General features: G+C 36.9%; 1 protein-coding gene and 1 long non-coding RNA gene across 2 annotated transcripts; both read left to right on the top strand.

The window, feature by feature from the left end:
* The first annotated feature begins 24,065 nt into the window (after nt 1-24,065).
* LOC141283753 (uncharacterized) lies at nt 24,066-29,651 on the top strand. Its single transcript, XR_012338205.1, has 3 exons — nt 24,066-27,541; nt 28,129-28,337; nt 29,441-29,651. It is a non-coding gene; the product is annotated as an uncharacterized lncRNA (long non-coding RNA).
* Nucleotides 29,652-32,580: 2,929 nt separating this feature from the next.
* LOC141283385 (uncharacterized) lies at nt 32,581-55,683 on the top strand. The gene is made up of 11 exons (XM_073816668.1): nt 32,581-33,746; nt 33,978-34,134; nt 34,593-34,785; nt 34,897-34,992; nt 39,985-40,080; nt 41,446-41,571; nt 41,707-41,841; nt 41,963-42,073; nt 45,401-45,442; nt 50,009-50,107; nt 55,545-55,683. The coding sequence occupies exons 1-10, from the start codon at nt 33,638-33,640 to the stop codon at nt 50,039-50,041; spliced, it is 1,098 nt and encodes a 365-aa protein (XP_073672769.1). The 5' UTR covers nt 32,581-33,637; the 3' UTR covers nt 50,042-50,107; nt 55,545-55,683.
* Nucleotides 55,684-72,089: the final 16,406 nt, after the last annotated feature.

Below are 72,089 nucleotides of genomic sequence, written 5' to 3'. Positions count from 1 at the left end.
ACAGACTCCCAACTCAACCATCAGTTGAACATTTTATCACACAATAATTCTTTCTGAGTTTTTATTAATGGAAAATGATGTTAGCCAATCATAAAAATGGGCTGTTACGGCGAGTCCCAACCACGTTCCTGGAGGCCCCTAAACACTGCATGTTTTTCATGTTTCTCCAATTAAGTGATTAATTTACTGGTTCAGGTGTGTTTGATCTGGGTTGGAGCTAAAATTTGAAGGATGGTAAATCTTTAGGCACAGGGTTGGGCACCCCTGCACCAAGACCTAAAATGGATGACAAATGGTCAGACAAAGGAGAGATGCAAAATATGCAGTATTGGGTGCCTCCAGGAACATGGTTGGAACCACTGGTCTGTTACAATGACCTTTTGAATGGAAAAACCCCAAAAACTTACTGCAAAACAAACAAACACATCACAGAACATATCCTTTAAAAGAGAACAGGCAATATTTTTACACCAACTGAAAGTTAAGTGAGATGTGAAGTATGGTGAATTTGTGCTCTGAACCAGGATCACATTAGTGAGATTGTGTGACCTTAAATGGTCATTTATGGAACCACTTTAACCCAAATTGATTTGTTATCTTATCTCAAGTCAGGTTTTGGAGTTTTCTTAGTCTTTCCCTATAACACCAAATAAATTATCCATTCATCCAAGTAAAAAGATTGTTATACCTACGATTATTTCCACCATTCTTTGTTAATTTATTCATAAGCAATAATACAATTATATAAGCTTGAACATAAATAAGCATATCTGTGGTATTTGCCACATTGAATCGATTACTAAAGATGCTGTCATAAAAGAAAACTAAATAATGAAAGAAACCATCCTGGGTATTTAAACCAGAAGTATGCATGATAACCTGCTTTGTTCTAGCATCCCAAAATACCCTTGGAGTTAAACATGGAGGTGAAAATATTATGCTTCAGGAGTGTTTTTCTGCTAAGGGGACAGGACAACTAGAACACCTTATCCAAAGGAGCTTGGACAGGGTCATGTACCATCAATTCTTGGGTGAGAACTATGGAAAAAGGGTTGTGGATGGGGATTCCAGCATGACAATGACCCAAAACACACAGCAAAGGCAAAAAATGAGTGGCTCAAGAAGAAGCACATTGAGGTCCTGGAGTGTCCTAGCCAGTCTCCAGACCTTAATCTAATAGAAAATCAGTGGAGGGAGCTGAAGGTATAACTTTCTAAACTTCAGCCTTAAAACCCCAATGTCTTGGAGAGGATCTGCAAGCCTGATGGCCAACTACAAGAAACATCTGACCTCTTTGATTGCCAAAAAGGGTTTTGCCAGCAAATACCAAGTCATGTTTCTCTAAGGGGTGAAATACTTTTGTTACTAAAAATCAGCAGGGGATCAAATGATTATTTGCCCCACTGTTTTAATTTGAATTTTTAGGCTATTTAGTAACCATAGTTTGCTGAATTTTGAGTATTAAAGTCACGTGAGAGATCAGGACAAAATAGAGAGACTGAAAAGTAAAATGGAAGTGAAGGTGCAGTTCAGAAAAGGACTTTGAATTATTTTACATGTTACATAGTCTAACGATTTAAACCTTTTTTATGTGATAACCATACAAAAATAGGGTTGTCCATGTTTTAGAGATTGTTGTGGGTGTATGGGATGACCTGGATGAGTGTGAGATTTCCCAGCCTGAAATTTTGTCCCAGTCCACCCCTGAGCTCCAGCTTCAGGGAACAGAGGACTCAACTCTAAGAGATGAAAAGGGAACTCCGTACTCATAGGTGGCCCTTGAGAGTGAAGGGAATACTGCTGTGCTCAACCATAAAAGCCACCTAACGGTGTGTTCACACAGGATCTGAGCGTCAACGCTTAACGGAAGGCGTGGCTGACGTTTTATGGTCATAGCAGCATCAGCCAATGAAATGCTCCTCTTGAACAGGATGAATGTGATTGGCTGCCACTTTATTTGCATTGAGCGATTCTGATTGGCTTACACTTCCACAATTCTTTTCGGCAAAGCTTGACGTCACCCATTCAAAATCAATGGGAAGCGTTTACGATTACGCCCCGTGTGAACACACCGTAAGAGAGGCAAAAGTGGACTAACAATTTTTGGTGCCTCACGGAACATGAGACAGCAGAGGACTCTCAGAAATCAAAGGAGAACTTAGAGGCTCACCTTGGGAGCGACATGATCATAGGCAACCCTCTAAATTGAGTTAGGGCTAGGATAGCACTGCCAACTAAGTCATAAGGGCAGTCACATGATGGGAGCTCCTGGGAGAAGCATACAGAAGCATAAGACACCTGGTATGATTGCCTCACAAAGCTCCATGGAGCAGAGGACTTCATTCTCATAGATGAGAGGGGGCCCCAGATGTTTTCCTTGCGAGCGGTGTGCTAATTGGAGACCCTCAAGAGTAGGGTGGCGAACATCTGCCCTGGAGAGCCACAGCCTCACAGAGCTTTGCTTCAACCCTTAATCAAACACACCTGAAGAACATAATCAAGGTCTTAAGGGTTACTAGAAAGCTACAGGCAGGTGAGTTTTAATTAGGGTTGGAGCTGAATTCTGTAGGACGGTGGCTCTCCAGGGCCGGATTTCGTTTCCTGACTTCAGTCCTCCCTGCTCTAGAGTGAAGAGAGCACTGCCAAGTTCAAAGACAGGAGCAGACTAACAAGGAAGGGGGAAAAGGCCAAAGAACCTGATATGACTGCACACAGAGCTCATGGAGAAAAGTCCTTAGCTCTCAGATTGAGAGAACTCACTACATCCGAGACTAGTAGCTTTATCAGGCATTACATGCAGACAAAATGAAAATGGCAATAAAAATTTGAAAGCTGCAGATTTGTTTACTAATGAAATGCTGCTTCTTGGAGACTCACACCAGTTCTTTTGTGGATTTCGTTGGATCTATTATTGCTTTGATGTAAAATCGGACAATATTGACAGTGCAGTGCTTAAAATGTAAAATGTTCACTTAATATTACCTTTTTGTTTAACTTATAAAATCAATATTTGAAATCATTTGAATATTCAGAGAAAATTGCACTCTTGCTCATATTTTAAAGATGAAAAGCAGTAAGTCACACTGTATGTTTCTGTATTGAAGAGTTTCTTAAATCAGTCGCTCTGTACAGTCTGTCAACATTTGTTCTTCATGCCATTAAGTGCAACAAATCTACTTTAAAGACACAATGAACAGCAGCATGATTTGCTAAAGCAGCACTCTGTGGGCGTTCAATCATACGTACGCTGCTGGTGTGGATCCAGTCAGGTTTCACTGCAAAAATGAGGTAAGTTAATGTCATTTGACCATTTACTCACATTTAACTGTTTTTATAATAAAAGTATCATTTTGCTTAAACAAATGCCAAAGCTCAGCATTTTGTTCACGTACCCCTCCATCAGTTTGAGAACCACTGGTTTATACTGTTCTCATGGTAAAATACAGTACCTTTCTTTATAAATATGACCTTCTGCTCCACTCTAATGCTCCTGAACAGCGCTCATATATTTATTTACTTAATTGTATTGATAGTATTTGAATTATTTTCTTAATTTCTTCTCTTTATCTATTCATTATATATATTTTGTTACTTCCTCTTTCCCCCTTATTCCCTTATTTATATTTTTATATATACAAGATATAGAAGTGTACAACTAACACATTACAATCTCACACCTCACATAATTACAACTAAATGTAACTTGTTTGTGTTTGTGTTTGGGCTTTTTTTTATTCTCGGACTTGCTTTATATTTACAGCACTGTTTGTAGACAGCATGCAGTCGCCAAATACAATTACTCACATTTCAAGGTTTGCTTTGTGCAAAATGTATTATTTTCTTAGAGACTTTTGCATATTTACCAAAGTGCTAGAAATCAATTGTTTTAAAATTAAAAGCAAATGTCGGATTTAATGTTACATAAAAAATGTAAAAACCAACTAACCTGTTTGTTCATCAGTATCTTCATGTTTGACTCTCAATATGTCTTCACTCTCCTCTTTAATAAACTCCATCTTTGTTTGTTCCTCATTATCTTCTTGTTTGACTCTGAATGTTTCTTCAATCTTCATGTCTTCACTCTCCTCTTTAATAAACACCATCTTTATAATAGTGTGTCACATGGATCTCTGTTGATTCTCCAGGAGTTTTTCTGTGTGTTTGAAAACTTTGTCCTGTTTAAGATGAGAATAATTAACAGAAAGAACAAACAAGGCAAACTAAATCTCTGGGTGCGTCTCAATCAGCTCCTAGTTCAGTAGTCAGTGCACTAGTAAGACAGTCAGAGAGTTAAAGACTTAAATATACATTTGTAAAAATGTAAAAAAGACGAATTACCCATAAGGTTTATATTTTGGCAGGCTATTTTTGATTTAGATATGGTATTCAATTATTTGTACATCATATCTAATATATTACACTTTCATGAAATCATTCTCGGTTGTGATTCACTCGTTTGTGTTTGTTGTTGTCGTTTGTAGTCCGCGTGCCGCTGAATCGAATCACTGAATCATTCACAAACAATTTGTTTCAAATGATTCGGATTCTCAGTTTCTCTCATCACTTCTTATCATCACACAATTGATTCATGATATAGAGAGAGAAATCAAACGTACCTTCTCTTTTACTAAAGGCTAACATTTTCACTAACACTAAATAAAGCATTACATTTATTTTACATAGCTTGTATTTATGCAACAATGTCTATTGATTTAAAAACTTTACCACAAACCTTTCTTCAGGTGACTCACAACAGATGAGGAGCGAGGCGCAGATTTATGACGTCACATCACCAGAGCAAAATAAAAGTCCCATTGGTGCACTGCTGTTGTATATAGAATAGAATTTCGTACCCATATGATGATGCTTTTCTAAAGTTACTAACATCGTAAATCTATTAATATTATTCTCAATTTTTATGTTGATATACCTTGCCATTAAATTCACATTAAACTAGTTCAATGTTTAACTGTTACAAAGGAGGTCTGATGACAAATTTGGTCTATCACTCTTTTGATTATTGTAATCAATCTCTGGCTATTTTGTTTTTGTATTTATTTATTTATTCCTCTTTTGGAAAGTTACTGAAACACTGTCAGGAATTTTATTTCTCTATTGAGGCAAATAAGGACACACACACACATATATATATATATATATATATATATATATATGTGTGTGTGTGTGTGTGTGTGTGTGTCACAGTTTATGTTTACCACTACAGAAGTTTATTAATTGTGAATGTTAATGAAATATGATTTACATTTCCCCAGATTATCTTTTATTTTTAAATGTGCATATAATGTGTGCTAAAATATAATTGACCTTATGCACAGAGAGTTCTTCCGCATAAGCAGCTCGTAAACTTCCGCTGAAGCTCGTTTTATATGTGCTATTTATTAGTTGGACACTCTTGAGACTGATCTAGTGGCTCGTTCTTATCAGCTACATAAACAATGTTAGCAGCATGAACATTCAGTTTCATATTATTTAACAACATATTTAAATACGGAGCCTGCAGTAATCCCATACTCTCATAGTCCCATGTCTTCCCACTTCCCATATTTTTAAAATCTTGCAATATTTCAAAGCCTTTATTATTTATTAACTCTACAGCTGTGAAATAAAATGTACTTCAAGGACTCACTTTTCATTCATAAAAAAAGGCATCGGAAAAATGACATTTCACGAAAAAAAACGTCTATTTTTTGGCTAAAATAATATGGAATTACCCATATAACCAATAGATGGCAGCAGAGGATTATTTATTATGCAGCTGCCTCTCCCTATATTTTTCAAGACGTCTAGTGTTTTGGATGAAAAAAAAGTAGTTTTTTGGTTGGTCACATGTAAATATTTTCAAAATAACTATAAGCGTATTTATATAGGCCTATACATAATAAATATACACAGCATGTGAACAAGAACTTATTTTGGATGCGATTTTTTGCTATTAATCGTTTATTAGTCATTTATTTATTGTAAATAATAACTGCATAAATTAAACATAAATTAAACAATTTAATTTAATAAGTATTGAATAATAGTGATTTGATAATTATATTATATATAATTAGCTGTTTGCTTAATTATTATTAAATAATTATATAACAAATGCATAAACATTTATTATCATATATTTTTTTAAAGTACGCAACTAGCCGTTGCTATGGCGATGACGTCATAAATGAATCACAACATTCTCCAGTCGCGACTCGCGAGCAGAGCTAACTTTGCATTACTTGAGTTCGCGCTCACATCCTGCATAGTGTTTGATTGATCATTCAGCACTTTTACACATTCACAGCGACTTATTCAAGTGAACATCGATTATTACACTCCCAAAATTCAGCACGACGCGGCGATGAATAACCGTCAGCCCGTTAATGCTTGAGAGGAGGATGAGGAGGAAGAGTTTGGAGAAGGACAAGGCTACTTTTAGTGGTCCAAAGTCCAGTCCAGCTTTAGTTCAAGTCGACATGATGGCTGAAGGTGCGTTTACTGCCATAACCAAAGACAGCTGCATAAACTACCGTCAGCTCTTGATATTTTATGTCAACTACAATTATCTTTTTTAAAGACTACATTTTGAGGGATGAAGCCAGTATAAAGTGCTCTGAGAGGAAGATACAGCGTTGGCTATGAAAGGAGACGCTTGGAGGATGGTCTTAACCGGTATTGTTATTATTTTCCTTACTGTATTTATCTGGTTATTTCACTAATATATAATTACTAATTGTTTTAATGCTGTGTTGTGACCTGAAAGATTCACAGCTGTGTTTTTTGTTTAGTGATAGTTGTTCATGAGTCCATTGTTTGTCCTGAACAGTTCAACTACCCTCTGTTCCACAAATTCTGTGGTTTTTCAGCATTTTTGTGTATTTGAACCCTTTCCAACAATGACTGTATGATTTTGAGATCCATCTTTTCAGTCATATGCAACTATTACAAGATTCAAACTCTCAGTGATGCTCCAGAAGGAAAAACAATGCATTAAAACTTTTGAATTTGAAGATCAGAGCTAATTTAACTTATTTTGTCTTATTGGGAAACACCTATCTTCTGGTTTTTCTGCTTTTGAAAGGTAGTACTAAATTAATATATACTGTATATAGGCAAAATAAAAATAAAAATGTACACATTGTCATTCTGTCAAAAGTTTTCACCCCGTATCTTAAAGCATAATGTTTCTCTCTGGAGCATCAGTGAGCGTTTGAACTATTATTTTCTCTTGTGTAATATATGTAAACATCTTTAATGTCAAATATCTTATTCAGCTCAGTACTAAATAAAAACATGCTTTTTGTACGATCCGTCTTATATTGCTAAAATAATGAGCATTTTGCAGATTCTCTAAGGTGTATGTAAACTTTTGACCTCAACTGTAGAAATGAAGATATATTCACATTTTTAAGATGTTTACATATTTTTGTGCTCTTGTTTGTATACATGTGACATTGAAAGAAATCTCAAAAAGCCAAATCTTCTCTAAGTATTATGTATGTGGATGATTTCTGTTTTTTGTGCAGTCCACCAGCGTTAGTGAGGGAAATGATAGTCAGGAGAAAAAGAGCAGGAAGAGTAGTTTTGAGACGAAAGGCAGCGCAGGTCAGGCTCAGCAAGTGCAGGACCAAACTATGGCACCAGAAGACGAGAGAAGCGCTGATGGTGAATCAATCAACTCTTCAACTCTGAGCATCAAGATCTCTACAGCACACAGTAAATATGGGGTACCATTAATAAGGACTTTATTAGAAATTAGAATGATGTGGAATGAATTACCAAAAGCTAAAATCCACATTGAGGATTGAGGCTGGAAACTGATTTTTATTCCAAGTTTTAAACGCAGATGAAACCAAGCAGGCAGTTATTACCACCAGCCAAATTTTTTCAATTTTTTAGACCAAAGTGTTTTGCGGGACATTAACTGTGCTGTAGCAGACGATGGTCTTCAGGATCCTCGTTCCAATCAGCAGAACATATTGACTCGATATAAAGTCAGCCGAATGCTTGGCGAGGGAAGCGCTTGGAGAACGGCCTTGAGGTATCGTCCTGTGCATTTCAAGTCCTGTTGGATCACACGTCCACATGTTTAAATGGAAATTTGAACCACTTTTTTGTTTTTGAACAGGTGGCAATACAATTTGTCAAGAAGACGAAGGACATGGATTGCATCAACACTGTAAGTAGGCTACCTTTTTCATAACAGTATGTTGAAGACTGAACTGAATCTATATTTACTACAGTTGATGTCAAAAGTTCAAATCTCCCTCTCAGAATCGGCAAAATGTTAATGATTTTACCAAAATAAGAGGAATCGTATCTATTAAGCACTGAACATGAATAAGAGATTTCACATAACAAAGGTTTGCATATAGTCCACAAGACAGTTGAATTTACAAAAATGACCTTGTTTGAAAGTTTACATTCACTTGATTCTGAATACCATGTTGCTACTGGAATGATCCACAGCTTTTGTTGTTTAGTGATTGTTTATGAATCTTTTTTGTCCTGTTCAACTGTGTGCTGTTCTTCAGAAAAATCCTTCAGGTTCCACAAATTCTTTGTATTTAAACAACAAGAACAAACAAGGGATGAGAATCAAAGGGATGTAAACTTTTGAACGGCTTCATTTTTTATAAATTCAACTATTTTCTCAGGAATTATATGCAAACATCTTTTATGCAAAATATCTTATTGAGGTCTGTGCTAAATGAAGAATAACACACATTATGTATGGTCCGTCTTGTCTTGATAAAATAAATAACATTTGACAGATTCTGAAATGGGGATGTAAACTGTATAATGCTTTCATCTAACAATCCTAAAAATGATCTGTTCTCTAGCCTGCTCATCCTACACTTCTTGGTCTCTCATGGGAAACCTGCTACTGTATGGTCTCTGGGAGTGGTCCTGTTTGTAATGTTGTGCGGACGCTTTCCCAAAAAGAAGGACCTGCTGGAAATAGGTCGGGATAAATGATTTGAGCCTGAATTGTCAGACGGTAAGATGGCATTCTTTACTACAAAAAAAGACGTGGGAAAATAATAAAAAAAATTAAAAAAAAGAAATTCACCCTAGGGGTGACACTTCTGGTTTATTATCCACTACAGGGAAATAATGAGAAGAATTACAATGTGCACTGTTTGCACTTAAACCTAGTGTGTTTATAATTAAGATAATATATTAAAATAATACGTTAAGACACACCAATTTGCAATATCAAGTAGCAAAGTAGCAAAAAACATATCTAGACGCAGATGAGACCAGAAGCCAAACCAATAAACTTTACAAATTCGTACGCAAAGACAAAGGTGGATAGTTTAGAACAGTCAAATCTTTAGCTTATTTCAAAGATATCCTCAGGTCCTCTGTCCCTCATCATTTTGCACTGATTGCTGCTGATCTGATTCAACATCTCCTGCAGTAAGACCCAAGCCGGTGGATTGGATTGGATGAAATCATTCTCCATTCATGGTTAAAGCCACAGATTTTGCTCTATCTTCCTTCAGCTGATGTCTGGTGTCTTTTGGAGCTGGAAAGCCTTGCTAGCACCTGGACAGTCCCAAAACGCCTTGTCAACTGTCATCGTGGTCCAAGAATTTCCAGTATGTATGGGGTCAAATTTCTGCTAAATGTATTGCAAGTCATGGATATTATTATAATAAGCGTGAAACTTATATTTAAAAACTAGTAAAATTTATTGCACAAAATTTTAAAATGAAAGCATAGTTTTCAGAATAGCAAACAATGGTCACGGATCGAAAAATAATATGCGTAAATCAAATCTTTGAACACAAAATCATGCTGCGCAAAACTGAAATATTAATGCAAAATGATCTGACTTGCATACAAAAACATTCTCCTTGATTATATTTCTGTTTTTGACTTTGCTTTTGTTTCCACGTTCTGCGCCTGCTTTTCCAAATGTTGCGGTTGGAGTTTCAAGTAAATCAGGGCGGGCTCAAGCGTCATCATTGGTTCATTAGTTCTGGATTGACAGCTCCTCTTCTAGCCAGTCAGTCGAAGAGGGGCGTCGAACGTCACTCCAGCGCACCTCATTGAGCTGCCGACGCTCACCTTGCTGTTCACTTGCGCAGGTGAATGGATAACCGTCAGCTGGGGAAACATCTTTCCACACAGGACACTGTTAAACGCCTTATTCAGCCCGCCGCCATTTTGAATCGAAAACGAGGCTGTGAGGGACAGCAGTCCAGCAGCGTCCACTGTGGCGTATTGTTGCGTACCGAGATGTAGATGGTTTAGTCATAAAAATAAAGATAATATCATTTCACAAATTTCCACAGGACAAAGAAAGGTCGTAAGCCTTTTTCAGACGTGTTAAGTCATACAAAAAAACTGTGGGTATAAAGTTTTTATATTAGATAGTAGATAGATAGTTTTTTATTTTTATGCAAAGAGATCAAAAGATAACATTTATTTATTGGTTTGCCGTGTACTGTTCAGGTTAACCCCTTTTAAAATCAGATATCAAAAGATATCAAAAGCGTTTAAAGGACAACGAGCCACAGTCATTTTCCTAAATAAATGCAATATTGTTACCTGAAAGTTAGGCCATATGTCCCGTCGAACAATCCATGTTTTCTGGAGCTTGTTGTCCTGTTAAAGGTGCCATAGAATGGAAAACTGTCATAGTTGAATAATAACAGTTCAGGACATGGACATGATATACCACGAGTCTCAAACACCACCATTTCCTCCTTCTTATATAAATCTGGTGTTTGCAAAAAAACACTGAAAAATAGGTCAATTCCAACACAGACTATGACATTATAGTCTCAGGATCATTAATAGTTATGCCCCCAACACAATAGAGAGAATGTGAAATGTTGTGGATTCAAAACGGCAGATTCAAGAAACCGTATTTTAAAAGCGCTCCTTAATTAAATAAATATTTCCTTTATGTGCCAGCTATAGAGATGAGCAGCTCTGTGAAACAGCCAATCAGAGCAGACCTTATTAACATTCACGAATATTCCAAATAAGGCAATAACAGAGCATTTGATTCTAGGGACAAATCCTAGGGTTGTAAATGAAGCTGTAAAACCATTTCTGGAGAATTTTTGCCCTTTCCTATGCCATATACCTTCTATGTAGATATCAGAGAACAATTTAAAATATTGTTTCAATGCATTCTATGGCCCTTTAAAAATTGTGAAATGACATATTATTTTAAGTTTATATGATTGGCATCCTGGTACACAACAATACACCACAGTGGACGCTGCTGGACTGCTATCCCTCACAGCCTCGTTTCGATTCAAAATGGCGGCTGGTTGAATAAGGCGTTTATGTGTTTATACTGCGGGGCAGACGGACGTTCTGGAGGTGTGCATTATTTTCAGAGAAACACACGGCGAACGTAGTTCCAGGCAACACTTAACCGCATTACATGTCTATATCACTTCGCCACACGATTTCAGTTATTTCAAAGGTCCTTACAGCCTAAAACAGCAAAATCACCAAAAATCCAAACACAGTAAACAATAGGATAAAACGATAGATGATTTTTGCCAAAAAATTATGTTTTATTATGTACGGAAAGCACATCTGTTATTTCTCCCATACTCTCTCCCTCACAGACGCACACACATACAGTTACACACACGTTAGCATACGCATAACAACTTAAAGACTACATGACAGCTATCACACACAAAGTGGTCTTGAAGAAAATGAACTTAAAGTTTCACTATTAGTAGAGACACTGCTGTCGATCTCTTTTGATAGACGCACAGACCAGGGGCAGCGCTAGACCCAAAGCTCTACTGGGGCGCATTACTATTTTTGAAAGCCAGTTGCATGTACAACACAATTAACTAAACAACTATACTCATACACTGCAACAAGCTTTATAAGTAAATGTATACATTAATGCTTTATGAACATATTTATTTAAGCATCTTCACATAAAGATTCTAAACATTTTTAATTAATGCGGCTAAATGTGCGGCATACGGGTGCATCATAGCGACTATTATTTTCATAGCGTTCGACCACTGGTTTCGTCATTTTTTCATAGCCCACCTCAACTGCATGCTGACACTTCTGGGTTAAAGGCTGCGTGATGTGCGCGTTGCAGTTAAATACACAAACGCGGGAAGGCATGGATATCTGCGTGCATGGGGCAGTTTGTCGTCGGTTAATTGACTTCGGTCCGTTGAATTCTATGAAAATAATGCACACCCGAGGTGTAACGGCAACTCTGCTTCGTGTCAACGCCCCGTCATCAATTATTCCTTACCTGTCTGTCACTGCTGTATGCCAACCTGGCAACCCATAAGCCTTAAATGAGTAAATTAATTAATTAATATTGATTGTAATGCTTATGCAATGACTCGGCTAACTGATCACTGAAAACTATAGACCAATTATAGAGATAGCCTTTATGGCTAGAGAATTACACGGATACGGTACAAAATAGTTCGATTTGAAAACAATTATAGATTATATTGATTAGATGTCATTTTCGAAATGTCCTCAGCTCATTACAAGAGCTTGTCACTCATCGATAAGCACTGATATTCAACTAAATTGACCTTAGATAGTGGGATAGTCTTACAGATCCAAAACAGGGATGAGGTTTTTTTTTATGGGTAGAGCCCATCTGGTGGCAGAAAACTCACTATTTTTTTTTAGTTAAATCAAGTTATAAAGTCCGAGTTAGGAGATATAAACTTGCGTTTGCAAAAAAAAAAAAAGGCTGAATTGTAAGATTAAAATAAATAAATGTTATGTAAAAATGTTAATAGTAATAGGTTTAAATAATATTTCATGCTGTAACTGTAAGGCTAATACAATATGCCCCCTGTTAACAACATGAATATTATATAGACCTATTGTTTAAATCAAATTCATGGTTTAAAAGTAAAGTAAGCAGTTTTCATCCATAGTTTGTTTAAACATCTGCGTTTAGCTTCAAATGGCGTCTTTGATGACAGTATTGTATAAAAATGATTTGCATTCAGATTTTGACATCAAAAGGCACAGAAATACATATTTTTTCTGGTGTTTTTCTGCAACCACTATGTGCGCAGCTGCAAGTGACTTGACTGTGAGATCTACTCTAAATTGGTCTATAGTTTTACAGGGAAGCAGTTACAGAGGCACGTGCATTTGATATACATAATGATTTATTTGTTTACATAGCTACATATGTAATTCCTTATAACTATCATATAGATGTTTTAAATATATAAAGTTTGAATATAGTGAGTATACGAGTAAGTAAGTAAAACAGCCAGTAGGTGGCAGCAAGTTACTATTTTTAGAGTTAGACATTTAATTAAATTATTGATTTAAATGTCCGATTCATTTAGTGAGGAATAAAGTGGATTATTCAATAGTGGGTTTGAATTTATGTCACGATTTGGTCAGTTAACCGGATGTGCGGCCATATTGGTGATACTCGGATGTAAACAACAGCATGGATTGCAAGTAGTTAATATACTACTAAATAGGTTATTCTGCTAATTTATGCTGTCTAAACCACACAAAATCATGTGGAAGCAGCTAAATCACAGAGAGATGGACTTAGTGAGCAGGAAAGGGCATATTTTGACAAACTAAAGTTAAGATATGTAGTATGAAAGGGTTAATTACGCTTTTTCACTTTTTGAATTTGAGTCAGTGTGTGATGTGAGACGTAGCAGTACTGTGTCGGGCCTTCATCAAAAACAGAACTAATCCAGGCATTTGTGCCAGGTTTGGGAGAAAGGTATTGTAATAATGTAAATTATGTCAAAAATAATGTGTTTTTTTGAACCACCAAACATGAGAACATGTTCTATTTCAACCCAAAGACTTTGTAAAAGATCATAATAGGACCCCTTTAATTAAGATATTAGACTAATATTTCAACTCCTGGACTGGAAATGATACAAACAAACATGAATGTTATCAAGATTCTTCTCCAAGAAATTCTAGATCAGTTTCAACCACAAACACCTTTTGTTACTCAGACAGATTTTTTAATTTTGTCAGTCTATAGTACTCCAAATGTTTTTCCCAGTCCGACCGATTAGCACAGCCTAAAACATGACAATAATTGACCATTTTCAGCAGCAATAATTAGGGAAATATGCGAGTTTCATTTGGTTCAGTGGTATTGTTTACGTTCAGTGGCGCCAATATGGCCGACTGGCTGCTCCCTTTCACGATGTGAACATAGACTAAAGATGGTGAAGATAATGGCGACTGGTTATGGCTAGGATAGTTTGGTTTAATGTTAATGGATGGCCAGGCAGACGTACATCAGTGACAGACAGACAGACACAGTGTGCTGCATGGAAAGATGTCCCCAGCTGACGGATGGCCATTTTCACCTGCAAGTGAACAGCGAGCATCGGCAGCTGATGAGGCGCGTGGAGTGACGTTGACGCCCCTCTTCGACTGATTGGCTCGAGGAGGAGCTGTCAATCTAGAACTGGTGGACCAGTGATGACGCTTAAGCCCTGCCCTGATTTACATCAAACTCTAACCGCCACATTTGGAAAAGCAAGTGCAAAACCTGGAAACAAAAGCCTAGTGACAAACAGCATAAGCATACGAATAAATCGAAATATGAGCAAAAATTGTCTGAGAGCAAGAAACATTACATTTATTACATTTTTGATGTACACTTATTATTTTTTGATCTGTGACCATTGTTTGCTATTCTGAAAACTTTCTTTTTTAGTTTTTTGCAGTGTACTTTTACTGACATTTTTAGATTTTAGTTTTATGCGTATTATATTTTTTTCTTTTATCCGTCACCGCAATACAGCAGGAAATTTGATCTTATAAGAATGGCACACTATGTTATTATTTTATTTTTATGTATGCCATATTTCTAAGTCATTATATTTGTCATAACAGTAATTGATGTACTGTTTGAAATGTTACATGATGTGTTGAATAAAATAAATAAAAATTATCACCTGTCATATAATGTTGCTGATTTATCATTTTTATTGTGAGGAAATTTGATTTATTTATTTATCTTTGGGTAATCGTTGAAGACTCAAAAATACATAATTAGTAAATATTCCTGTGGGTTCAGCTGCTGACCAATCCTGTCTCGAAGAGGAAAGACATTTATGTTCACCAAGGCTGCATTTATTTAATAAAAAATACAGTAAAACAGTAATATTTTGAATTATTATTAGAATTGAATACAATATAAATTGTATTTAATTTATTTAATAACAACAGCTGTTGTCTGTTTTAATGTATTTTAAAGTTGAATTTATTCCTTTAATGGTAAAGCTGAATTTTCAGGAGCCATTACTCTAGCTTTCAGTGTAACATTAAATCATTCATAAATGCTAATTTAGTGCTTAATTATTGTGAGTTTTTTATACTCAGTTATTAATAATGGGTCAAAACTGATCTGTAACCTTTCTGTCCGGTCACCACCAGATGTCACACTCTCACTACACTGTAAAAAGTTTTCACCAGATTCAACTTAAAAACCAAAGTTCAGCAGCTGCCTTACGTTTTTGATTTGAATCAGCTTAAAACTACAAGTCATTTTAACTTATTACAATAAAAATATAACTTGTGAATTTAAATGACTTAAGTTGATTTAACTTAAAATCAAAAGACAGCTGCTAAACTTTGTTCCTATGCTTCCTGGCTGATGTTTTAGTCACTTTTGAATGCTGGCAGTGCTTTCACTCTAGTAGTAGCATGAGACGGAGTCAAGTGGCTTCGGTAGTGCAGCTCATCCAGGATGGCACATCAATACGAGCTGTGGCAAGAAGGTTTGCTGTGTCTGTCAGCGTAGTGTCCAGAGCATGGAGGCGCAACCAGGAGACAGGCCAGTACAATAGGAGACGTGGAGGATGCCGTAGGAGGGCAAGAACCCAGCAGCAGGACCACTACCTCTGCCTTTGTGCAAGGAAGAACAGGAAGAGCACTGCCAGAGCCCTGCAAAATGACCTCCAGCAGGTCACAAATGTGCACGTGTCTGCTCAAACGGACAGAAACAGACTCCATGAGGGTGGTATGAGGGCCCAATGTCCACAGGTGCTTACAGCCCAACACAGTGCAGGATGTTTGGCATTTGACAGAGAACAAGATTGGCAAATTCACCATTGGTTCACACTGAGCACATGTGACAGACGTGACAGAGTCTGGAGAACGCTCTGCTGCCTGCTACATGCTCCAGCATGACCGGTTTGGCAGTGGGTTATTGCTCTCGCCCGGTAATAAGAACCTGCTATTTCATGTATAGTTTGCGTCAGATATAAACGAGTGTGACACGCTTGATCAACGATTATTCATTTGTGTTACTGGTAAGTAGAATCAATACTTCTAGATGACCAATGCTGTGATTTTTCCTGATTAGATATCGTCAGCTAACACTGATCTCTCACCAAGACACCTGCCCTGTTCTCCTGACACAACTTAATTTGTCTCCTCTGGCCGCTGTTCTGTTTAATCCTGGCATGTCCCTGCTCTCTTGGCCACATAGCAGGCTTATATTTGTGTCTGTGGTTCGTCATAGGAGTGTAAATAAACATTTTAAATGTTCTCTGCGTCCGAATGGTCATTGCGATCCATTGTTTTCCTATGGTTTACATCGACTGCTCTCCCTCTCGTGACATCACTGCCGGTTTTGCCAGTTTTTAAGATGCGGAAGTAAAAAAAACTCAAAAACGACCCCAGAAGCCTTAAAGGGATAGTTCACCCAAAAATGAAAATTTGATGTTTATCTGCTTACCCCCAATGCATCCAAGATGTAGGTGACTTTGTTTCCTCAGAAAATCACAAACGAAGATTTTTAATGAAAACCGGTGCAGTCTGCCAGCCTTATCATGGACATGGATGGGCACCAAACCTTTAAAAGTAAACAAAAACATGCACAGACAAATCCAAATTACACCCTGCGGCTCGTGATGATACATTGATGTCTTAAGACACGAAACGATCGTTTTTGTGAGAAACTGAACAGTATTTATATCATTTTTTACCTTTGATACACAGCCACGTCCATCTGTCATGAGCACGAGTTTGGCATCAGTCACGTCACATGTGTAGCGCTCTGTCGTAGTATACGCAAACGCCGTAAGGGGAAATCAGTGAAAAGTCCCGGATGAGTTTGTGCAAGCAAACGTAATCTTTTAGCTTTAAATCGGTTTAAACAATCAGGATAAGCGCAAGTATTTACCATTTTGAATAGCCGCTATACCCACAATCTCTGTGCTCTGTGTAAACAATGAGTGTCGTATTCATGCGACAGATCGCTTCCGGCGTTTGCGTATTCTACGACAGAGCGCGTTCACATGTGACGTGACTGATGCCAAACTCTTGCTCAGGAGAGATGGACGTGGCTGTGTATCAACGGTAAAAAATGATATAAATACTGTTCAGTTTCTCACAAAAACCGATCGTTTCGTGTCTTAGGACATCAATGTATCATCACGAGCCGCAGGGTGTAATTTGGATTTGTCTGTGCATGTTTTTGTTTACTTTTAGAGGTTTGGTGCCCATCCAGGTCCATGATAAAACACAAAATCTTCGTTTGTGTTTTTCCTGTTTTCAGTGGCGTAAGTGATAATACGTGTGACACAATGCTTTTGACGCGGGAGACCCGAGTTCGCGTCCGCCTTTTGGTGAAATCATTTTCGAAATCGTCTCCCTTTTCACTTATATCACATCGGAAAGTCATTTCTTTTTAATAAAAATTGATGAAATAATCGGAAAGTTGACATCAGCTAGGGTGAGGTGTATCTGAGCAGAAGTTACGCTGCTTTGTTTACTTTGCTGTGTCCCAGCACTCCCGACTAGTGAAAACCGGGAATGAGTTTAATTGGTATGGACCCTGAATAAACCAAGTGGAATGAATTTGAGGAAACCACAGCATTTTAATTAATTTAATTAATTTAAATAAGGAGTTTAATTTATTAAGGCATACCTCATACAATGGATTTGAGCAGGGGCGGCTGGCCCATGGTGGGCGATAGTGCATCGCCCTCCTTGAGCCACACGAAAAAAGAGAGGAGAAAAAGACTCTTATTTTGCTAGTCCTAGTCTGCATATTACTGTACAATCAACAGCCTGAATGTCACTTTCAAACCTAAAACCCCGCCCCCTTGGGGCGATCTCAGTCAGATTGAAAATCGCCCCAGCCGGTCTCATAGAGTTATATTGTGAGATTTTTTTTTTCAAATTTTGAACCCTACAATGCATTTCAATGGGCACCGGGAGGGCTCGCCCCAACGTGATTTCGTAATACGCACTGATGCGTGCTCGAAGATGTACAGCACGCACGCGTGTAGCGAGACGTCTGAATGCATCGGCCATGCTTTCAATGGAGAGGGAACTTATGAGGAACATGCCTGATTTTAATGAGAGGGTAATTGATTACTTTGCCTGCTTAAAAGAGAGGCGAGCAAAATTTCAATACAAGTGATGTGTGTTATTAAATGGTGAATTGTTTATGTTATCGCGGCCGTAGCCAGCTATGAGGTCACCGAGGTCCGGACCTCGGTCATTTTTTATATTCAAAAATAAAATGTCAAGCTCTTCGAATGATTATTTAGCCGTTTAAACCACCTCATATCACATGAGTGTTTGCAATTCATGTTGCTACGAGAAGCTAGCGCAGTGATAGGGGCTTGAGAACGCGTTGAGTGAGAGCGCGGGTGCAGCAGCCTCCGTTTGTTGCCAGATCCACCTATTATACGTGTTTTTTGACTCGTTTGTCCAATTTAGTGTGACACTTTGGGACGTTTATAAAGTGGAAAGTTGAACGTTAGTTTTATGTCAGTGTCATTATTCTAACGTTATTTTTATAACTTGTTATAAAATAAAAATTCCCTCAGCTAAAAAAAAAAACGAACTTTCCATGTAAAACATTATACTGAATAAAAAATCTTTCACAATCATCTACATGTCTGTCTATTTTGAAGTTTAGGCTATATGTAGTGCATTTGTGGGTGTTATTATAGCACAATTCTTAACACCTCACTAATTTTCAAACCCTGGTTACGGCCTTGTATGTTATATGTTGTATTCTCCAAATGTTGAATTTTAAATAGTTGTATTGATTGCATATTGGCAGCCAAATTTATACTGAATATGTTCTGGAAAGATTTGATTAATTACAGTTTTAATATGAGAAATAAAAAGTCTTTAATTGTAAAGCAGTATGGCTTTTTTTTTTTTTTTTTTTTTACTCTTAGAGGGCTAACTAGTTGATGACAATGTGTCTCTTGATGGCCATGGTGGAAGTGTTTCAGTGTATTTGAAACCATTGCGATAAATTTAATATAGCTATTCAAAATACTGTACAGTTTGTACAATTCATGCCTGATGTTGCCATCTAGGAACAGGGAAACCAAATCAAACAATGCAATGTAATCCTGTAAAGTTGGCTATCTGAATTTTATCATTTTACCCATTAAAGCGGTTATCTTTGCCAAAATCGGAACAGTTGCCCCCCCAGAGATATTTGTCAGGAGCCGCCACTGGATTTGAGTGAGTGTGACGGTGCTCTGAAAAGTGCAAAGACATACTTGCTGAATTAGAGACGGTAAATGTGGCTTTTTTTATAGAAATAAAATAAATTTAGTTCAGTTGAACATGGGAGGCTACAGATCTGAGGGAGCGCAGCGAGTCTGTTCCAAGCAGCTCTGAGCGGCAGGAGTGATATGTGACGAGAATGATGCGAAATGACTGGTGGCGGATCCAAAAGCAAGATAACTATTGTTAATAAACCTTTAATTTCTTCATTTAAAATAAACGAGCTGGTCTTTATCGTTGCTGTGTTTTCATTAAAAAATAACGGTGAACCACAAATTAAGCATTCGTTTAAAAAAAGAGAAACCTTATTTATTTTGGGGTAGATCTGCTTCCTTATCCGACTGATCCAATATTATCGGTCTGCTCAAGTCTCAGTCTATTTTTATTTTGCTTGGAAATGCGTTTTTGCGCCGTGTTGATTGGTGTATTTTTAATCTTCAATGACGGATGCGGTGACGTCACGCGAAAATTATTGTCATTGTATTGTATTTCCAATAAATTTGAATGAATATTCGAAATACTAAAAAGATTTTTTGTCCTTTTTTGTTACAAATTTTACATTGATTTATTTTTAGCACCGCACCCCCAGCACCCCCATTTTTTCTTGAGCTCCGAGCCAGGGGGTGCTGCAGCACCCTCAGCACCCCTACTTCCCGCGGTAATGCCTACATCTTGGATGCATTGGGGGTAAGCAGATAAACATCAAATTTTCATTTTTGGGTGAACTATCCCTTTAATAGCCTATTTTGAATTATATTTTAAAATCTGGTTCCTGCATTATTTTTCTATACATCAATTCACCGGAGTCTCTAACCTGCTATATGCACTTTAAGAGGTGAAGTTTATCTTACCTTCTGCTAGCAGTGTGCTCAAGTCACCTATGGTCAAAAAAGGACTGTTCTACCCCAGGAAGAAAGGTCAAACCCACACCCACCTCAAATTTCGTTGGTCACAAACTTGTCATCAGACTTTTAATGTGATATTTTATAAAATAAAGGGGTGTTGTGTGTGCCAAAAAGTGGTTTGTTACCTTAAGGCAACACCATGCCATAGAGGGTTAATTAAATAGGCATTAATTACACCTAGCACTGCCCCTGTTATGGGATAACTTTTCTCCTTAAAAGCAAACAGGATCAGCAGCTTTGGGTAAGAAAATTGCACGCTCCTGTCTCGAGGCCGTGGCCAGGGGAGCGAGAGACAAGCGCTGCCGTGCTAGAGTGCACCTCAGCCGGCTAAAACTCACGCGACCGCACAGACAACAGGATTAACGTTAGAGGAGATTGTGTTTATTCAAATGTCAATCTAAATTTACTGTATTATTTGAACTTTGATAAATGATAAAATGAAAAAATATACCGCAGAAATCTTTTCTTTTAGACACAATGAGATTTTAGCATTGTGCTCTGCCCAAGGCCACTTCATTTTACAACGATATATTTAATTTAAATTGTATTTCTTAATGATTACCACATTAGTTGCGGTCTACAACATATTTGTGTCTCAGAGCTGAAAGCAGCGCTCCTCTCACGAGCCATTACTACAGTTTTAAGTGATTAAATGACTTAATGAATATTTGAAAACAGAAATTAACGTTGTGGAATCGCAGATTTCATTTATATGTACGAATAAAATATCTAAAGTACTTACTTTTTTTACCATAGATCCTGCTGCTGTGTTGTTCACTGAAGCGCTGCAGATATTCTTGACATATGCTGCGTGTATGATATTTTCTGCAAACCGCATATGGGAATATAAATTTGGCGCCAACGTTTGTGTAATTTGGCGCCAATGTGTATACCTTGCAATACTAAATCCCACCTACAGGGGGACTGTTCCGAGTTCACACATACACATCATGGTTTAAGAGGACATATTTGTAATGGTTATAAAATAGTTAGGGAGTGTCATAACAGTAAAATAGCAATATTAAACTAGATAAAAAAGTTTGTCTGTTTTCAGTCTGAAATAGTTTGAAGTAGTTTTAAAGCTTGATAGACTTGGAGATAGATAGATAGATAGATAGATAGATAGATAGATAGATAGATAGATAGATAGATAGATAGATAGATAGATAGATAGATAGATAGATAGATAGATAGATCATAAATGACTGTTTTTTCAGTCTTAGTGTAGTCATAGTTTTGCCTTGTTTGTTCGTTTGTTTTCTTTGTTACATTTTTGACTGCCCTTCTGGATTTCGACCCTCGCCTGTACCACTGGATTACGTTTTTGTCTTGCCCTGTTTGTTCCTGTTTGCTGTTGTGTGACCCTGCCTGTCGACTACGTTCTGATTAATAAAAGCTTGCGTTTGGATCCACATCTCCGTCGTCTCTGTAACAAATTTTTTATTCTGGAAGAGTATTAAGAAAAAAGAAATTGATGGATCTAGGTATAACCAATTCCAGTTGATCAAATTTATTAAGATGTGCTTCAGAGCAGTCAAGACTGTAGAAAGAAATATTCAATTATCTCAAATAACTGGATTGGAAGATATAATTTTTTTCTTCCTTGTCAATGCCTCATACTCCAGTTATTCACCATAATTCATATTTTGGCTTGTCAACCACCATAAAACGATAATAGAAGGAACCCCCAAAAATCACTGATTGCAGATATATAAAATAGATGTGAATACACATATATATTTATAAATATGTATACACATTTTTTTTTTTCAATTAAACACTTTTAAATAAATACTGACTTAACATTAACAGCTTTAACTTTGAAAAACAGTCCACAAAGATAAGTAGTGCAAATTCTGGTGTTGATCATTATTACCTTTTTACAAATAACAATAATATACAACACGTTAGCTAGAACATTAAAAATGAGAAAAGGAAAAGAGAAAAATAAAAGTTATTTTAACTTCATTATTATATCATTATTTTCACCTTAGACTGTAAAGATTTTCACCCACTTCCGATCTGAGACGGAGACTCCGCCCACAACTGGCATGAGCCTGCTGCTTTGGCTCTGGGAAGGAATCCGACCCACTTGGATGGGATGTAATTCCCAGCTTCGACATCCGACTTCTGAGGCAAATCGATCGCAGCATTCATTGTTATTTCCGTCCTGGGGTGCGTTTCCCTAAAGTGTAAAATGATCGAAACTCCATTGGTTTTAATGGTTCTACGATGTACTTAGCCTTATGATGCGTTTTGGAAAACGCAGCCCAGTCTGTTAGCTTTTTTAATACTTTAACTCTTAATACTTTAGGTTTAATTAATTACTAACCTTCTTTCATTTTGCGGAACACAATTTAGGATATTTTGGATGAAATCCGAGAGGTCCCCGACTCCCATAGACAGCAAGGATCCTACCACGTTTAAGGCCCAAGATGATTGACAAAGTAGCCCGCGTTTAGTGGTTCAACTGTAATTTTACGAAGCTACGAGGATACTTTTTTTTGCGCAAAGAAAACAAAAACTACTTAAAAACAAAAACTACTTAATTTCACATTTATGTCTCTACTTGTGGATGCACGTTTACGAGAATACCCTGACGCTGATTTATAGATTTCAATAGCTTTTATACAACGTGCATCTTCTCCGCATGTAAACAAGGCATGGCGCATAACGCCGGGTCAGCGCCGGCGCCGCCTCACGCGTGCATCGGGGTACTCGCCACCAATGACGCAGTAAAGATGAAAATGCGGAATAAAGTCATTCTTTTTGTTTTCTTCACACAAAAAAGTATTCTCGTAGCTTCGTAAAATTACAGTTGAACCCCTGATGTCACACGGACTACTTTGTCGATCTACTTTTCTGGGCCTTGAACGCGGTAGTATCCTTGCGAAGTCTTACGTGTTTGTAACAACATGAGGGTGAATGATTAATGATTGAATTAAAGTTTTTGGGTGAAATAACCCTTTAAAGCAGGGGTAGGGAACGTTGATCCTGGAGAGCCAGTTAGAGTTTAGCATCAACCTGTAACCTAAAGATCTTGATTAGCTTGTTCATGTGTGTTTGATTAGGGTTGGAGCTAAACTCTGCAGGGACAGTGGCTCTCCAGGATCAACGTACCCCAACTCTGGTGTTCATACATGTATATGTGGAAAGGTGTAAAATGATCAGACTTAGTAATTGTGCAGTGCAAAAAAGTATTTAGAATTTGAACCTAGAATTATATCTTATATCTTATTATAATAAAATATCTACAGTCATGCATAAAGTGTTGCTTACAAGAACAAATCAGAAACATTACTTTAATTAATATTAATTAATTTGTTTAGTGAATTTGTTCAAGTTATTAAGATTAAATTACAGAAAAGGAACAAAAATTAGAAAACAGTAAAAAATAAATGAATGAACAACAAGAATAAGTAACTAACTAACTCAGTGTCCTTTTTTCAAAGTGTAATTGACTTTATTAAATTCAGTGCATCGAGGGATTCCATTCATGGTCCAGGGATTCAGTTTCTCCATCTAAAGATGCCACACTTTCTTCTGGCTCCGGGGGTGCTACACCCAGAAGTGGATCCAGCAATTCCCCACTCTGACCTGGATCCAAGGATGCCCCTCCTTGAACTGGATCAGGTGATTCCCCATCCTGTTCTGGATCTAGGGATGCTTGATCCTGTGCTTCCTCATTGGTAGGTGAACTCAGGCATTTTATGCTTAGGACATGCTTTTGAACATGCCGTACTCTTAGTTGCAGTGGTAGTTGCTTCACTAAATCATCTGGGTTGCCTGCATAGAAGTGGGATGGCACAACATAATCATCCAACCTACTGTCACGTAGTATAAGGGTGTCGTTTTTTTTGGGACACCTCAATTATTTCCAGGTCTTGGTCCAGTATCTGCTGGTCAATAATCTGAAAATAAATAAAAAAACAATTCACATATAGGGTAAATGTTAGTGTTATGGTTAGATTGGTAACTATGTAGTCTTAGGCCTCTTGTATTTTTTACCAGCTATTTAATTTAAAGTCAATTATTATTTCTAACTTTTGCTGTAGTGTGTCAGTAGGAAACGTCAGATTACATTTCTAAATCTGTCTGGCTTTTGTCAGACAAAAATCTCACTGGATTATTACAATTGATAGCAAAATGAATGTTTGGAAATGTAAAGTGATATTTCTCACTGCCACCCTACAGAGGTTGTTCTCAATTCTTGTTCTGGGGTACCCCTGCTCTGTACATTTTACAAGTCTTCCTTATTTAACACTCCTGAATGAGATCATCAGCCCATTAGTTCAGTTCATTCATCTCTTCTCCTAACTGAAGATCTTCAATCTGGTACAGATATGCATATAAACAGAGTAGAATGATCATATATGCAAATGTAAAAGAAAACCAAACTCAGCAAAGATCAGCTGTTACTTCTTGTACGCTACCCAATGTGTTAATGAAAGCAAGGATATAATGAAAAGTTGGTATAACCACCAAAACTAAAAAAGATGCATGGAAAAAACTTGTGCAACGTATTTCTAAAGTTTTTACATTCTGAGGCAGAATCCTGGTGTTCTGACACCATTTATGATTTTGGTCCTAGTAGGAGTCCTCTGGAAAAACGATTTGTAAAAATACTCATTAATAAAATTCACATAAAATTCAAGTCTTAAATTTAGGATTGACAAGCCCATTATTTTTTAAGATTTTCTCCTAAATCAGTAAATTATCATCTACTTTTAACCTTAAGATGTTTTGTGAATACAGACCCTAATCTCATCATAATCCAGCCAATTCCCCAGGACTGGAATTGAGAACCACTGCACTACAGCAAAATATAGAAATTACTGACTTAAAACCATTTTTAGCTGGTGAAAATACTAGTGGCCTAAAGCTTTTGAATAGTACTGTGTATGTATATTTCAGGGTCGCCCAAACTTGGTCTTGGAGGGCCAGTGTCCTGCCAGTTTAGCTTAGTGGTTTTGGGGACCCACTGCTTGGCACATTTTGCATGTCTCCATTATCAGAAACATCCATTTCAGGTCTTGCAGTCTCCCCTAACGAGCTGATGATCTGAACCAGGAGTGTTTAATGAGGGAGACATACAAAATGTGCAGATCAGGACCACGATTGCAAACCATATTCAATTATGCTTTTAAAGTCACTCACTTTTTCTATCTGCTCCTGGAGACTCAGGTAGCTCCTGTTTGTGAAGATGTCCTCTTCTTCACCAGTCTTGTGTGGGGAAGGTGGATAGAGGGCCTCTTTCACTGCTCTTCTGGCCTCCTCAGAAATGGGCAGTGGAGCTGTTCTGAATTTAATCGTTGCTTGATTGACGAACAAGCATGGCCGCCCATATTTGTGCGAGAGGGTGAAGTTTTTTACCATGTAAGACTGCCTCTCTTCAAATTCAGGGTCGCTACCTTTTCTTATGGAAAGGTATACTGTCTCCCCATCAGTAAGCGCACATGAAGTGTTGACATTATATGTTCCTGCAAATATTTTATTCCGGTGAATTACAAATGTCAAAGCCTTTTGGTTCTTGCAGGTTGCAACACACCTGACTCGAAGTGGTGCTGGACGACTGTATGGGGTTGCCATCCTAAGAATGAGGGGAAAAAAAAGAAAAAGAAGCTATAGTTTTTATATATACAGTACAGACCAAAATTTGGATACACCTTCTCATTCAAAGAGTTTTCTTTATTTTCATGACTATGAAAATTGTAGATTCACACTGAAGGCATCAAAACTATGTGGAATTATATACAGTTCATAACAAAAAAGTGTGAAACAACTGAAAATATGTCCTATTCTAGGTTCTTCAAAGTAGCCACCTTTCACTTTGATTACTGCTTTGCACACTGTTGGCATTCTCTTGATGAGCTTCAAGAGGTAGTCTCATACATAAAAAGTATTATTCAATGTTTTTTTACCTAATGGTAATTATAATTCGCATTCGGAGATCGACACTTTTTGACTGGCTTCTATCAGCAGCTCTCTTAAGACATTTTGAAACCTTGGAGCTTCCTTTCTGTTGTGGAGACTTTATTTCTGTCCCCCTGCAAGAACATATTTTGTCAGTATGTGTTTACCTTACGAGATCAAAAAGCATTTTCAATTTTTTTTAGCCATTTAGGTTCAATAAATGAGCCTACTTCCAATAACCCACAGACAAACTGTCAGCAAAAAAAGCCAAAAGTTTCATAAACAAGAGTTAAAATCTCTAGAGTTAGCATACCTCATCTGTCAGATTCTATATATGACCATATTATGGTGATCCTGGGGTTGTGGTGATGGGGCCCTTGAATATTGTTGTCAAGGGTACAACAAAGTGTTAATCTGGCCCTGCCAAGGTTTAATAGCAAGAATCTACTTAATTTCATAAACACATGTAGTTTCTCATTATTTTGAAATAATCATCACGTGCTCCGAGACGCAATAGCGGTATTCGATTCGTGAACCAAATGATTATTTTCAATCGAGCTGTTAAATCGGTTCATTAATCACAATTGAAAGATTCGTTCGTTCGTTCGTTCATGTTGATGATTCAATGACTCACTGAATATGATTCAAATGATGCGGTTTGAACGAATCACCGCGAACGGAAGACGATGGCAGCGGGATCGCGCGCGACAGACGGCATGTAAGTTATGAAAAACAGAATTTTTAAATACTGTTAATGAAGTCAGGACTGTTAAGTGTTTGTGAGATAAATGTTTAAGCCCACTGCATGGACTGCTTTAATGTGGATATGTTATTGATTAATGCACATGCATCTTCATACAAAACTAGAATGATTGCGTTGATGTTTGCTATTGTCAGTATGCATTTACACATGTTCTTTTTTGTTCTTATTATATATTTAATATATTTTATTATTTGCACTCATTTTGTTTTCACACTAGCCCCTGGTTTCACAGACCAACACGTAAGGACAGATGTATTTGTTCGTCGGCCCTGGGACGCTCAAGTTTAAAACTGTGCCCCAGGACCTCAGTGAAGAGGCACATAATGCCGCCAGAGCTGTCCTGTGTCCACCTTCACCAAGTGTCACCGGTGAAGAGGTGGACATATTCTCAAGGGGAGGCTACCTCAGCCTCCAAGGGCAAATCGAAGAAGTGAGTGAATTTTCTATTTATTTTCTTTTGATCTAGTAAAAGTTGCAGTGTAAAATTCTTTCTTTTAAGAGCTTAACCTTAAGTAACTTACAAGTTTAACAGTGTTACCTCTACCAGTTCCAGCTCCAGGCTGCCTAAAAGAGATAATTAATTATTAGCTTAAATTATATTGTTGTATCAAGATTAATGCTTGAGAGTTTTGGTTTTGGTTCTCAAACTTTTTATACCAAGTACCACCTGAGAAAATATTTCCTCTCCAAGTAGCACCATAATGACTGGCATTTAAATCGCATAGGAGGCCTAACTATTCAGCTACAGTTCTGCACAGTTCAAAAGTGAGGCAGTTTTATTGCTTTATATATATATAGTTGTCAGCCATCTCAATATTGTAAATATGCAGTCTGAACATTAACAATGCAGTTACCTACAAACAGGGTAAAAAAAAAAACTACTACTATAATAGTAATAACTGAACTGCTACTATAATTATACTATATACTATAGTTCTATTGATGTGTATGAATGTCATTCAGGTATTCTATTTGAAATGTTAATCACTACCACTCACTTAAATTTTCCTTTTCCAGATGCGTGGGGTGAGGATGACCCGAACTCACGTTCCCATCCTGGACCTTCACCTGGTGTGTGGGCAAAAGGGGTTTGACGTTTGACTGTGGAGGGATGTGGCGCTAACGACCCTATATGTTGGAGACGGGGTGCTCATCACTCACCTTCGCCCTGCATCCTCAAAGATGGCCAAGGAAAATTTCACTCCTCTACACACACCACTGTGAAGGTACATAATGCACAAATACATCTGCCATAAAACAATGCACAACAAATACATCTGCCACATCAACAGCACAGCTTTTTTGAATATATGCAATATACTATAAACTATAATCTGATGTTCCAATCTTTGTAATACTGCAGGACAATAAACATGAATGTAATACAAAATTTAAAAAAGCACATTTATGCAATGTTTACACTAGTGCATTTTTTTGTTTTTGTTTTAAAATGCATAACTTTTGATACACCTTTTGTTTATATTACGCCAACGTTTTCAACCCTCAAAAACTGAGAATTTTGAAGGTACTGCAGACCCTGTTTTAGATAGAAAACTCCATGGTTGCGTTTCAGTGTAAACGGACCAAATCGGAGGTTCCTGAAAACGATGGCATGGCTGCCCAAATTCACTCTGCATATTCTTGACAACCTTGTAAACAATAACATGCCCATTTGTTTCATCTCATTTCAGAGGTTCATTTAAGAAAAGTAACTGTTAAATTGCAAAGTATAAAAAAATAAATTTATACCCCATGGAAAAAGTCAATTTCATTATGGTCATTTCTCTTAAATATGACAAACTTGAGAATGTATGCAGCCTGAATGGTAATGTGACATGCATTTTCAGTTGCGTAGTGTAGACAAAGATTGTTCCTGAAATGCAGAGAAAACGCCAATGTAGAAGCAGATAATTTTGATAAGAAAAAAAATGCACTAGTATAAACATGGTGTTATACAAAAAGAAATATCCTAACAGTGTTGCGTTCCAGTACTGATATACTGATGCTGCATCCCAATTCCCATTCTATCCATGCACTTGAACACTCCAACACTGAATGTGAAGGATTTAACTGTGACAACATGATTGACTGAGCAGATCAAACATTAACCGTGTGCATGAGACACAGTGGCAGAGTGGTTCACTAGAGCGGCAATTATGAAAAAGTAGTATGTCCCAAACCTTGCCTATTCTTCTGCTATACACTGTAAAGCATGTTTACTAAATGAGTATATAATTTTACGGGATAGCATTAGCAGGTGAATTGGGATGGAGCATGACACTTCACACTTCCAATACTAATTTATTTGCTTTTTTTGTAAAACCTGCAGATGCCTGAGGGGCAGGTCCAGGAAACAGAGGCAGAAGTCATCGGTGTCTCTGAGGTCAATGACACGTGCCACTTCCTGAACAGCGACTCGGTGGTCTATGTTCTTCCCCAGTACTTTTACTCTGGTACTGTGGATGACCTGATATCCAGGCTCCCCATGAGGCTCAGCCTGAAACACATAAACCGCCGTGTGTTACAAGTTCAGAGTAAAATGTAAGCAGTTGACAAGTTTTTCTTCACTTTTTAATATTTGATGTTTTCTTTACTTAAAGTGTTCCATTTCTTTGTTCTTGTTTGGATTGTATATAGTTTTTTTAAACAATGGTAACTGTTTTTCAATTACAATAAAAATATAATTCTGTGTTTGACAGTAGTTACCTTCTTTGCCATTCATCTCTCATCCATCTAGGGGTGGGCGATATGGTAAAAATATCATATCACGATTTTTTCAAGAAATATCACGATTCACGATTTTATCACGATTCTTTGTCATGTTGGTTTTACTTTTTTACAAGTTGTCTGAGTAGTACAGCCAAATTAATTTTTCTATTTTAAAACCAAAACCTTACAAGGTAACAAAATATAAAATAAAAAGAATGGCAGATATTTAAGCCAAAGTGGGCGAAGACAAAAAATCTTTGTCATTATTTTCTTTGTTTTTAAAAAATAAGAACAAAGATAAGCTACATGTTACAAATACACATACTATACAAATAAAACAAACAGTGCTTTAATTTTCAGGTACAGTCCATGTATTTATCAGTAGCATTCAAGAAATTTAATTAACAAATATAAAAATAAAACACTATATACATTATATACATAAATTATACATAGAAGCAACATTTAAAGCAACTGTATTGAAGTTCTTCAGTCAAGAGCAGTGAGTGATTTTCCTTTGTGTTTTGTTTTATTAGTGTATCATCACCCAAAAATGACAATTCTGTCATCATTTACTCACTCTCGCATTATTTTAAGCATAAAACATGCTGAACAAAAAACTTATTTTGAATAATGTGGGTAACCAAACAGTTGCTGGGTCCCCAGTTACTTCCATATATTTTATTTATTTATTTTAAGTCAGTAGGGACCAGCTACTGTTACCCACATTCTTCAAAATATCTTCTTTTGTGTTAAGCACAAGAAAAAAAAATTAATAGAGATTTAGGACATGTGAGTGACAACATTTTTGGGTGTACTGTCCCTTTAATGACAATCGACAGCATGTTTAGCTCAGTCGCAGAGCTGCACGCATCTATACAGACGCGCATCCGTTTTTCTCTTAACTGTTTACTTTCACTTTAGACAACCGACTGTGTTTATTTAATCCTTGCGTGTTTTTGACAGTATAAGCAAATTAAACGCCAAAGATAGCTCAGTTTAGTAATCAGGTGCTGTTTGACAGGCTTTTAGCGCACGTGCTTCAGGTTTACGCGCTCATGAAGCGCATGCCAGAACAGCGCGCGGACCAAATGGCGTTATTTTACCGGCAAGACTTTGAAGCACATTCAAATAATGTACTTTTGTGATCGCGAATATGAATAAGTGCAGTGTCCCGTGAGTAAATGTACAGTATATTAAGATGGAGGCACACTGTAGCACGATACTACGATATTTATTCAAAAGCAGATCGTGGAGACATTTTAATCGTCCACGATCAAAAATCGTCATATCGCACACCCCTACATCCATCCTCATTGAACATCCATATCTTCAGTTGTGTCACTTTGAATATTAACTAATGCCTTATGAGTTTGGAAAGACATAGCGGGAAAGTAAGTTGTGACAATTTTCTATTTGCCTATGTTGTAGAGTGCCCCAAACTGTGCATTTTGTTTCTTTTTGACCCATGAAACATGCCAAATCTGATAGGTGTCAAAACCCGGATAGCTAATTCACTATTGTTTTCTTTGAGATTTTCCCATGTATACCTGCAATGTTTTTTTTGTTTGTTTGTTTTATTTATATTGAGGTTTTTTATATTAATGCACCACTCTAGTGCCTAACAAGCAGAAGAGTAACATTGTTTTACATACTCCTGATAGCGAAGTACAGATGATGACAGAGATTCAGCAACGCTGCCAGATTTTCATCTTGGATCTGAGGTGGCAACACGGATAAAGAAAAAAGAAAAAGAAGTTTAAATTCTCCATTTATACAACTGTGAAGATACACAAATAGGGGTAGGTGGGCAATATAGCAAACATATGGCAATTATGAATCATGAATCAATCATCATTCCTTGTCATGTTGGTTTTACTTTTTTGCAAGTTGTAGGAGCAAACTAATTTCCCTATTTTAAAAACAAAGCCTTACAAGGTAACAAATTTTAAAAATCTGTTTAGCAGTAGCAGTCAAGAAACTGAATGAATATAAAAATAAAACAATATATAAACTTCACTGTATAAATTGTACATCGGTTCTTATTAAAGCAACTATATTGATGTTCTTTAGTTAAGAGCAGTGAGAATTTTTTTCTTGTGTTTATTTAATATTGAAGAAAAGCGGCAGCATATTTGTAGAAGTATGCTTTCCCTTTAAGAACTGCCATTTAATATACAGGCATGCATCCTCACACTTGAAAGTCTGCTTTTGTATCCCCTCCATCAAAGAACCTCCCAAGAACAGGGACATTGAGGTTGAGTCTGCAGTACTTGATGTCTGTCTGTATTAAACAAGATACAATTAAATGTACATATACATACTATTGTGTTTAATAGAGTGAGAGTGTGTGTGTGTGTGTGTGTGTGTGTGTACTTGTATTTCTTACTTTGTTGGGCCCGGTGACAAGGAGCCCACCAACAGTGTGGGGTCCAACAGCCTTGTGGGGCCCAAAATAGTGGGCCCCACACCGATTTTCATTTAAACAGCCTCATAAGCCTCTCCTGGTGTGTCTCATGCCTTTTTTTCACTTTCCCCACAAGGTGACAAAGTATGGTTCTGTGTGTATGTGTGTTTGCGCTCTCTATCGCCCCCATATCTCAAAGTGCGGTAGTGCCGCAGATACACACTACCGGAAGTGTGTGTTATTTTAGCTCACGGAAAGGGAGGAGCTGTTTAGTTTCTGTGATTTACAGTGTTAATTCCTTATTTTACATCTATAATTTAACGTGTTTCAACTCTGTACCAAGGGAAAAAATACTTAATGTGAGCAACAGGTAGGTTTATATTATTTTACTGCATTTGAGTTTCGTGTCAATTACTACCCATATCAACAGAACGATGCTTAATGAAAAACCTTTTTAATCACACGGCTAATTGCTAATAGTTCACGGAAAGGGAGGGGTCGTTTATATTCGGTTACGCGCGTTATCAACCGGAAGTTCAATGCGGTTTAACGTCGAACAGACGAACTTCACTCTTCTTGAGAGCAGCAGGTAAGTTAGGTTTATATTATTTGACTGTACATTTGATGTAGTTTTGTGTCAATTCCTACTCATATCAGTAGAATGGTGCTTAATGAAGTAAAGTGACCATTGTACTGAGATCGCTCGTTGTTAATAGCACATGGAAAGACGGACTTTTCTGGATTTCTGCATTTTCAAGTGGATGTAAACGGAAGAATCTCTTCAGGTGAATAACAGGTAGGTTTATGTTATTTGACTTTGTACATGATGTAGTTTCGTTCAAATGCTTTCTCCGTTTCGTAACGTATGAAATTGATGGTTAATAATAATGATGTGCTAGTTTATTCAGATCGCTAGCGTTAGCTTGCTAATCTTATCTCTAGACTAATAATGGTGTTGACAGCAGAAGAAAGAAGCATGTTTTATTGCAGTTGATAATTTGACTACGTATTTTTTGGTAACACTTTACAGTAAGTTTCATTAGTTAGTTACTTTTGTTAACATGAACTAAGAAGAACAATACTACTACAGCATTTATTAATCTTAATGTAAATTTCAATATCTACTAATGCATTATTAAAATCAAAAGTTGTGCTTGTTAACATTAAATAATGTTCTGTGAATTAACTTGACCTAACAATGAACGACTGTATTTTAATATAATTAACATTAGTTAAGATTAATTAATGCTTTAATATATGTATTGTTGATTATGTTAGTTGATACATTAATGCCAGTGACAGCTCCACTTGAATATTAATGACTTGAATTTGCTTGTTTTTTGTCTCTCATGCTAAATTCATACTTTTTCTTTGTGGATGTGTCTGTATTTTATTTTATAAAAAGCTATAATGTCCAAAAGAAGAAAGAGGATACGGCCTGCTGACGAAGCAAGGACCTATATTTTGTCTTCATGTGACAAACCAGAGTTTGTGGAAAGATATATAGATAGAAACAAAGGTATGTTGATGTGAATTTATCAGTACCTCTCATTTGCATACACTTACATAATAATGTATACCATTGTAGTTGGAAATGGTAAATTAGTAGAGTTTTCTTTCTTTCTTTCTTTCTTTCTTTCCTATTTGTTTACATTCGGTTAATACTCTGAATCCCTAGTTTCACCTCCAAAAGTGTCAAGGCAACAACTTTTTCCCCAAATTAAGTGTCTTTCTAATTATGTCTTTATAGGTAGAGGAGTATTTGCTAACCAGCCTGTTGAACCGGGAGCTTTTGTCTTGGAATACAAGGGGGAACTCGTTGCTGCAGAGGAATTCCAGGCGAGACACTACACAGAGTTACAGAGTACATTTCTATTTGATTTTGAGTGGCAGCAACGTCACTGGTGGTAAGTATGTACAGATGCATGTTTTGAGACATCTGGGAAACATGTATGCCATGCAACACACTTCTGAATAGTTAATGAGCAAAAGCATAATCAGCAGTTAATTCCGATAATACAGCCCCTGTGTACTCAATTCTATGGGTGATTTTAATGTTTTTCTGTCTGTTCTGTGGTCCTCGGCAGTTTTAAGTTAATATACTCCGCAATGGTATTTGGAGCAATATGCTGTACATTATCAACATTCAAAACTTGAGTTTCACTACAGGGCGACTTTAACATTTTAGGCTGATGATAAGCACTTTTGTTGATTAGGACTTTCTGCTTTGTATGTCTTACAGTTACAGTTGATGTGTAATTTAAATGTCTCTTTCGTGTAATCTGACCATTTGTGCACATGATATTTAAATATTTAAAGGGTTTTTCTTTAAATGAACTTACAAAGTTTTTTTTATACCTTTTAGTATTGATGCATCCAAAGAAGATGGCTCTCTGGGAAGACTATGCAATGACAATCACAAATCTCCCAACTGCTCTATGAAAAAAATCATAGTAAATAACAGGCCCCATTTGTGTCTATTTGCCATGAAAAGAATTGAAATCGGAAGTGAAATTGAATATAACTATGGTGATGCACAATGGCCATGGCGTAACAAGGTGAGTTAGACTAACACAACTACTTTTTTGTGTGTGTGTATATATATATATATATATATATATATATACACACACACACAGAAATTTACTTTTTTTTTGTCTGATTTGCAGGGTCCAAAGAAGCAGTCTTCTGCTCTACAGACCGACTCGTCCCCAACAGATCACCCATCCGATGATGACCCCAAAATGGATGATGAAATCACACAGGTAAAAGAGTAATGTAGACAATCATCTCAAACTATTGAGCTCTTAGATTTCATAGTTTCTATTAAAGAAACAGGTTCACACTATGTTTATCATCATTGGGTGATATGTTAGAGTTCTGATTGAGGAAACAGTTAGTGTGCAGCAGGACAGTAAAACTAGAAAGGTTTCTGTCAGGTTAAGCGTCACACACACATTTCTAGTCTTGGCCTTATGAGGCCCTCAACCCAAAGTAATGATTTTACAGTTAAGTTCACACACACACATTTCTAGTCTTGGCCTTATGGGGTCCTTATACACACAAATTTCTAGTCTTGGCCTTATGGGGCCCTCACGTATGGATCTCATTCAAAGTGATTTTAATTAATTGGAACAGCACCTGTCATTATTTAAACTGAACTTATTGCAGGTAGAATTCAACACTTTACAAGCTGCTACATGTTCAGGTTGAGTATTTTAGATGTAATCCATTGCACGATATTAAATCTTGCTGTGACACTAGCTGTTAGCTCTAGGAAGGATCTGTAAATGGGTTTAGATTTCAACTATATGCTAGTTGAGAGACTGTTTTTACATGAGATAACATGTGTCTCTTGTAAATGCCTGAATACACTACACTTGTCAGTTCTTCACAGGTTCTTGTTCTGTTTTTGTCTGATTTGCAGGGTCCAAAGAAGCAGTCTTCTGCTCTACAGACCGACTCGTCCCCAACAGATCACCCATCCGATGATGACCCCAAAATGGATGATGAAATCACACAGGTAAAAGAGTAATGTAGACAATCATCTCAAACTATTGAGCTCTTAGATTTCATAGTTTCTATTAAAGAAACAGGTTCACACTATGTTTATCATCATTGGGTGATATGTTAGAGTTCTGATTGAGGAAACAGTTAGTGTGCAGCAGGACAGTAAAACTAGAAAGGTTTCTGTCAGGTTAAGCGTCACACACACATTTCTAGTCTTGACCTTATGGGGTCCTTATACACACACACATTTCTAGTCTTGGCCTTATGGGGCCCTCACGTATGGATCTCATTCAAAGTGATTTTAATTAATTGGAACAGCACCTGTCATTATTTAAACTGAACTTATTGCAGGTAGAATTCAACACTTTACAAGCTGCTACATGTTCAGGTTGAGTATTTTAGATGTAATCCATTGCACGATATTAAATCTTGCTGTGACACTAGCTGTTAGCTCTAGGAAGGATCTGTAAATGGGTTTAGATTTCAACTATATGCTAGTTGAGAGACTATGAGATAACATGTGTCTCTTGTAAATGCCTGAATACATTACACTTGTCAGTTCTTCACAGGTTCTTGTTCTGTTTTTGTCTGATTTGCAGGGTCCAAAGAAGCAGTCTTCTGCTCTACAGACCGACTCGTCCCCAACAGATCACCCATCCAATGATGACCCCAAAATGGATGATGAAATCACACAGGTAAAAGAGTAATGTAGACAATCATCTCAAACTATTGAGCTCTTAGATTTCATAGTTTCTATTAAAGAAACAGGTTCACACTATGTTTTTCATCATTGGGTGATATGTTAGAGTTCTGATTGAGGAAACAGTTAGTGTGCAGCAGGACAGTAAAACTAGAAGGGTTTCTGTCAGGTTAAGCGTCACACACACATTTCTAGTCTTGGCCTTATGAGGCCCTCAACCCAAAGTAATGATTTTACAGTTAAGTTCACACACACACATTTCTAGTCTTGGCCTTATGGGGTCCTTATACACACAAATTTCTAGTCTTGGCCTTATGGGGCCCTCACGTATGGATCTCATTCAAAGTGATTTTAATTAATTGGAACAGCACCTGTCATTATTTAAACTGAACTTATTGCAGGTAGAATTCAACACTTTACAAGCTGCTACATGTTCAGGTTGAGTATTTTAGATGTAATCCATTGCACGATATTAAATCTTGCTGTGACACTAGCTGTTAGCTCTAGGAAGGATCTGTAAATGGGTTTAGATTTCAACTATATGCTAGTTGAGAGACTGTTTTTACATGAGATAACATGTGTCTCTTGTAAATGCCTGAATACACTACACTTGTCAGTTCTTCACAGGTTCTTGTTCTGTTTTTGTCTGATTTGCAGGGTCCAAAGAAGCAGTCTTCTGCTCTACAGACCGACTCGTCCCCAACAGATCACCCATCCGATGATGACCCCAAAATGGATGATGAAATCACACAGGTAAAATAGTAATGTAGACAATCATCTCAAACTATTGAGCTCTTAGATTTCATAGTTTCTATTAAAGAAACAGGTTCACACTATGTTTATCATCATTGGGTGATATGTTAGAGTTCTGATTGAGGAAACAGTTAGTGTGCAGCAGGACAGTAAAACTAGAAAGGTTTCTGTCAGGTTAAGCGTCACACACACATTTCTAGTCTTGACCTTATGGGGTCCTTATACACACACATTTCTAGTCTTGACCTTATGGGGTCCTTATACACACACATTTCTAGTCTTGGCCTTATGGGGCCCTCACGTATGGATCTCATTCAAAGTGATTTTAATTAATTGGAACAGCACCTGTCATTATTTAAAATGAACTTATTGCAGGTAGAATTCAACACTTTACAAGCTGCTACATGTTCAGGTTGAGTATTTTAGATGTAATCCATTGCACGATATTAAATCTTGCTGTGACACTAGCTGTTAGCTCTAGGAAGGATCTGTAAATGGGTTTAGATTTCAACTATATGCTAGTTGAGAGACTGTTTTTACATGAGATAACATGTGTCTCTTGTAAATGCCTGAATACACTACACTTGTCAGTTCTTCACAGGTTCTTGTTCTGTTTTTGTCTGATTTGCAGGGTCCAAAGAAGCAGTCTTCTGCTCTACAGACCGACTCGTCCCCAACAGATCACCCATCCGATGATGACCCCAAAATGGATGATGAAATCACACAGGTAAAATAGTAATGTAGACAATCATCTCAAACTATTGAGCTCTTAGATTTCATAGTTTCTATTAAAGAAACAGGTTCACACTATGTTTATCATCATTGGGTGATATGTTAGAGTTCTGATTGAGGAAACAGTTAGTGTGCAGCAGGACAGTAAAACTAGAAAGGTTTCTGTCAGGTTAAGCGTCACACACGCATTTCTAGTCTTGACCTTATGGGGTCCTTATACACACACACACATTTCTAGTCTTGGCCTTATGGGGTCCTTATACACACACACATTTCTAGTCTTGGCCTTATGGGGCCCTCACGTATGGATCTCATTCAAAGTGATTTTAATTAATTGGAACAGCACCTGTCATTATTTAAACTGAACTTATTGCAGGTAGAATTCAACACTTTACAAGCTGCTACATGTTCAGGTTGAGTATTTTAGATGTAATCCATTGCACGATATTAAATGTTGCTGTGACACTAGCTGTTAGCTCTAGGAAGGATCTGTAAATGGGTTTAGATTTCAACTATATGCTAGTTGAGAGACTATGAGATAACATGTGTCTCTTGTAAATGCCTGAATACATTACACTTGTCAGTTCTTCACAGGTTCTTGTTCTGTTTTTGTCTGATTTGCAGGGTCCAAAGAAGCAGTCTTCTGCTCTACAGACCGACTCGTCCCCAACAGATCACCCATCCGATGATGACCCCAAAATGGATGATGAAATCACACAGGTAAAAGAGTAATGTAGACAATCATCTCAAACTATTGAGCTCTTAGATTTCATAGTTTCTATTAAAGAAACAGGTTCACACTATGTTTTTCATCATTGGGTGATATGTTAGAGTTCTGATTGAGGAAACAGTTAGTGTGCAGCAGGACAGTAAAACTAGAAAGGTTTCTGTCAGGTTAAGCGTCACACACACATTTCTAGTCTTGGCCTTATGAGGCCCTCAACCCAAAGTAATGATTTTACAGTTAAGTTCACACACACACATTTCTAGTCTTGGCCTTATGGGGTCCTTATACACACAAATTTCTAGTCTTGGCCTTATGGGGCCCTCACGTATGGATCTCATTCAAAGTGATTTTAATTAATTGGAACAGCACCTGTCATTATTTAAACTGAACTTATTGCAGGTAGAATTCAACACTTTACAAGCTGCTACATGTTCAGGTTGAGTATTTTAGATGTAATCCATTGCACGATATTAAATCTTGCTGTGACACTAGCTGTTAGCTCTAGGAAGGATCTGTAAATGGGTTTAGATTTCAACTATATGCTAGTTGAGAGACTGTTTTTACATGAGATAACATGTGTCTCTTGTAAATGCCTGAATACACTACACTTGTCAGTTCTTCACAGGTTCTTGTTCTGTTTTTGTCTGATTTGCAGGGTCCAAAGAAGCAGTCTTCTGCTCTACAGACCGACTCGTCCCCAACAGATCACCCATCCGATGATGACCCCAAAATGGATGATGAAATCACACAGGTAAAAGAGTAATGTAGACAATCATCTCAAACTATTGAGCTCTTAGATTTCATAGTTTCTATTAAAGAAACAGGTTCACACTATGTTTATCATCATTGGGTGATATGTTAGAGTTCTGATTGAGGAAACAGTTAGTGTGCAGCAGGACAGTAAAACTAGAAAGGTTTCTGTCAGGTTAAGCGTCACACACACATTTCTAGTCTTGACCTTATGGGGTCCTTATACACACACACATTTCTAGTCTTGGCCTTATGGGGCCCTCACGTATGGATCTCATTCAAAGTGATTTTAATTAATTGGAACAGCACCTGTCATTATTTAAAATGAACTTATTGCAGGTAGAATTCAACACTTTACAAGCTGCTACATGTTCAGGTTGAGTATTTTAGATGTAATCCATTGCACGATATTAAATGTTGCTGTGACACTAGCTGTTAGCTCTAGGAAGGATCTGTAAATGGGTTTAGATTTCAACTATATGCTAGTTGAGAGACTGAGATAACATGTGTCTCTTGTAAATGCCTGAATACATTACACTTGTCAGTTCTTCACAGGTTCTTGTTCTGTTTTTGTCTGATTTGCAGGGTCCAAAGAAGCAGTCTTCTGCTCTACAGACCGACTCGTCCCCAACAGATCACCCATCCGATGATGACCCCAAAATGGATGATGAAATCACACAGGTAAAAGAGTAATGTAGACAATCATCTCAAACTATTGAGCTCTTAGATTTCATAGTTTCTATTAAAGAAACAGGTTCACACTATGTTTATCATCATTGGGTGATATGTTAGAGTTCTGATTGAGGAAACAGTTAGTGCGCAGCAGGACAGTAAAACTAGAAAGGTTTCTGTCAGGTTAAGCGTCACACACACATTTCTAGTCTTGACCTTATGGGGTCCTTATACACACACATTTCTAGTCTTGGCCTTATGGGGCCCTCAACCCAAAGTAATGATTTTACAGTTAAGTTCACACACACACATTTCTAGTCTTGGCCTTATGGGGTCCTTATACACACACATTTCTAGTATTGGCCTTATGGGGTCCTTATACACACACACACATTTCTAGTCTTGGCCTTATGGGGTCCTTATACACACACACATTTCTAGTCTTGGCCTTATGGGGCCCTCACGTATGGATCTCATTCAAAGTGATTTTAATTAATTGGAACAGCACCTGTCATTATTTAAACTGAACTTATTGCAGGTAGAATTCAACACTTTACAAGCTGCTACATGTTCAGGTTGAGTATTTTAGATGTAATCCATTGCACGATATTAAATGTTGCTGTGACACTAGCTGTTAGCTCTAGGAAAGAACATTTAGCTATTTAATTGTAATTGTTGGCATTTTTGTGGCTTATCTGATTTAACATTGAACTTCTTTAGAACTTGGATGGTGTACTGTAGCTTCCACTTTCTATTCCAGTTGTTCTCAGTGGGAAATTAAAACACTTATACATTGCCTTTTCCCTGATCTGCATTTGTGTGACTTTTTCTCTAGCTTCTGTGGAATGCTGTTTGGCTCTGTTTTCTTTCAGATTCATAAACACCCCAATGTTGAAGTCTCATTTATTCATCATGTTTAAAGTATTTTCCGTTATATTGATATTTATACCGTTTTTAGGCAGAACTGAATCAAAAACTAAACAGCTGAACAGTGACAACTGACTGACAATTGTTCAACACTAAACAATGACAGTATTTAAGAAGAATTAAAATGATTTGATTTGACAAACTAAACAAATTTAATAATTATCTTCTCAATAGACAGAACTGAGAAGGAACTGACTTCAACAGGAAATATATAATTCCATGATTCAAGCTGATCAATGAAAAGCTGCTTCAAAACTATTTTTATTGTATAAAGCGCTATAGAAATGAAGCTAAACTGACTCAACTTTAGATGGCCGTTCACTCTGTCAAACTAGATAAATGTTGTTGTTATTAGGTTCTTGCCCAAGTGTTTGTGCTAAATTAGTACACTGCTTATACATATATGGTTCCAGTTAACTCTTAATACATATGTTTAATTATATTCAGGTGTTTACTGGAGGGTTTGGCCTAGTAAATTATTCAGAAAGTGATGAGACTGATGAGGATAAAGACAACCCTACCTCTCCACCCTCTGGTGTTGTTCAACAGAAGACAAGGAATGGAAACATTCAGGTATTCCTCCGATGCAGTACTTAAAATTCTTGTGTAAAGTTTATGTAAATGGCTCAAACATCATTTGCCTGTGGCTGATTTTAATAGTGTGAGCAAAAATGTATAACCATATATTAAAATCACTCTTTTTGGCAGATGGATGCGGTTCCTGATTATTCTGAGCCTCTGTTTGACTCGAGTGAAAGTATAGTAGATGAAACTGATGAGGATTCCAGTTCGCAATCAGACAGCGAAGTTGTTTCAAAGCTGAGGATGACAAAAAGCATTTTGGTATGCCTCTTAAGCTCTGGTACCAACTATTTGACAGTTAATTTCTACCAAAATATTTTTGTTGTAAATGATTTTGATAGAATGTGAACAATCCTAGCATGACCTAACTCCCTTTTGGCAGATGGACAAGGTACCAGATTTTTCTGTTCCAAGTGATGACAGCACAGATGAGATTGCCACTCCCAAGATGGAAATGGCTCTAGAAAGACCAAAGAGAAGCTTTCTCCGTCCTGTAAGTGATTTTTTTTTTCATGCTTTGTCACTTAATGGTTGGTGTTCTCAATGTTTTTAGTCCCTTGGTCTAATTTTTAATTACTAGTTTATTTCTTATTTAATTTACTTGTAATAAATTTTTACCTAGCTTCCTTAAAGAATGAATGTCATGCAGTTGACAGTTTTAGTCAGTTTATCGTACTAATGTATTAAAAGAACTCTCAAATAACTTTCATATATGCATAAATTTCATTGCTCGTAAATACAACTAAGAAAATAAACTTAGATGTTAAGAGACATGATGAATGGAAATTGATGGCAACCAACAGTTTTAACGCTTGTGTGTTTGTCCGTTATAAACTTTCATTACATAAAGAAAAAAGTTATTTGAAAAAAATATTTAAATCAATTATATTCCCTGCTGACTTTGTATGTTCACCCACTGGCAAATAAATGGTTGGTCTATAAATGTATTGGTTGATTTTAACAGTGAGAGACAGAATAACATAAGAAAAATGAATTTCAAAAAGTGGAGTCCTAATTTTTATGAGTTTTTTTTCTGAATTTTGTTTTGTCTCTCACTGTTCAAATTAGCCTACCGTTAACATTATACCACTGATCATTTCTTTGTTAGTGGGCAAACATGCAGAGGATTAAATATTGTTTTTCCTCACTGTATCAAGCTCATCAGATCACTCATGTTAAAATAACACATCATTGTTAAAATATTTCTAATATGGACTTTTATTATCTTGCCTAAATGACTTAAATGCTGTCCATTTCCATTCTGTCTCTTCACATCCAAAACTATTCATTTGTGCTCTGATGAACCGTAGTCATTTGTGTTGTAGGTGAGTCTTTTTTTTCCTTCATTTTGGAGAGACTAATCCTGTTAACTTTATTTATTTTTTAAAGATTCAAAGGCATCTTGTAGAATCAGATGACTCGTGTGGCGATAGCGAGGATGAGTATATCCCAGATCCCAGGGAAGAAAGCACAGGGGATAGCAGTGACTGCAGCTTGGAGTTATCACTGAAAAATAAACAAAAGTCAGCTATTACACAGAGCAGAAGCAAGTCAAGTCAGAGCCAATTTCAGTCTTCAAGTCAGAGCAGGTGTGAGTCTTCAGGTCAGAGAAGATTTGAAACAAGTCAAGACTCAGTGCAAGATTGCAGATTTTCCAATAGCAGAGATGAAAGAAGCAGAGAGAAAACAACAGCGCGAACATATAGTAACAAAGAGATGAGCATTTCAGTTCCGCTTGAAGAAGAGCCATCCGTCTATGTTAATCCAGTTTTGAAAAAGGAGGATGGTTCTAGAAGATATAACAAGAAACATCATTGCTTGTATTGTGGCCAAGTAGTTCAAAAAATGTCAAGGCACTTGTCGCGTAGACACAGTGATGTGGTCGAGGTTGCGAAGGCATTGAGTTTGCCAAAGAGCTCAAAAGAAAGGAGGCTGCAATTAGATTATATACGAAACAAGGGGAACTTTGAACATAATGTTGAAGTTTTGGAGAGCCGGCAAGGCAAACTCATCCCGTGGAAGCAACCCAAAAAAAAAACTGAAGGACAAGAATTTATGCACTGTGTTTACTGCTTTGGGCTCTTCAGAAAAAGAGTCATGTGGCGACATTTTCAAGTCTGCAATTTCAAGCCTCAGGGCAAGTCTTCCAAGCGAGGTAAAACAAGAGTTCAAGCGCTGTGTGCGTTTGCTGAACCTGCTCCAACTGGACTTAGCGACACATACTGGAAGTTCTTAAATGAAATGAATCAGGATGAGGTCGCCGTTGCAATTAAGGAAGACCGCTGCATTCTTGAATATGGATTCAGACTGTTCAACAAGAATGAAAATGTAATTAGCCAACACCAATATATTCGACAAAAACTGAGAGAGCTTGCCAGGCTGGTACTGGAAGCTAAAAAGATGACACACGTGAAGTCCATCAAAGAACTCATAAAACCTGAAAAATACAGTCATGTTGTTAGGGCTGCAAGATGCCTCGCTGGATTCAGTGACAAAACTGGAAAATATCAACGTCCATCGCTTGCTCGCAAAGTTGGGCATGGCTTACATGCATTGGCCATGTTTATCAAATCTGAAGGATTAAAGACGAAAGATCAACAGACAGCCAAAGACGCTGAAGAATTTGCACTGCTATATCAAGAGAGTTGGAAATTTGACATTGCGAGCCAAGCATTAACTCAGCTTAATCAGACCAAGTGGAATTCTCCTCAAATTCTACCGTTCACACAAGATGTCCAAAAACTTCATTCCCATTTGTCTGAGAAACAGCAGACACAACTTGATGCCCTGCGAGAAAATCCTTCTCCCTTAAACTGGAAGGACCTTGCTAAAGTGACCTTGGCACAAGTTATTCTCTTCAACCGCCGTAGAGCAGGAGAGGTATCCCGAATGCCCTTGTCTGTGTACCTGTCAAAGGACACATCAGAAACTCACCAAGATGTTAACCTGGCCCTTACAGCGCTCGAGCAGAAGCTTTGCAAACATTTTGTCCGGATTGCCATAGTAGGAAAGCGAGGAAGGAAAGTCCCTGTTCTCCTTACTCCAGTCATGAGGGAATCCCTTGATGCTTTGACTGAGAAGCGAGAAGAATGTGGAGTGCTGAAAGAAAACTGCTACTTGTTTGCATTGCCGCACTCTGTCCATTATTTGAGGGGTTCTGATTGCATTAGGCAGTTTGTGAACGAATGTGATGACATCAAACATCCAAAAGCGCTAACTTCGACAAAACTAAGGAAACACATTGCTACTCTGTCGACCGTTCTCAACCTGAAAACAACAGAACTCGACCAGTTGGCAGATTTCCTTGGCCACAACATTGAGGTCCACAGAAAGCACTACCGTCTTCCAGAAGGAACCCTCCAGCTTGCTAAAATTAGCAAAGTTCTTTTAGCTTTGGAAAAGGGACGGCTAGGAGAGTTCAAAGGGAAGAATCTGGATGAAATTCAGCTTGATGTGACTGGTATTAAGCCTTTTTTATTTAAAATTTCCTTAAAGGATAGGATTGTCCATCTGTAAATCATTCTCTTTTAGAGAAGTGTATAGAATTTGAATTGAGTAGCAAAATCAAGTTTAGTATAATCGAATTGAATAAGAGTACAAGCATTTGTAATTATATTTATATGTATTTGTCTATTGTTCTGGAAGTGTGCTTCTCCTTTAACATACTGATGGGGAGAGCAGGTTTTATAGTTATAATTGACTATAACTGGACCATTTAAGACCGTCTGTTTTGCTATTTATGTATTATTTTTGACTACTTTTGCAAAGTTGACCACAGTTTCAGCTTTCTGACTCATTCATATTCTATTACTTTTTTTAGAGACTGTTGACCTGGACATGGATGGGTGCTCTCAAGAAGAAGGTATGTTTGTATGATTTATTTTTTTATTATGAATCATCTTATTTAAATATATTTTTAATATTTGTTTAATGGCTTCTTTCACTGTTAGCAATACTAATGTCTCTATAAAAAATTCTCCTTAAAGGGATAGTTCACCCAGAAATGAAAATTTGATGTTTATCTGCTTCCCCTCAGGGTATCCAAGATGTAGGTGACTTTGTTTCCTCAGCAGAACACAAACAAAGATTTTTAACTCAAACCGGTGCAGTCTGTTAGTGATTTAATGGCAGTGGATGGCACCAAACCTTTGAAAGTAACAAAAAACATGCACAGACAAATCCACATTACACCCTGCGGCTCGTGTTGATACATTGATGTCCTAAGACACGAAACAATCGGTTTTTGTGAGAAACTTAACAGTATTTATATAATTTTTTTTTTACCTTTGATGCACAGCCACGTCCATCTGTCATGAGCACGAGTTCATCATCCGGCTCGTTACTCGTATAGCGCTCTGGTGTAGAATACGCAAACGCCGGAAGCCATCTGTCGCGTGTATTTATCACTCATTGTTTACACAGTGCACAGAGATTTTGGGTATCGCGGCTATTCAAAATGGTAATTACTTTCTATATGCTGATTGTTCAAACCGATTTAAAGGTAAAAGATTACGTTTGCTTGCATGAACTGATCCGGAATTGTTTTTTATCGCTGATTTCCCCTTTTTGCGTATTCTACACCAGAGCGCGTTCACATGTAACAAGCCGGATGACAATCTCGTGGTCACGACAGATGGACGTGGCTGTGCATCAAAGGTAAAAAAGGATATAAATATTGTTCAGTTTCTCACAAAAGCCGATCGTTTCGTGTCTTAGGACATCAATGTATCGTCACAAGCCGCAGGGTGTAATTTGGAATTGTCTGTGCATGTTTTTTTCTTACTTTCAAAGGTCTGGTGCCCATCCACTGCCATTATGAGGCTGACCGACTGCACCGGTTTTCGTCAAAAATCGTCATTTGTGTTCTGCTGAAGAAACAAAGTCACCTACATCTTGGATGCCCTGAGGGGAAGCAGATAAACATCAAATTTTCATTTTTGGGTGAACTATTGCTTTAATGTTTTACCGTTGACTATAGGCATTCAACATTACAGTATAATTGAGCGCTATCAATTTTAATATTTATTAGACTTTAAAAAAATAACTTTCAAATAAACTAGGGGTGGGCATAGATTAATTTTTTTAATCTAGATTAAATCTTGGAATTAATCTAGATTAAAATGGCTAATTTGAATTCTGCTGAAGGCATTCAGAATATGTGTGTTTCCCAAATAATGACTTAAAGTCTTTGAGAATGGATCATAAAACTCATAAAGCTGTTCTATGATAATTTGTTGATGAAAATAAATTGTTCAATTAGATGTACTTGTTTTTACTAACTAACTAACAATGAAATTATTTTTTCTACCTATTAGATTGTGTTTTTTTAACGTCAACACCTACCCAGCCCATTACATGTTACACCGTACTTTTATTTTGACAGGTTGCCGTGAAGTTTCTGTGTCATACAGTTTGATATGATGCTAGTTTTCTCAAATGAAACGGTAAAAGTGACACTCACAGCAGTTTGGGAGATTGAGTTTATCTGTTCATGTGAGATGAAAATGCCAAACATTACCGGGAGCGTCACGTGTGTTTCAGTATGCGAGTACTCCGTGTAGTAAAAGCTCGTCTCCGCAATGCAAACACACAGCAAACGAACCTATCGGATTCATATTAAAACGGTCTTTTTGCATTTCAGTTTTCACAGACACTAGTCCATATCGCGATTTGAATTAAGTGACTGACCAACATTTGATTTATGAATCCAAAAAACGACGAATTTACGTGGCATTTCGCTATAGTAGATTCGGTTTTTATGAATGGAGGACGACGCGATCCCGTCTGTGTTTTGGCGGAGGAGACTTAAACGTACGGACGTGAAGGTGAAAGTCATCATAGCTTGCGTAGTTTAGACCCAGCTCCCAACCCAAATTTGAGAATAGATTAACGGCGATATTTTTTTTATCGCGCGATAAGAGTTTCACGTTAACGCAGCACGTTAACGCCGATAACGGCCCACCACTAAAATAAACCCATTATAATAAGTTAAATATTTAGCTACCTGTGCCCTTCAGCAGATATGTACAAAAATTTTATAAAGTTATCAAATACTAATTCTAAATACATTTTTAAAGAAATCCTTAAAGCTACATAAGTTAATGTCTTTTTTTTTTTGGATTAACACATCAAAACAGCTGTTGTTATTTAAATACGGCTGCTGTACATGACCTTTTAGTTTTTTTTTTTTGTTTTTTTTTTTACTTAGTCTCTATGGAAGAGCTGAGAGTGTAATGGGGTGATTTAGATGAGGGAGATGATGCTGGGGAGCCTCAGGACAGTTTTTACAATTTCATAGATGTTTTTAATGTGATGCATATAGAACTTATGTCATGCACAGTTTTAAGGCAGCTTAATCCCCTTTTTTGGAACTTAATTCCTTAACCTATGACATTGCATGCACATAGTTTCTTTTGTAGTTTGATATGAAATGATACAGGCCGAGTCGAGCCTGGCGTGGAGGCGAAGTTAGTGTGCGTTTGAAACGCCTCTCGTTTGATGTGCTCGTAAAGACGTTCTGCATCTCATAAAATAAATAAAATAGACAGAGGCAAAAGTTGTAAATGGGGATGGCTAACCCTAGCCCTGCCCCTGTTTTTATTGCATTAAATATTTTTACTGTGGTAATCTAGAAAAAATGAACCACATGTTATTTTGCTAATTTTGACACTACTAAAATATACCATTTGCATCTCATCTTGCAGCTTTTTCAATGTCTTGTGCTCCATACCCAGCTTTTACATTCATCAGGGCTGTGACTCGACAGCTGGCTTTCCAAGTACCACCATAATGACCAACAATATTTATTATTGTCAGCCACTTTAAACATTGTAAATGCAGTTTAAGCATTAACACTGCACTGTGCTTACATCCAGGTAAACAAAAAAACTAAAATAATTGTATACAATATATTTACATGTAATCTTTAAGTACTAACATCTTGGATGCTAAGGTGGTGAAATATTACGGTTTCCCTAGTAATAGCTGTACACAAAGCAGCATTAAGGCAGTTTTACCAGGGATGGTAATTAAAATGGCAAAGACTACTGATCTATATAATGATGATATAATGTTCTTCATTATAGATCAGTGCCCACGACACGTTTCTGAGGACAGTTGGTTCTCTTCAGATATATTCATATAAAGACATCCGTGCCGCGTTTTGACTTTGAAGTGTGCATCATTGCCTTTTGAAGTTTTATCCAGCCCTATCGTGATTCTAGTCTTTCCATCCCCAAATGTAAGACCTCTTTAAATTATTATTAATTATAAATTAGTATTTTCATATTCTATTAAAATTAACAAACTTTTTATGCCCTTAAATTTGATACAACTAAATTAAGCAGTTAAGCCCTCTACTTTATGATAGCCTGTCGGGCAGTCCGGTCAAACATTTTGGTAGTTGACTAAAATAGCCCAGGGATGTCGGACTGGCGGTTTTTGTGAGCCCAGAGTTCTCATTTCAAACATAATTTGTATTTGTCATGCAACAACCTCCCGGCATGTCTTATCTCTCGCTCTGTTCCATCAGAGGCATTAAAGCATAAGCATAACAAAAAATAATTGTTTAGAATGAAAGCGAATTAATATGAAACCAATGCAACTGCACTTTCAAGCACTGTATCCAAAATCCAAGCATTTTTCAAACCTTGAAAACACTACATTTAAAATTCAAGCATTTTCAAGGAATTCAAGCACCAGTACGATCCCTGTGTGATTTTGTTAGCTGACTACAAATTGACAGTGATTAGCGTTGTGTTTTACCCAAAGTTGAACATTCTTCAACTCTCTGTGCCAGGGGAAAAAAACAAAAAACAACACCTGAGTGCTCAGCATTAAAAAAAAAGTTACTCTATAAAACGTGGCTCTCATTTAAAAAAAATTGACAAAATGTGCTAACCTATCTTATTTTTTGTAAGCTGGTAATTTTTTTACTGTTAATACCATAATGTAACGAGGTTAAAACATTTCCTACCGTAAATTGCTTGTTCCGATGATATAACTTTACTTTAAATTATAGACACACACAAAAAATTTATGACACCTCTCTACTTCCACTATAGAAAAGTAAAACCAAAAGATCCCAATATGGCTGCTGTCATCTTGGACTGATTACGTCATTTGGCTGTTTGCACAGTAGTGATTTTTTTTTTTTGGAGCCCTAGTCTAAAGTAGTCAAAAGTCCTTAGTATCAAAGTCCTGCCTAAACTCCCACAGACTAAACTGGCAAGTTCATTGTCATGATGCCACACCTGTTTTTGTAACGTATCTCATGACTAACTAAAAACTTGTAAACAAACTTTAACATCTGAACATTTAATGGGACGTACCTAAATGACTGAAACTTATGCGTGATTGATCATAATCTTGTGTTGCTTGCAGCTAATGTATATGTTTTATTTCATTAAATACTTCTTCTTGCACTCAGATGAATTCATTCCAGAAGCTGAGGACAGTGTGACATCCATTCAGGAACCTACTTCCACAGTATATTTGCAACCGCAAACAAAGTCGGCCAAAAAGAGAGGTGAGCTTAGAAAAATAAAGTGGATTGATGGTACAGCTGATCTTTAACTGCGGTCCTGATGCGGGTTCCCGATCTGTGTCCGTTCTCAAACAGTTCCGTGTATTTCCATAAAGAAAAGGTTGTTCTGGACTGTAACTGACTTTTCTTTTATATTTATTGACCAATATGCACGAAATATGTCAGTAAATCATCATAAACAGAGTTTTTTGGTCTTAAGTAGGGCTGTCAACATTAACGCGTTAATGGCGCGTTAACGCAAATTAATTTTAACGGCACTAATTTTATTAACGCGCGATTAACGCAGCGCGCATTTCTGTTTGACCCACTATAGCCCATAGTTAAATGGATGCAGTGCTGCCAACCTAGCGAAAAGTGTCTAGCAACAATACACAAACACATAATTGGACAAACCCAATTTAGTTTCTGAGGCTCTCCGGTTTTGCTGAACGTGCGTGAGGTCTCCCAATGAATGCGCGCGCACCTCCCTCTCTTCATATCTGCGTCTGCTCTGTTCAGCGAGCGGCAGTGGAGCAGCGCTTTCGGTTAAAACAGATGTTATGTTCATTCCAGTGCTTGAAGTGGGCCGGTACGCAAGTACTTCTGTTTTTTATCATTTTGCGTACACCGGCACTTCTGCCATATTTAATGAATGCAAGCGGAGTCGGGCTATGTTAGGATTGTTGCTGTGTGGTTGATGCGTAAAGCCACATACGAGCGAAAATGGCGTATTAAATGCACGTCAAACACATGCATAATTGCATTTCATATGTACTCCAAAGTTAATTTCAGCTTGTTAATAGCACGCCAAATAGATACAGAAAGTCGTGCTAGTGCGCATTTGCATGAGACCAGGCTCTCCAATCAGTACAGGCCAAACTCCTAAAAAGTCAAAGGATCCTGAAGGCATTCAAACAGGAAGTTAAAAACAACGATAATAATGCAGGGAATAGTGACTTATGTCCAGATGCCGGTAAATGATTCTTTTCAGTGATTGAATCATGATCATAATTCAGGATTTTTTTTTTCAGTTATTATTTCATATTACTTTGGTTATCTGATAACAGAAATATTACATCAAAACAATGGAAACAGTTTTGTTGAGAACGTGGCTGCATCAAATGACAGTATGTGGGCACTGAGAGGCAAACAAATGTAATAATAAATGTAGATTTTGCATGTTCAGAAGAAGTGAGCTGCCCTGTCCTGCAAATAATGTAAACAGGCTTGTGTAAGTAAATTGCTCAGTGCAAAGAAAGAGAAGTAATGGGAACCTGGTGTTTCTATGTTCTTTTTTTCATGTGTCTAATAGACATGAACAAGTTATTTGAAAAACATCTATGACATTTGAAACAAGTTAGTCTAGTCAAGTATGGTTTCACTGATAATAAACACATATTTGCTTAAAGCATCCATGCCAATGTTGATTAGAGTACTAAAAACTTTAAAAAGTGTTAATTTAAGGTACATTTAGAACAGATAAAAATGTGCGATTAATCGCGAGTTAACACAAGACAACCATGCGATTAATCGCAATTAAAAATTTTAATCGATTGACAGCCCTAGTCTTAAGTGAACGTAAACAGGTGAGAAAGAAAACGCATGTTCAGTGTTAAAGAGACAGCCATCTAATAAACGTGCCGTCTGTCGTTAATGTTAATCAAAGAACAAAAGAAAATCATTAAAATTACGAAAGATATTCAGTCAGTTAATGTTTTATTAACAAAGTTCGGGAGGAGCGCGTCAGATACTTAGCCTAATTAACACAAGTGGAACGCACTCAAGTTAATCTACATCAGATATAAATACAGTTGACTTGCCTCTACCCATTTGATGGTTTATCAGCATCCCTCCACCACCTTATCTCCTCATTCCGAGTTCTTTTTAAACCTATACGGGAGGCTACTCTAGGTTCGGGCCATTCCCGAGCTCGGAGGCCTTCCCTAGACAGCCCGCCAAACATGCTTTACGTACTTCACCTAATTATATGCAAGTGTGAACTCATGAAATGAGGGCTAATCAATATTTTATTTATGAAAGAAAACCATTGCCTGGGTTGTACCTGGCATTTGATCAGTTTTGTTTATGCTATTGCTAATTGATTTGTTTGTTTCCATTTTATTACTAGTCTTTAACATTTTAAGGTTTTACATTTATATTATTCTAGTTGTTGTTTTTCTGAAGGAAAGGAATAAATACATTAAAAAGACAGAATATACATTTGACATCTAAATGTTTGACATAACTTTTTAATGGATTTTTATCTTATTGGAATCGTCGTTAGGAATAGATCAAATTCAAACGATACATTGCAGATAATGAGCTCAGACGGTAGCAACTACCTCGCCTTGGTTCCGTACGGATTATTTTATCAGAGAATATTTGTTTTTGACATGACTGACTAAATTTCAGACTACACACTTAAAATATTCTATACGAATATTTCTCATGTCTGTGTCAAGCATGTTCTAAGAATCTATACAGAGTAGTTTTATTTTTATTTTAGGGAGATCATGAACAAGGCCACCAATTCAAACACTGCATTGTTCTTTTGTAGACCCATGAATAATGTCAAATAATGCACCTTATTAAAGGGAAGTGTCGTTGTACAATGTTAAAGGAGAACTCCGGTGTGATTTTGACCTAAAGTGTATTGAATCATGATACCGAGTGTAAACGTACCTTGCATATCTCATCTCGTCTTGTCCACTGCTGTCCGAAATCTGGGGTCAGTTAGCCGATGCTCACAACAGCTTGTCAATGATATTCAATCGGGCATCGAAGGAGCCATGTAAATAAATCACTGTTTTACGCCATTTACGAGGCACAAAGTAGCTCCAGACTTCATTGGTAGACTTCCAAGGGCCCTGACATTTAAAACGAGACATTGAGAACTTAGAAAAAGCACCGGTAGTTTATTTACAAGTAGATTTATACAGACAGTAACCGCAAGAAGTTTAGCTGCCGCCGCCATCTTAAATGTAGTCACGATAAGTCGAGTGTCGAGCACCAAGGAAACTACAACCTGGTACGTTGATAAGCTGATAAATTCCTTGGTGATCGACACTCGACTTATCGTGACTACATTTAAGATGGCGGCGGCCGCTAAACTCCTTGCCGTTACTGTCTGTATAAATCTACTTGTAAATAAACTACCGGTGCTTTTTCTAAGTTCTCAATGTCTCGTTTTAAATGTCAGGGCCCTTGGAAGTCTACCAATGAAGTCTGGAGCTACTTTGTGCCTCGTAAATGGCGTAAAACAGTGATTTATTTACATGGCTCCTTCGATGCCCGATTGAATATCATTGACAAGCTGTTGTGAGCATCGGCTAACTGACCCCAGATTTCGGACAGCAGTGGACAAGACGAGATGAGATATGCAAGGTACGTTTACACTCGGTATCATGATTCAATACACTTTAGGTCAAAATCACACCGGAGTTCTCCTTTAACTCAATGGGTAAAAAAAAAGGTCAGTTTTTTTTTTGTATTGTTTTTTTTATTTTTATTGCAGTTCCGCACTCCCCTTAAACGGCATTCCTGATTTGTAAAACGTACAATACAAAAGAACCTGCACCAAATATGTTCATCTGTATATACAGGTGCATCCCAAAAAATTTGAATATCATCGTAGTTGGGTTTTTTTTTTTTCACTTTTTTTTTATTGTAACTTAAAAAAAAAATCTTTCATATGTTCTGGATTCATTACATGTAAAGTAAAACGATTTTTCTATTTTGATAATTAGAGCGTACAACTCATGAAAGTCAAATTCAGCGTCTCAAAATGTTGGAAAATTTACATTTGAGTTTCATTAAATGACCATACCTACAGTATAAATTCCCGGTATCTCTTGTTCTTTGAAACCACACTAATGGAGAAGACTGCTGACTTGGCATTGGTCCAGGAGACACCCATTGACACCCTCCACACAGAGGGTAAGTTACAGAAGGTCATTACTAAATGGGGTGGCTGTTTAGAGAGTGCTTTATCAAAGCATATTAAATGCAAAGTTGACTGGAAGAAAGAAATTGTGTAGGCAAAGGTGCACAAGCAGCAGGCATGACTGTTAGCTTGAGAATACTGTCAAACAAAGCCGATTCAAACACTTAGGAGAGCTTCAGTAGGAGTGGGCTGAAGCCGGAGTTAGCACATCAAGAGTCTCCACACTCAGACATCTTCAGGAAAAGCACTACCAAGCCACTTCTGAAACAGAAACAACATCAGAAGCATATTACCTGAGCTTAGAAGAAAATTAACTGGAATGTTGCTCAGTGGTCCAAAGTCCTCTTTTCAGATAAAAGTAATTTTTGCATTTCATGTTGAAATCATGATCCCAGAGTCTGGAGGAAGCCTGGAGAGGCACAGAAGTCCATTGAGAAGATTCTGAAGTCAGTAATACCATGGGGTGCCTTGACGTCTGCTGGTGTTGGTCCACTGTGTTTTACAGTATCAAGTGCAAAGTCAATGTAGCGTCTACCAAGAGATTTTGGAGCATTTTATGCTTTCATCTGCTGACAAGCTTTATGAAGATGCTGCTTTCCTTTTCCAGCAGGACTTTAGCACCTGCCCACAGTGCCAAAACCACTTCCAAGTTGTTTTGCTGACCATGATATTACCGTGCTTTATTGGCCAGCCAACATGCCTGACCGGAACCCCATTGAGAATCTGTTGGCTATTTTCAAGAGAAAGATGAGAAACAGTGGATCCAACAATATACAGGCGATCTGAAGGTTCAGTAGTGCCTCAGCAGTGCCACAGGCTGATCACTTACACGCCACACCTCACTGATGCTGTCATTTGTGTGCTGCTGAGCAAGAATTGAGTACATAAATGAACATACTCTAAAGAACTTGAACTTATGTTTTGCAAATCCTTTTTTGTTGATTGATCTTTGCAAGTATTGTAATATTTTGAGATACTGGATTTTTGACTTGAGCTGTACGTTCTAATCTTCAAAATTAAAACAAAAAAACTTAAGGAATGTTTAACTTTACATGTAATTAATCAATGAATCTAGAATATATTAAAGTTTCAGTTTTTGAAATAAGTTGCAAACAAAAACCTTTTAGGATATTCCAATTTGAGATGCACCTGTATTTTAACATGCATGTTCCCATCTGTGTCATGTTGCTGTGTTTATCAGTACATGACAAAATCATTGGTAATATTTTGAGGGTCCTTTTTGAACATTATGTTGACAATTAATGTTACACTTACATGTCAACTAACTTATTAGAAATCTGTCTACTTAATATCCTCTAACTCTTTGTGATGGTCTCCCAACAAAGTTAGTAGACATGTAGAGGCAATGTTACTTAATGTTGATTTTTTTTTTTTAAGTCCATTTCTCATATAGCTGTCTGTTTGTCTTTCAGATTTTTGTTTTCTTTCAGTTCTGATGATTTAACTATTCTTTTTTTTTTTTTCCTGTATACTTAGGCAAACAAACTGCAGTCAAAAGAAGCTGGACATCAGATGAATGTGCTGCAGTCGAAAGGCACCTAAGGAAATTCATTGTGAGAAACCAAGTTCCAGGGAAAATGGACTGTCAGCATTGCGTTGATGCAGAAGCTGAAGTTTTAGTAAATCGAGACTGGAAGGCAGTGAAATATTTCATCAAAAACCGCATTTCTTCCATAAGAAAAAAAGTACATTAAAATGCGGGTATTTCAGCCTTCCTACAAGCGTTCACCTCGGGGAAACAAGTTCTAATTGTTTTCAACTAAAGGTTAGTTCCCCAAATCAGCATTTTTAGGGAATGTGGTGGGAAGAGCAAATGACAGACACAGTGGGTGTAGAGTCAGGCCTTGGAGAGGCTTTTATTAAACATAAGAAAATTAAAGTGTCCAAAGGAGGGGAAAGTGTCCAAAATAAACAGGGAATTTGGTGTCCCCTTCGTGCAGGGGATTCCTTGAAGAAGCGACAGTGTTCGATAGGGAAGGGTCCAGTAAGGGATGAAGTCCAGAGGCCGCACATGCTGCCCTCTCAGGACACTAGCGTGCAGGCACAGGGAAGAGACCGGTCTCTCAAGGAGAGGCACGCCTGGCATTTAAGCAGCGGCGGTGATGAGGCTTCATTCACATCAGGTGTGCCTCATCACCGCCGCTGCTTAAATGCCAGGCGTGCCTCTCCTCGAGAGACCGGTCTCTTCCCTGTGCCTGCACGCTAGTGTCCTGAGAGGGCAGCGTGTGCGGCCTCTGGACTTCATCCCTTACTGGACCCTTCCCTATCGAACACTGTCGCTTCTTCAAGGAATCCCCTGCACGAAGAGGACACCAAATTCCCTGTTTTTTGTTGGACACTTTCCCCTCCTTTGGACACTTTTCTTTTGTTTAATAAAAGCCTCTCCTAGGCCTGACTCTACACCCACTGTGTCTGTCATTTGCTCTTCCCACCACAGGAAAAAAGTTATGTATTCCAAAGGCAAAGTTCAGTTGGGTCAACTAACCCTTTAATGTTTTTTAAAATACGAAAGAAAAACATTGACGACCGAGGAAAATCTCTTTTTTTATGTTCAGTTTTTTATATCAAGGAAAAAGGCTGTTGTGAATCCTTATTAGTTAAAGCATGTTCTTCGACATCAAATTGACCAAAGATTTGACCAAAGTGTTTTTAGTATTCATTTGAAATGTAAAATGCAGTCTAACCTCTTTTTGTATGGAACTGTCCATTGTGTATTGTTACCAAATACATTTTCATTGAGGACATATGTTGTACTTTTTTATCTTTTTTCTTTTTTTTTTTTTACTGTGCGTCTAAAATATTACTCATGGCGTGTACAAAAGGAAAAACATGTTTTCAAGTCATTTTCTTTACAGTGCTTACATTGCCCCAAATCAGCTTTATAGGGAAAAATTATGTATTTCACATTCTCAATTCTTTGTTCCTTGGATGAATGGTGAGGTCTATGTTAACTTAATTGTCTTTAGGCACTGTTAAATAAAACAAAGGTTACTGGCTAGGAACACAATTTCAATAGAAATGGAGAAAAATACCCAGGGAGAAACCAAGATCCCTCTATCAACACTGCATTATAGGAGTCCATTCCATGACCAGTACTATGCAGGTAAAGTTCAGTTGGATCAAAATTTGAGTACTCAGATTTTAGAAGAAACTAGGATTTGAGATCTGTTAAGCTGGAAGTAATTTCTCTAAATGCCATTTTAGATGTTTTCTGCCTCATATGTAGCTCAGCCAATCATAGGAGTGACAAAGCTAATAGGTTTGTGAGCTAATTAATTTAAAAGATATAAATTCTAATCTATAAAATATGATAATCAAAGCCAAACTAATGTAAATTTCCAGATAGTACCTTTTGTTCCCCGTTAGGATATAAAAACTAGAAATATGTGTGTATCTGTAATAGCGGACCTCACAAGTTCTAAATGTTTAAACCCGAACCCCACAAGTGACTCAGAAACAGACATGGAGAAATTTTTGTTTGAATTTTGTTACATTTAAGTGATATTTATTATTAAAAACTGGTCATAATCTTGCTTGATTTTTTATACATGCATAGATCCACTGGAAATGGTGGACCCCATAATTTGGTAAAAAACGATGGACCCCCTTATGGGAGAAAAACAAGTATGTGTGTGTGTGTGTGTGTGTGTGTGTGTGTGTGTGTGTGTTTGTGTGTTCCCATTTGCCTCAATAGCTTAAGAAAAAATCCATGATAGTGTTTCTACAACATTACAAAGGATGAACAAAATACTGAAAAAAAAGTCAGAATTGCAAGTTTATATCATGCAATTCTGACTTTTTTTTTCTTGCAACTGCGAGTTGATATCCCGCAGTTCTGACTTTATAACTCGTGATTGCAAGTTTATATCTCGCAATTCTGACTTTTTTTATCTCAGAATTGTGAGATATAAACATGCAATTCAGGCTTTATTCTCGCAATTCTGACTTTATTTCTCGGAATTGCATAAACTTGCACTTTGGACTTTTCTCTTGCAATTGCGTCTTTATATTTCGCAGTTCTGACTTTTTTCTCACAATTGATGAGTTTATTTCTCGCAATTCTGACTTTTTATCTTAAAATTGTGACAAAAAAGTCACTTTTTTTCTCACAATTGTGACTTTTTATCTCTGAATTTTGAGATATAAACTCGCAATTCTGACTTTTTCCTCGCAATTGCATGGTTATATTGTGCAATTCTAACTTTATTTCTCAGAATTGCATGATTTATTTCTCAGAATTGCATGATATAAACGCAGCTCTTTTTATAACTCGCAATTCTGACTTTTTTCTCACAACTGCGAGTTTATATCTCGCAATTCTGCCCATCTCAGAATTGTAAGATATAAACTCACAATTATGACTTTTTTTTTCTTGCAATTGTGAATTTATTGCTCACAATTCTGACTTTCTGACAATTATACTTTTTTTTTTCTCAGAATTGTAAATTTGCCTCAATAGCTTAAGTAAAATCCATTATAGTGTTTCTATGACTTTACAAAGGATGAACAAAATACTGAGACTATGTTGATCAGAAGTGAGAAAGATTTGCTGTCATTCCCTCAACCATTGTATTAGAAACACTCATAAATTCAATGTGAATTATCTTCTTATACTCAACAGTGATTTAACCATAGTGCTATTATGAGGCAAATGGCACACAGTGGTATAAGGAGAAGAACATGAAGAATGCTATTTTGAATTAGATGAGTGACAGACTGACTGACAGAGAGGGGTGAAGTGCCCTCTGCTGTGAGTGTGTGAGTACTGAGACTAGCTGCTTACCTCAGCACAGCTCGTCTCTCCACAATCCCACTCTCTGTTCCACCTCACATTAGCGCTGCTTTCATATTCAAATGACTGTTGTTTTAGTAACACCATCTATTCATCCTCCCTTTGGAGTTTATTTGTTTTGATGGTTGGGGTCATACGAAATTGTGCCGAAAGTTGGACTTTGACTATGTGTGTGTGTTCACATGTGTGCACACTTTAAAAGAGGTTGCTGTTTCATGGCCTGGCCTCCTGTGGTCCACCACTCCAGAGAGGGAAACGGCTTGGCTTTTATCTCCCCCTTTTGAAGTGGCACAAGAACGGCCTGTTTCTGCCAACATCACATCCTATCCAAACACTCGCTGCTGACCATGTAGCAGTAACATGTGTTAATTATCACTGTACAGTCACGTGAAGTACTAAACTTTGTTTGTAAACACGGTATATAGGGAAAGTGCAGAATTTCCCACTAATGAGGTTTTGACTGCCCTCAAAATTGCACATAATTGGCCAAGTAAATGAATCCCTTGTTCGTCTGTTCAGTTTCCCTAAAGGAATTCATCTTGCACATGTTGGGTGCATCTCAAGAGTTTTACAGCAATCAGTAGCACTTCATTGAAGTTGTAATATCAAGAGAAATAATACGTGAAGATAGATTCTGTTGCTGATGGGTGTGGTTGTTGTGGAAGTCTGAAGTGAACCTGGCTGGATACTTTTTGGAGTGTTGTAGAGATCCACACCCCAAGAAAGACATTGAGTACCAGGCAAAAGCATTATCCAGACTCTATCATCTTCACCTCCTCCTGACGTTAACAGGCTCTCTGTGAAGACTCTTCAGTTTGGACGACAGAGTGATGAGAGATGCTTTTAAGAGACTAAGAGAAAGTGAAAAAGGAAGCTCTTTGGAAATGTGCTGTTTTTACTGCTACAATGTGGGATGAGTAAAATCTGTGAAGTGTTGATAGAAATGAAATCGGGGAGATGTGTTTGAAAAGATAGACACCATTAAGCATTTGTGACATTTTTGTGCACTTTATTTCAGCTTGTAAAACTGCCTAGACTTATTCACTCACTTAACTCACTGATCTAGTTTAACCATTTGCTATTGGGTATGCTATTAGAAACACAGACATGTATAGTGATGAAAGCCAAAATATTAAATGTCATGGATGAATATTTACTGAGTAATCCACTAGTTTGTTGAGGGGGTCAAAATTGCAATTTTCACCTGAGATTCAGATTAAAATTACAGGGGGGTAAAAATGACTTCAGAAATTTGGCAGCATCAAAATTTAATTTTTACACAGGGATAAGTAGGTCTGTTAGTAAAATCTGTTGACTTTAGCCATCTTTGTTGCATCATGTGCCAATAGACCATTCAAAAAAAGTTTGCATGCTTGTAACTCAAGAAGTAGTAAAGAAATCTTAATGTCTTTTTAGATGTTGGGTCTTAACAAACTTTCCTTCAGACATCTTTATTTTTAATGCCCTATATGGTTTTAGTTCCAGAGATGTTGGAAAACATCATTAAATGTACACATTTCCAATAGTCAAAAACCAAATGTAGTGAATCTTGGTTTATTGATGTGAATACAGTGTGAAAGTAACCACACTTCCCTATGAGATGTGGGGTTTGTTTCAAACATGTTACAATACTGCATGCTTAAACTATTGGTATCTGCAGATGTTTTTAAAATTCCTTCTTCCAGCTATTGTTCTTTAAAATAAGTATCAGCTGAATACAAAGTGACCAACATGTGGTTTTCAACCACTGAAAATTGATAATATTCAACAATCTGGATATGGAGCCTCATTGAGGTCCCTATATCTTTGGGATTAAATGATGTAGGGCCTTGAAAATTAGGATTCCAAAAGAAAAGTTTATTAACAACTAGAATCTAAAATCATATTGCAACATCTTTAATACTTTTTGAGTTATAGGCACGCAAACTTTGGAATGATTTACTCCTGAAGCCATATTAAAATTCCAATATCTCTGGAATCAAACCATATAGGGTCTTAAAAATAAAGACGCCAAAAGGAAAGTTTGTTAAGATCCAATATCTAGAAGGGCATTAAGATATCTTTAAAACTTCTTGAGTTACAGCCATGCAAACTTTAGAGAAAAAAACTTGAAAAGTGCTCTTGCCCCATTTTTGAATGGTCACCATTGGCACACAATGCAACAAAGATTGCTAAAGTCAACAGATTTTACTAACAGACCTACAAATCTCTGTGTAAAAATAACATTATGATGCTGCCATCTTTCTGAAGTAATTTTTACCCTATTTAATTTGACCCTGAATCTCAGGTGAAAACTGCCATTTTGACCCCGTCCACAAAATAGTGAATTACTTAGTAAATATTCATCCATGACATTTAATATTTTGGCTGTCATCGCTATACATGTCTATCTTTCTTCAGAAAAAATATAAGCAAAATCAAAAACTTGAGCCGGGGACCTCTGGTTGAGTTGACATGCAATGACTCTATTGCTCTAATTGAATTTATGCATATTTAAATGGATAGTTCACCAAAAATGAAAATTCTGTCATTATTTACTCACCCTCATGTCATTCCAAACCCGTAAGACCTTTGTTCATCTTCAAACGCAAATTAAAATATTTTTGATGATACTGTTAGACGTCATGATACTCTTTTGAGCATGCGTCAAAGACGCGAAAGAGAAGAAATAGTTATAAAGTAGTCATTTTTGTTTTCTTGGCACACAAAAGTATTCTCGTAGCTTCATAACATTAAGGTTGAATCACTGATGTCACATGGACTGTTTTAACAATGTCCTAACTACCTTTCCAGGCCTTGAACGTGGTAGTTACGTTGTCTATGCAGGGTCAGAAAGCTCTCATATTTCAATTTGTTAATTTTAGTCAAAATTATGCCAAAATTCAGTTTACGTTCTTAGTATATGTGTATCAGGGTAAACTGTCTCATTATTGTAAACCAGAAACAGAGGTTGCAGACTGTCCTGCATCTTGAATGAAATCAGACACAGCTTTTGAACATGCAGTACCAGGCAAGAAAACAAAAATAAAAAGAATGAAAGAAAAGGAAAAAAAGAAAATGTCCTACTCCTTTCTGTTTGGCTGAAAGTGGAAGCGAGACATCTGGAAAGGACCCTATCATCACCTCGGTCCAACTTCTGCGCCCGCTGCCAAGTCCAACATTGTATCATGCTCTACATGTCGAAAAATCGCCCTCATACATCAAACCAACCGGCTCAGATTACACAACCACAGTGACAAAACCCATTGCATTTGTTTCCCTTCATTCAGAATGAAATGTATGGCCACGCATAAGCAGGGTTTAAAAGCCACAAGGGAAGAGAGATCCATATTGTACCACTCATTGAATTTTTACCACTTGTGATCATGTTCTATATGGAAGACATAGTCTGTGAATTTTGTCACTTTTCCAACTAACGTTCCTTAACGTACTCCATGCTGCCAGTGAGTTTGTTCCTTTCATGTCAGGCCGTCTCTGCTGTGCCCTGTTGCTTGTTAGTTCTCCTCATCTGCGCTCTTTGAAGTGCATCCAGATTCAGAATGGCAGAGGTACAGGGTCTTTCCAGGCCTCCCAGTATCAAAGCACACTAATATTACACACTGGTTATTAATGTCAGAATATTTTCCCACCTCAAGGCACCCATGGGACCAGAACAAGAAGGAGGGGTTCAAATATTATGCAAACACGCTTATGAGCTGCCTGTTCATTTACAAATATTTTTTTCAATTTGTGAGGCAGGGACAAACACTTAATGAAATGGAACTATTTTTCCATTCAGTTTTAAAGTCTTTGTGGGTTTTGTGTGAATATAAATTGTTTTTTGTTTTTGTTTTTGTTTTTTATAGAAAAACATCTGAGAAGTGGCTAAAGGCTTGAATGCTGATGCCACTTTAATGATGATCTCACACACCTGTTGCTTTTGGAGCAAACTCATTTGAGTGATTCTCCAACCTGTGTGGGCCACACCACTAATATTTACCAGATTCACAGCTATTGATCAATTTGTTTTCCTCATTTAGCCAGGATGGTTTGATTTCTGTTGAATTGTGTCAAACAAACAGTCTAAGGCAGGTGTATTTGAGCTTCAGTTTAGAACATTCATATTAATATGAATTAAAATAAAATACAAAATCGGAATATTTACTATTATTCAGAAATGTGTTTTAAATTTAGATCAGTATGATATTTAAATTAATATGTACAGTATATACAGTGCACACTGACATTTATATTGAGGGAAGCTGGTATTTTACAGCAAAAAATTTAATTTAAAACAATTCTCACTTAGATTTAGCTAGTAAACGAACAATTACAAAAAAAATTTGCAGGTAACACGCTGAGTTTTATGTGAAAGTTTTGAAGTAGAAAAAAAAACTAAAACAATTATTTAGTTGTAAAACATACTCCACAACATTATTATAGACAAAAAAATTATAGAGCATATTTATAATTATATCACATTGTGAGATATAATGTTACAGTTACTGTTTATAATAGAGTGGCAGTTGTGAAATATAAACTGACATTGTGAGAGAGAATGTTACAACTGCCTTGCAATTGCCTGAATTAAAGTCGCATTTGTGAGAAAATGGCAAATGTGAGATATAAAGTCATATTCTTATATAGTTATGAAGTTATAATTTCTTAAAAGTGTGAGAAAAATCGCATTTGTGAGAAAAAAAGTCAGAATTGCGAGATACAAACTAAACTTTATAACTTGCAACTGCAAGTCTATATTTCATAATTCTGAGAAAAAAAGTCTGAATTGTGAGATATAACCTAACAATTACGAGAAAAAAAGTGAGAATTTTAAGATACAAACTAGCATTTGTGAGAAAAACAGTCAGTTGTGAGATATAAACTAGTAAGTGCGAGAAAAAAAATCTGAATTGTGAGACATAAAGTAGCAATTGTCAGAAAAAAGTCAGAATTATGAGATACAAAATAGCATTCGTGAGAAACAAGTCTTAATTGCGAGATACAAACTAAAATTTGTGAGAAAAAAGTCAGAATTGCGAGATACAATCTAAAATTTGTGAGGAAAAAGTCAGAATTGCGAGATACAAACTAAAATTTGTAAGAAAAAAATCAGAATTATGAGATACAAAAAAGCATTTGTGAGAAACAAGTCAGAATTGCGAGATACAAGCTAAAATTTGTGAGAAAAAGTCAGAATTGTGAGATACAAACTTGCATTCATGAGAAGAATGTCAGAATTGTGAGTTACAAACTAAAATTTGTGAGAAAAAAGTAAATTGCGAAATACAAACTATAGCATTTGTGAGAAAAAAGTAAATTGCGAAATACAAACTATAGCATTTGTGAGAAAAAGTCTGAATTGTGAGATACAAACTAAAATTTGTAAGAAAAAAATCTGAATTATGAGATACAAAATAGCATTTGTGAGAAACAAGTCTGAATTGCGAGATACAAACTAAAATTTGTGAGAAAAAAGTCAGAATTGCAAGATACAAATTAAAATTTGTGAGAAAAAGTCAGAATCGCGAGATACAAACTTGCATTTATAAGAAGAAAGTCAGAATTGTGAGATACAAACTAAAATTTGTGAGAAAAAGTCAGAATTATGAGATACAAAATAGCATATGTGAGAAACAAGTCAGAATTGCAAGATACAAACTAAAATTTGTGAGAAAAAGTCAGAATCGCGAGATGCAAACTTGCATTTGTGAGAAGAAAGTCAGAATTGTGAGATACAACCTAAAATTTGTGAGAAGAAAGTCAGAACTGTGAGATACAAACTAAAATTTGTAGGAAAAAAATCAGAATTATGAGATACAAAATAGCATTTGTGAGAATCAAGTCAGAATTGTGAGATACAAACTAAAATTTGTGAGAAAAAGTCAGAATCTCGAGATACAAACTTGCATTTATGAGAAGAAAGTCAGAATTGTGAGATACAAACTTGCATTTGTGAGAAGAAAGTCAGAACTGTGAGATACAAACTAAAATTTGTAAGAAAAAAATCAGAATTATGAGATACAAAATAGCATTTGTGAGAATCAAGTCAGAATTGCGAGATACAAACTAAAATTTGTGAGAAAAAGTCAGAATCGCGAGATACAAACTTGCATTTATGAGAAAAAAAGTCAGTTGCGAGACACAAACTAGCAATTGTAGGAAAAAAGTTAGAAGTGTGAGATATAAACTAGCAATTGTCAGAAAAAAAGTCTGAATTGCGAGATACAAAATAGCATTTTTGAGGAAAAAAGTATTTTTTTAGACTTTATAACTCACAATTGCACGTTTTTATCTCACAATTGTGAGGGGAAAAAGTCTGAATCGTGAGAACTTGCAATGACCTTTTTTATTCAGTGGGCTTTCATAGAAATAGCAAGTAACACTGAATTAAACATTAGATTTTGAAGTATGAACACTAAAATAGTATTTTCTTGTCAAACGTACTATAGTTATTTTATATATACAATAACAAAATGTCAAAATTTACAATATACAAAATCAAAATATAATGTGTGTTTATAATGGTTATTTATAATAAATGACTTGCAGTGCGGATGGAAACAATCCTGAGTTGGGATCAGGGCTGTGATCTGTTAATTGGTGACCTCTGGTCTGTAGAGTCCCAGCTGACTGCGTCACTCACCAAAACACAATGTTCAACCTGTCTGAAATAAAGAACCTGTTATTCAGCGGAGTGAAATTTATTGAATCTGAAATTACAACTTGACCGCAGGCCTTAGCGACCCAAGTATCACACTCCCCCAGTGACTGAACAAGCACACCTCCCTCTTGATCCCAGTGTGAGATGAGCGAGAAAGCAACAGGTCACCCGCTTGCACAGTATTTTTCTATTTGCTTTAGAAAATGCCAGGAATCCCACTCTCCTTTGTTTTGCCTATGAATCATCTATTACCTTTTTAGCTTGCGCAATTTACCGAGGTTGGGAGGTCTTCGCTGGGGTAGTGACACTTGCCCCGGGAGGGGAGAAAGAGTGCAAATGAAAGATGAGATGAGCTTCTGCTGTGTTTCCTTATGTGGTACTGTATTTTTAAGCCTTTTTAAATTGTAGCAGATTTCATCCAGCAAAACAACTTCATGGCTCTTTTTCAGCTGGCATGTTAGCCATATTGAAATATAAGGTCGGTATGCCCAACATATGGAAACTATGGTACAGCTTCAGAGAAAATGGAACAAACAGTGCAGACTGAAACATGATTACATGGAGAGTTTTCTTATATTAAAGGAACAATTCTCTCACAATTTACCCTATTTATGCCTTCATGTCTCTGAATGTCTGTTTCCAGTCAGATCGTACAATATTAAGTTACAATTTCTCAGCATTGTGACAATTGATGTTGCATTTGTGAAAAAGTGGAAATTGCCAGATATTAATTCACATATTGTGAGATATAATGTTACTCATGTTTACTCAATGTTTCTCACAATTGCACTGCTGGTAAAAGCTCTCAGCCAATCATATTTAAGGACCAGAAAGAACTGTTGTATAAAAAGTCACATTTTAAAGAAAGTAGCAATTGCAAGATAGTGAGGGAAACATGACTTGAAAAGTTATACATTTATTTGCAGTTTATTGAGTGAAATAAGTATCTGACCCCTTCGCAAAACTTGACTTAGTACTTAGTGGCAAAACCCTTGTTGGCAATCACAGAGGTCAGATGTTTCTTGAAGTTGGCCACCAAGTTTGCACACATCTCAGGAGGGATTTTGTCCCACTCCTCTTTGCAGATCCTCTCCAAGTCTTTAAGGTTTCGAGGCTGACATTTGGCAACTCGAACCTTCAGCTCCCTCCACAGATGTTCTAACGGATTAAGGTTTGGAGACTGGCTAGGCCACTCCAGGACCTTAATGTGCTTCTTCTTGAGCCACTTTTTTGTTGCCTTGGCCATGTGTTTTGGGTCATTGTCATCCTGGGATACCCATCCACAACCCATTTTCAATGCCCTGGCTGGTGGAAGGAGGTTCTCACCTAAAATTTGATGGTACATGGTCCCATCTTTTGTCCCTTTGACGTGGTGTAGTTGTCCTGTCCCCTTAGCAAAAAAAACCCCAAAGCATATTGTACCACCTCCCTGTTTGAAGGTGGGGATGGTGTTCTTGGGGTCATAGGCAGCATTCCTAGTTGAGTTGATGCTAAAGAGCTCTATTTTGGTCTTATCTGATGACACCACTTTCACCCAGTTCTCCTCTGAATCATTCAGATATCCATTGGCGGGTTCAACTTTAGATGGGCCTGTACATGTGCTTTCTTGAGCCTTGCGGACGCTGCAGGATTTCAGTGGATTGTTTTCTTGGTAACTATGGTCCCTGCTTCCTTGAGATCATTGTCAAGATCCTCCTGTGTAGTTCTGGGTTGATTCCTCACCATTCTCATGATCATTGAAACCCCACAAGGTGAGATCTTGCATGGAGCCCCAGACAGAGGGAGATTGCCAGTTATTTTGTTTCTTACATATGCGAATAATCGCACCAACTGTTTTTTCAAATTCTCACCAAGCTGCTTGGCAATGGTCTTGTAGCCCATTCCAGCCTTGCGTAGGTCTGCAATCTTGTCCCTGACATCCTTTGACAGCTCTTTGGTCTTGGCCATGGTGGAGAGTTTGGAACTTAATTGATTGATTGCTTCTGTGGACAGGTGTCTTTTATACAGGTAACAAACTGAGATTAGGAGCACTCCCTTTAAGAGAGTGCTCCTAATCTCAGTTTGTTAGCTGTATAACAGACACCTGGGAGCCAGAAATATTGCTGATTGATAGGGGATCAAATACTTATTTCACTCATTAAAATGCAAATATTTATAACTTTGATAACTTTAAAATGAGTTTTTCTGTTTTTGTTGTTGTTGTTAGTCTCATTTCTTTGTCAGTGGGCAAACGTACAAAATCAGCAGGGATCAAATATTTTTTTCCCTCACTGTATGAATTCACATTGTAAGTTATACTGTAAAGTTACAGTTTCTCACAGTTGAAAAATGAAAGTTGCATTTTTAAGAAAGTGTCAATTGTGAGATAAAGTCATTGTGCAATACAACATTGCCATTTCTCACAATTACAAGAAATAAAATCGTATTTGGAAGTGAGAGCCAGATGCAAGATATTGTGAGATATAAAGTCACAATTCCGATAAACAAAGTCACAAGTGCAAGATAGGAATTTACAGCTGAGAAATTTAATGTAAAACTCCAAGAAATAAAAATGAGAAAGAAAGCCGAAATGGTGAGAAATAAAACTACATTAAAAGAAGTAAAGTCACAATTTTGAATAACAACTTAAATCTGTCTGTTCCTCACACAAAAATATTGTATTGCTTCCGAAGACTGTACACGTTGTATGGACCACTATTATATTTTTTATGCTTTTCCCATGGTCACTATAAACTGTTGTTAATTTTATATTCCACAGATGGAAACAACATGCAGGTTTGGAACAACATAAGGGTGTGTAAATAAAGACCAAGTTTTCATTTTTGAGGTTAACTTTTACTTAGTAAAAGTTGAGGCAGAGGAAGAGCTGATGGCGATAGCGCTAGAAGTTTGGCTGAAGATACCGATAAATATAGCTGGTGCATGTGCATTTGTTTGAGTGTGTATGATGGAGAGGGAGGAGGATAAGATCTGAATGATAAAGGTTAGAGTAAGAGAGAGCGCAAGAGAAGGATCTTGTAATGAAGAGCAGATGTGCTGAATTCTCGTATTGTTCCCAAAAGAAAGCAGCTGGCCACTCTTGGCTCATCCTTCTAAATAAACATTCCGGGATGGCCGTAAGCGAACAAGGACCTGTTACTCATTAAGAGCTCCTCTCTCCCGCGACCCTCTTTGAAGTGTTGCTGTAACGCTTCAAAAAAGTGACGCACAGAGAACGTGAAAACCAACTTTAAGAGGTTTATCTCACCTCAATGCCTGGTGCCTGAGTTGTGTGGATTAGTACAAAGAGATGAAGGCCAAATGTCGTCAGAACATTCCAGATGTTTGATGAAACTATACCGGAACATATAACAACAAAGATGTGTATGCACTGGCTTGAATTCAAGAGCACCATAGATAGCTCTCAGAGCAATAACACATCCAGCTGAAGATCTAACTATTATGCTGTCCTCAGATCAGATTGTTGGGCTAAACGCACACATGGTATCCTTAGATAAACTCTTGCTGCACACAATGTGTTCTTTTGATTGGCTGATGGTGGTGGGGAAAACACAGATGGCATAGGCCTATGTTCAATCCAATAGTCATTATTATACTCAGCTTGTCATACAAAAGGTACCTACACATAGATGATGCCTAGGTGACATTCATTGATCAGTACAGACCTCAATCCATCTTAACATCATTGGCTTTAGCCAATAAGTTCATTATGTGACATTTTAGCCTCTAGGCTAACTTTAACAGATAAATGTTTTAAGATGAATTTAAACTAAAAAGTTAGCAGATAAAAACAATATTGTATACACTGCTGTGAGCAATCTGTAGCAATCTGACAAACTAGTGCTAACAGTGGGTGCATCTCAATCAGCTCCCTAACTTGTGAATCAGTATATTATGTACAGTAGTCAACATCTGAAGTGGATCAAAACCATTTAACAAAGTTGTCCTAAAACCAAAACGACTTTTTTAACTTTTTTGATCCACTTCAAATGTTGGCATCTGTACACAAATTCGGACATTGGTAAAATTTCACCACACATTGGGACATTACTTACACCGTGTCCTAGATTTTTTTGTCCTAACCAACTGCAGGGTTCGTGCAACCGTGCAATTCAAAAACAACTTTTCCCCCCGCTTATTTCAGTTAATGTCATAAAACTAGCAAGCTAAGCCAATAGTAATACTGGCAGGGTCGTGTAAACATGGCTGAAGACGCAAAAAGAGGAACAGATGAACCGAATCAAGTCATTTACGCTGGAACCACTCTGACTGATTTAAACTTGTGACTTTGATCATTCATTTCAAGCGATTCACTAGCAAAAACCAGATCAAATTAAAAGAGACATTTATTTTCAAATTTCGACTTCGCTTTAAATGATTTTAAAAAAGCACATATAATGATGAACTAAATGTTTCGAAACTCTGAATCAGTTAAACCATTGCGTCGCAAAATGAATTACGACAAGCTTTTCAATTGGATTGCGTATCGCGAATGATTTGATTCAGATCAGGACTTCAAAGCGGAGTGATAAATCGTTTTTGCGAATAAATAATTTCCGATCCACGCTCCGAGTCCTGATCTGAAATGATGGTTCGCGAACCATTATTTAAAATGGGACTTCAGAGAGCTAATCCCGAATCATTTGATTTAGATCTGAATTTCAGAGCGGGTTTGTGAATTTTTTGCTTCAGGTCGAAACTTTGGAGTGCAGATTGTAAATCATTTCATTTAGATCGGAAGTTTGGAGCAGGTTTATTACACTGTAAAAAGTTTTCACCAGATACTTCAACTTAAAAACCTAAGTTCAGCAGCTGCCTGAACTTAGTTAAAAAGTTAAAAAGTATTTAAGTTAAATCAGCTTAGAACTACAAGTCATTTTAACGTATTACATTCAGAATTAGTTTATTTAACTTGTGAGTTGAAAGGACTTAAGTTGATTTAACTTAATATTTTAAGGCGGCTGCTAAACTTAAGTTGTTATGTTAAAACTGGTGAACATTTTTACAGTGTAGTCTTTTGATTTAGATTGGAACTTTGCGTATTATTTTATTAAGATATTTTTATTTACCTATTTATCAATCAGTGTTGTGATTGAAAGGTCCTATTATTTGATTTTACTGTATCTGTACGAATGCCAAAACGCAAAGGTTAGGACACATGTTAGAGTAATTTCTGTCAACATGACTATGTACTCACATTGTAAAACCCAAAGTAAACTTATTTTTTTTTATGTGTGTGTATTTTTATAGAATGCCCCGACATTTATCCAACTTTTTCTTCAACATGGAAGTAAGCCTATGGGTGAGACTTCCAGATCATTATCCATTAAAGGGAAATACAGAGAGGAATAACAATATTCATTAAACGGCAAAACAGTTTTCACTACAATGTTGTAATCTTGTAATCTGTAACCTATTACATTTCCAAAGTAACCTTCCCAACACTGATGGTAAGACACACCAATTTGCACTATCAAGCAGCAAAACAGGCTGTTTTGTACAGCTAAATATAGCTGGGTGCAGATGAGACTGGAAGCCAGACCCATAAAATTTACATATGGCCGCTCCTGCCATTACAGGAAGAAAAAGGTGGATTGAGTTGGCTTGTATTATTTATGATTTGCACTTCACAAATGTTATGTACATTTTGTTATACACATAGTGACTTATCAATTCTCCCTGGATTTTATGTTGCATTGTTGGATTTTTTTAGGCAGCGAGCATTCCAGTGCACTGGATGGATTCCAGTGTAGCACACGGCCCATTTGATACCATCCAGTTTCCAGCGCTTACTTCAGATAAACAAAGCCATCTGTCATGGGATGGTTAAGATTTGAAGAGCATTAAATAATTTTTCGAAGTAATGTAACTAAACATTCCGAATCCTCAGGGGTAAACAAACAGGGAACATAAAATTGCATTTAGCCAATTTATTTCAATAATTCTTGTTGGTACACGTTCAATATTTACAGTAATATTTCCGATTGGAATGTTACTTATTTTTGTTTGTTTCTTTGTTGGATTGGATTTCATGGAAAGCCAGCCTGAATTTGAGACTTACGACTGGAATTCTTTTGCATGGATCTTTAATCTGATTTGTAGTCTGGATGAGCCAACAGTAGTTGGCAAAACTCAGCTAATATGCAGATTATAGTCAGTCAGAGTTAATAGATTTCACAGAAAATCATGTAGTGTATGACCCTTACGAAAATTAACCATGGTTTTACTACAATGGTAACCACAAATTAGCCATGGTTTTGCTACACTAACCCTAGTTTAACCGTGGTATTTGTAGTAAATCTGTGGTTATACAAATGGTAATCAATACAGCAAATGCGACCTCTGGAGGATGCAGGCTTTGAAATGAAAACACAACCGTTGATACCATCCAGTTTGCAAGCATCAAATGTTTGATATTTTGAGTCAATTTTACAACACATATTTTATTTGTCTTTACAGTTATATTTCTGAGTGGCATGTCACTTCCTTGTGCTTGTTTCTTCGCTGGATTGCACTTCATGGAAAGTCGGATCACTGATTTTGAGATTTAAGACTGAATAATTATATTTGAGAATTAACTATAATTGCT

Source organism: Garra rufa, chromosome 13, assembly GCF_049309525.1.
Source record: "Garra rufa chromosome 13, GarRuf1.0, whole genome shotgun sequence".
In the NCBI taxonomy this organism is placed as follows: Eukaryota; Metazoa; Chordata; class Actinopteri; order Cypriniformes; family Cyprinidae; genus Garra; species Garra rufa.
This window is presented reverse-complemented; position numbering and strand designations above follow the sequence as displayed.

Excerpts from the sequence above, each read along its gene's own strand:
- LOC141283385 (XM_073816668.1), top strand. The coding sequence starts at position 33,638 with ATGTCCAAAAGAAGAAAGAGGATACGGCCTGCTGACGAAGCAAGGACC. Across the intron at positions 34,135-34,592 it reads TGGCAGCAACGTCACTGGTG|TATTGATGCATCCAAAGAAG; the intron begins GTAAGTATGTAC and ends TATACCTTTTAG. Across the intron at positions 41,572-41,706 it reads CAAGGAATGGAAACATTCAG|ATGGATGCGGTTCCTGATTA; the intron begins GTATTCCTCCGA and ends TCTTTTTGGCAG.